A 72,089-nucleotide genomic window follows, 5' to 3' on the forward strand; every position below is an offset into this window, starting at 1 on the left:
CTCTTCCTAAGTTAACTAAAACAGTTTTCATATTTTATATATATTATTATTTGCAGACTATCATATATATATATATATATATATTTCCATTAGACAGTTTCAGCATCAGCTTTACAATAAACAATTAAAAGTTTACTATCTGCAAATGTATCTTGTCTATTCCTATGTATAACTAATTGTCTATGCTATGTTTAACTTAACTTACTCTTAATCTATTCCCTACTTATAAATATTGTCTAAGTGTGACTTAGAACTTATCACAAACCAGACTGTCTATAACTTGTGTTTATTTCCTTTCCACAATGCAGTCTCTGCTGCTGAAAAGAAGGCATATGCCTTTTAGTCCCTATTTATTTTTCTCCATATATCTATTAACTTTAGTTTTTCTAATATTTCTTTCATATCTCTAGCCTCTTTCTTATTTATTTTTGGGGGTTTGATTTATCTAGATCTGATAGAGGAAGTTTTATGTCTTCCACTAGCATAGTTTTACTATCTATTTCCTCCTTAAGGCTCCACTAGTTTCTCCTTTAAAAATCTGGATACTATACCATTTGGTGCATACATGTTGAGTACTGATACTTCCTCATTGTCTATAGTGCCTTTAATCAGGATATAATTATCTTCCCTATCTCTTTTTTTTTTTTAAACCCTTACCTTCCATCTTGGAGTCAATACTGTGTATTGGCTCCAAGGCAGAAGAGTGGTAAGGGCTAGGCAATTGGGGGTCAAGTGACTTGCCCAGGGTCACACAGCTGGGAAGTTTCTGAGGCCAGATTTGAACCTAGGACCTCCCATCTCTAGGTCTGGCTCTCAATCCACTGAGCTACCCAGCTGCCCCCTTCCCTATCTTTTTTAATCAGATCTATTTACTTTGGCTTCATCAGATATTATGATTGTGACTCTTGCCTTCTTTTTCTCAGTTGATGCCCAATAGATTTTGCACCATCCTCTTACCTTTACCCTGTTTCTGTCTACCAGCCTCATGTGTGTTTCTTGTAGACTCCATATGGTATTATTTGGGTTTCTAATTCACTCTGTTATTTGCTTTCATTTTATGGGTGAATTCATCCCATTCACATTCAGAGTTATGATTACCACCTCTGTATTCCCCAACATTTTTATTTCCTCTCATAGTCATGTCCTTTCTCCTTTTGCTATTTACTTATGCACCAGCGGTTTTATTTTAATCAGTCCCCCTAAATCCCACCTTTATTTCACTTCCCTTTCTTCCCTCTACATTTTTATTCCCCTCTTATTATTTTAAGGTCTCTTTAATGCCCTCTCCATTTCCATTCCCTCACTTAGTTTTTCCCTCTCAACTTCCCTGTAGGGTAAGATAGAATTCTATGCTCCTCCGTCTCAGAATTTATTCGACTGAGAGTAAGGTTGAAGTATTATCTACTAGCACTCTCTTCCTATTCTTCTTATAATAGTATTCTTCTGATACCCCTCCCACGTGCCTCTTTTTGTGGTATAACATATCCTATTTTTCTTCTTCCTTCAAGTTTATCTTGGTGCTATCTTCTATTCCTCCCTCTTTCTTCTATATATCATCTGAAACCACTTAGTACTCCACCCTCTACCTATGAATAATTCTTCTAACTACTATGATAGTAAAAAACAGTTTTTGAAAACTACAAATGTCATTTTTCCATATAGGAATAGAAACAATCTGACCTTTCTGAAGCCTGTAATTTTTTTCCCACTTTCTTCTATACTTTTTCATGTTTATCTGGAATTTTGTATTTTGACATCAAATTTTCCATTTAATCTAGTCTTTTCTTTACAAATACTTGGAAATCTTCTATTTTGTTAAATGCTCATACTCTCCCCTGGAAATATAGTGTCAGATTTGATGGCTAGGTGATTCTTGGTTGTAGACCCAATTCTCTTGCCTTTCTGAATATCATATCCTAAGCCTTGTGGTCCTTTAGCTTGGAAACTGCCAGATCCTATTTAATCCTGACTGGGGCTCCATGATATCTGAATTGTCTCCTTCTGGCTTCTTCCCATATTTTCTCCTTGGGTTGGAAGTTCTTGAATTTGGCAATTATATTTCTGGGGGTTGTCTTTTGAGGATTTAATATAGAGAGTGATCTATGGACTCTTTCAATGTCTATTTTGCCCTCTTGTTAAAGAATATCAGGACAATTTTCTTGGATAATTTCTTGTTATATGATGTCAAAACTTCTATTTTTTCTAGGTTTTCAGTGAGACCTATACTTCTCAAATTGTCTCTCTTGGACTTGTTTTCTAGGTCCTTTATCTTCTCAATGAAATATTTCATGTTTCCTTCTATTTTGTCCTTCTTTTGACTTTGCTTTATTAATTCTTGTTGTCTTGTGAAATCATTAGCTTCCACTTGCCCAATTCTAGTCTTTAAGGCATGGTTTTCAGCTATCATATTTTGATTTTTCCTTTTCAGTTTGGTCTAACTTGCTTTTCATGACTTCCAGCAGGTCAATTCTGGTCTCCAATTTGCTTATTATTTCATGTGGCTTCTGTGTCTCTTTTTCTAAGATGGAGATTCTGTGTTTTAAACTGCTTTTTTTTTCCTTCTGAATTACTTGCATTTTTTCTCTCACTTTTCTTCCCATTTTTCCTCCATCTTTCTTATTTGATTCTTGAACTCCAATTTGAGTTGCTTGACAGCTTGTGACAAATTTCCATTTATTTGGAAATTTTGGATGTATTTCCTTGTTTGTCACTCTTTGCTCTTGCCTCTGTACTCTGCTCCTTTTCTCCATAGAAGTTATCCAATGGGGGCATCTGGGTAGCTCAGTGGATTGAGAGCCAGGCCTAGAGATGGGAGATCCTGGGTTCAAAACTGACCTCAGACACTTCCCAGCTGTGTGACCCTGGGCAAGTCACTTGACCCCCATTGCCTAGTCCTTACCACTCTTCTGCCTTGGAGCCAATACACAGTATTGACTCCAAGACAGAAGGTAAGGGTTTAAAAAAAAAGAAGTTATCCAATGTCAGAGGCTTTCTCTGTTATATCTTAATTTTTTTTGGTATTTGTGGATTATAGTTCTTGGGTGTGGGTGGTCATTGCTGTGTTAGTTTTATCTTCCCTTCCTAGTCAGAAGTCTGAGTAAGGAGTGAAGGCAGCACTCACAGAGCAGTTTTTGTCTTGAGCCTATTTTTTGAGTCTCTGCCATATCTATGTGGGCAGCCTGTCTTTGAACTCTCTCAGCTCCCACACTCCACATGTCCCAGGTCTCCTCACTAAGGCTGTCCTCAGGAGTAAGATTGTGGTGCTCTCAATCATATCCCAAGAATTTAGAGATTGCCCAGGCCTTTGCTCTGATTCTGGAGCAGTAGATGGTGTGTGTGTGTGGGGGGGTGCGATTAGCTTTCATTTTGGTAGGTATAATTTTATCCCCTTATAGAGTGGAAATGCCCAAAACCTGTCTATCTTCAAGGCTGTGCTTTATGGTAGAGCCCCTTTCCTCATCTGATTTTGATTTTTGTCCTTTTGAAACTCTTTGTTGTGATTTGTAGTAGGAAGAGTTGTGAAATTCCTTCTACACTGCAGACATCTTAACTCAAAAGTATGCTAGTTGTTTTTTTGACTGATTTAGTCTTAAGGAACTAAACAATGATTAAATCTATTCTTTTTACTCCAGACTAACTTCTTCTCTTCCATTTCCAGAACTTCCCAAATGACCAGATAATAACATCAAAGATGCAAAAATAATTTTTATATATTAAGGAAAATGAGTTAAAAATCTTTAAAGGGGACAATGTAGAGCGAACAAAACATTCATGGGGGTAGGAGCAGATCAGCATAGTAAAAGTATGGTGGTCAGGAATTAGTTGATTCCAACAAAAAAAATAAGAACTATTTGAGATACAAGTGAGAGACAGTCCATCCCTTCCTTTTGATGTGACAGATGATGGTAGGGGAGGCAATAAATATCTGTAAATAGTTATCTAATCCAGTGGGATATAATCAACACCTACCATATAGGTACCACACCTACCATCAGTATTTCTGCTATCAATATCTCTTGCAAAACCTCTGGTTACAAGGAGGATTAGGAAGAAAATTAGTTCTTCCATGTGTTTCTTTTCCTCAAGATGGAGAAAAAGACTCTTTCTCCACCTCCCTGCTCTATCATCTTTTCCTTGGAATTACCTTTGTCCCACTTTCAGTCACATTTTTTTTAGTTTTAATAATTGATTTTAATTTAAACATTTAGATAAACAGAACATAATTCCCAATAATCTCCTTTCTGAAAAAGAAATCCCCAAGTACAAAATGATCTTAAGAAAAAAAAAACCACAAAGCAAATCATGTGCCCATTTTATGATGGGAACAGCAGATGGCCAAAGGAAAAAAAACAGGCCCAGACCTAGCTCTAATGGTTAAATAGAGACATCTGATTGATGGTAGAAGTTGGCATGATGGATAAGACACTGAATCTTGGCCCCAAACAGTAGGACTTGCAACCCTTCTCTCCTTGGTCAAGGCAGGTCAGGATCTGGGCTGAGCTGCTCATTACTCAAGAGGTTCTAGTATGAGAATGCTTAAGAATGGGAGTCTCTTTGCTTCTGTTTCTAAAATCCTCCTCTGATTTGCCTTCAAAGACAGGATTATCAGTTCCCATAGTTGGGCTCTCATCTTGTTGGCCAGAGTGCTCAAATGGGCTCCTCAACTCAAACAGCTCCTTATGCATCTGGTAACCTTGAAGTGAGAATGTGCCTCGATGCCAACAACCTCTTATAAATCTGATCCTTACACACTGGATTATCAGGATGAGACCTGTGAAGAAATACAGAAGGCACAGTATGATGACAACCACAGAAATGCTGGACATGTTCTTGGATCTAGGAGAAAACTCCAGATTTTCTTCTGCAATGCAGAAGGATCTGGGGTCCACTTGGAATTTCAAGCCAGCTAGATGGCCCTCCAAGTCTACTGATGTCAGCAGGGTTTGCCACCCATCCTGTGGATGCTTCTGTCCCCTGCCCTCATTTATCCTTTGCTTTGTATCCTAGGTTTTATGATCCCTAAAAAACAGATTGAACATTTTTGTCAGACCATTAGCATTATTAGTGTTCCTCTGTTTCTCTCTTATATGAATTACCAAGAATCTCAATTTATATTCTTGCTTCTATGCCATGCCTCTACTCTCTAGTTTTACCTTAGCTTTAAGCCCTTTTGATCAGATCCATAAGTTGTTAGATAAATGTATTTTTCTCTGGAATCATTAGATATATGCTAACATTCTTTTTTAAAAAAAGAATCCAACATTGCTTTATTTCAAGCATGGTCAAGAAATCCAAATTGCATTTTTCAACATTATCTACATTGCTAGCTATTTACTTACCACCTTCCTCTTTCTTCTAAAACAAAAACAAAACACTTCATCTTTATGCCACACTCTCCCCACCCCCATCTATTGATTTCCTTTAGGATTTTATGTTCTCTAAAAATGCTTCCTGTATTTTCTCTAGCCCTATCACTTTCTTCATAGAAATCACCACATATAGATCAAATCACTACATTTAACAAGCTTTAGCATATCTTCAGCATTTCTCATACACACACACACACACACACACACACACACACACACACACACACACACGAACATTTCCTCTTTGTCCATGCAAGTCAATATATGGCTTGATTGGTACCCTCTGCAAGGAATAATCCACCATAGGAAGTATCTCTTTTTCCCCATGTTCTTTCTCCTGAACGGTCTTATGAATTCTTATTATCATTCTATATTGTACTGAAAGTTATTTCCTCCTAAGAAATGCTAGCTCTACCATTTTGAAAAAGAGCTTCAAAATTATTATATGGTTCCAAAGTATCAGTGGTCCTTTTCTGACTGTTCTGATTCACATTCTTTATCTTTCCAAATTTCTGAGATACATTTATATTCTATACTTCTTCATATTTTTTTATGATTTCACTTTATAATATTGTTCTCATTCTTTAAAAGAATGGTCTCCAGACTCCTTTATTCTTATACTTCATTGGCATTTCCCCCTCATGGTTATGATGAAGAGATTAGGTCTGATTTTTCCATTATAACAATGAAACAGATTTTAGATTTGATTCCAGAAATAACAGGAACCCTCTGGAATTTATTAAAAGGTGAGGAGAGGAGGTAACATGGTTAGAATTATGTTTTAGGACGATTCAGTGTCAGTTGAGTGAGAGATGGCTTTGAATGGAGAAAGACTAGAATCAAAGGGATGAATCAGAAGATAGGTGATGAGGGACCGTACCAGAGTAGTGGCAGCATCACAGCAATGAAGGAACATAATCAGAGATTTTATTAAGATAAGAGAGTGTGAGGAGTCAAAGATGACACCTGGTTTACTGAGAGGCTGTTATTATTGAGAGTAATAGAGAAGTTTGGAAGGTGGTAGATTAGGGAAGAAAGATAATAGGTTCAGTTTTGGACATGTGGGGTTTAAGATATCAGTGGAATATCCAGTTTAAGATGTCCAATAGGCAGTTAAAAATTCAGAGAGGATAGAGTTGGATAAGAAGATCTGAGAATGACCAGATGATAATTGAATCCTTGGGAATTAGTGATATCAACAAATGCTGGCAGATACTCCAATTTTTTTTTAATTTGTATTTGCCTATGATTTTATTAGCCCATGTTTTTGTATGGATGTATAGATATATATACACACATATATTCATGTCCCCCAAAAATTTTATCCTAGATCTTCTTTTCTCCTTCTATACTATCTTTCTTGGTAATCTCTTCAGCTCTAATAGATCCAATTGAATGTACATGATTCTCATGTCCATACATTGAGCCCAAACATAAAAGAGGTAGCAAGAGGGAATGGATTAAAAATGAGAATATCTGAGGTCCACTAACTATAAGTAGTTTGTGCTACCTCGGGCAAGTAATTTTACCTCTTTGAGTCTTCTTATCTTTGTGAAATAAAAAGACTAGTTTTGATGTTCTCCAAGGTTCCTTCTAGCTCTTGCATTCTATTATTCTATCTGCATGGAATAGCACCAAAATACAAAGGTCTTAAGGGAAATATAGAGACAAAAGGCTTTGATTCATTGGGTCAATGAAAATTTCAAATAGAGACAATTTTACAATAGAAATCTACAGGCGATCACAGAGGAATCACAACTTTATAACTAAATAGTATTTTATCTAGATGACACCTGGTTTACTGAGAGGCTGTTATTACTGAGAGTAATAGAGAAGTTTGGAAGGTGGTAGATTAGGGAAGAAAGATAATAGGTTCAGTTTTGGACATGTGGGGTTTAAGATGTCAGTGGAATATCCAGTTTAAGATGTCCAATAGTCTGTATACAGGATACAGTAATTGATAGCATCAAAACTTGCATAAAGATCAACAGGGATGAATATGGGTCAGATCTTATTTATTTTTCAACAGCATCCCTCCTATCTACTCACATGATTTATTATCCATTATTATATATTATCTAATTGAGTTTTTATCACCTCTCTCCTAACTTATTGGAACAGCCTCCTATGTGATTTATTTGCCTCATGTATCTGCTCTAAGCCATACTCTAGGTTGCCACGATTGTGATCTAGTCCTACTTCATTTTATAGAAAAAGTAAATGAAGCACAGTTAAATAAGACTAAGGTCATAAATCAAGTTAGTGATAGAGTCAGGATTGGAATCCAGGGCCCCTGAGACCCAGTCAAGGTCATGTACAACTAAAGCATGCTCAAAACCCCAATCTCATTCCCTTTGCTCCATTCTTTACCTAAAACTTTTATTCACTAAAAGAAGGAAGCTAACCCATTTATGCCCTCACAGTTTTCACAGGATCTTGGATGTATAATTACATTATATAGCCATTTCCCCCTACCAAAAGCTCAGTGTCCTCAATAATGGGAAGAACTCCCTCTTCTGGCCTGACTTGGGACTCTATGAAAGTGTCCAAATTCCCACAAGTTCCAGACACCAAGTCATAAAAATATATCTTAATATTTCCTATCTCAAAGTCTTTGATATACGCTGGGTACCAAGGGTTAGGGAAGAGGAAAAATATGGAAAAATTAAATTAATTATTTCTGGCATAAGACCAATTTAAGCACTTTAAAACCAGGAATTGTGACAGATATATATCATGGTAGACTATACCTCAGATATCAAGGAATGGGCACTGGCTACATGTAGATAAGGATTCCATCAATTGTCGAGCAGCAGACTTTGTATATCCTAGAACCATGACCTTTACATTACACTTTTGAAGGAATAGTAGAAAACCATATTGATTATGGTCAGGAAGGCAGTCAATTTAAGGAGGATTCTGGTCAGATTCTTTCATTATCAAAAACACTTCATGGAAAGATGTTATGTCTTGTGCCTTCTCAGATGAAAAAAAGAGGAAGATGCAACCTAAAAAAGAATTAGGAAAATGAAACAACTCTGGACTTTGTCAATGTCAGTACTTCATGTCTATTCCTCTTTTTTTTTCCAAAATAAAAATGCTTTATTTCTACCATAGAAACTGAGGAGGCACCTAAGTACATATTCATCTACATAAAGACTTTCTCATAAAGATGAGTTATAAAGCCAAAAAGCCGACAAAAAGCATGATCCTCTCATGAAGTGTTTAAGTTTTAAGGTGACACTGCTGGACTACAAAATACTTAACCTTAATCACATAAATCCAGGCGTATAATCACTAGACCACAAAGCTTTAGATGGTATTACAAATGATTTCCCAGAAGAATTGCCTGATGTCTGGGATTTGAAAAATATCCAGATTCTGCATAAAATTACAATGTTATGCCAACTCAGACCACTTAGTGACCAGAAGTATTGTATCAGCATTGGTAGAAACTTCTTGGATGATTCAAAGGCTCTAAAATTCATAGACTTTGGACTTACAAATGTTTTACAGTCATTATTTCCTTAACAGGTGAGTTCATATAGAAGTGTGAGACCCTGAGAGGTTTGTAGGATAAGCAGAGATCATGTAGCAAAACAAGTATTTTTGAAATCACAGAAAGCCATCAATGTATACCACAAGAGGTTAAAGATTTAATTATATTGCACCTGTGTCTGCCTATAGAGCCAGAACCAAGTCAAATGTGATTTTAAGAGGTTTATCCTAATAGAATCTGAGAAGGCAACAAGACCAAAATTTCAATATTCCTTTGTCCGTAAGGTCATATCCTCAGGCCATAGAAAATCATATATGATGGTTATATCAACACATATTTGTTCTATGAACAACATTACAATGAAGAAGACAGAAATAATGCAGGATTTATGTCTGAGAAATTATTTATCTTTAAAGGTGTATTTCCTTTGAAACCATTTCAAGAGAGAAATAAAAATGATTTCACTTTTCAAAGGCATGCCAAAGAGCAGATACAAATTTTACAATGATATATTGGAACCAAAGTCACACTAGAGGACTTAAGTGATTAGATCTTCCCCAAATCCCAACATACAATGGATATTTGTGTGTGTATATGTATATATACAGGTAGTTGCATATCTTTATCTATATATGTACATATAATGCATGCATGTATGTGCACATATATATTCAGATATACATAAATGCGTGTAAGCACATACTACAACATATGTGGAGACATAGGCATGCGATTTAATGAGAAGTATCATTTTCTCCTCCAAGAATAACTTTACACGTACTGGAAAATAGCATTTGTTCTGTACAATGAGATATAGACAATTTGCTACAAAAATCCTTGGGTCAGGAAAGCCTCTCATCATGTTTTATCTATTATGAGTATTCAATGAATATTTGTTGACTGATTGACTGCATCAGACAAACTAGAGCTATATTCAGCTTTCACATCACTAGGACGAAGGACTCTGTTTGCTCTCTGCACCTAGTAAATCAGATGATAATGAGGAAATGATGTGGGAAGATGACATTTCAAAAACATTTGTCATGACTTCCTCTTGATTTCAGAATCATTGCACCAATCCTTCTCTCTCCAGCCCTCCATTTAGTCCTTAGAATTTTTACTCCTGTGAATGACATACTTTAGAGTAATCATCCACAAGAACAAATAATGACCTTGTAATGAAAGCATTCTTTTCATGAAAAATGCTCAAATTTCCTAAAGTTTTCTGACACAGAAATTAACACTTGTGAACCCTCTCTTGAAATTACTTTGTATCTACATATTTGAGTATCATTTTATCTCCAAGTATCCAGTAGAGTTATTTTATTTTCATATTCATATTCTCAGAGGATAATGTAGTAGTTCTTACAAAGCAGTTTTATTTTAAAATGTCTATTGAGTTGGAAATGCTTTTAATTTTTTTTAAATTTGACTTTTAAAAGTAGTAGGAAACCATATAGTACAGTGGATATATGACTAGTTTCACAGCCAGGAAGACTTGTGTATAAAATATATCTCTGACACATAAGGCCACTGTGTCATCTATACAGAAAGGAGGTACAATGGATACAGATTTGCACCTTGAGTTTGTGAGACCTAGGTTCAAATCCAGCCTCTAAAGCATGCCTATCAATTGAGGAAAGGCTAAATAAGTTGTGGCATTGATTGTGATAGAATACTACAGTGCCATAAGAAATGATGAGCAGATTAATAAAAATGGAAAGACCTATATGAAATTATGAAGTACGGAATAACTGGAACAAAGGGAATATTGTGCACAGGAGGAGAAATATTGTTTAAGCATGACTTGTGTATGTCCACTTTAAGAGAAAGAAGTGATTAATAAAAACAAGCAAAACATTGTTTTAAATATGCATTTCTTTTTTTACTGCCTTACCTTCCATCTTAGAATTAATAATAAGTATTGGTTATAAGGAGCACAAGTGGTGAGAGCTAGGTAATTGGAGTTAATTGATTTGCCCAGAAGTGTTTCAGATCAAATTTGAACACAAGACATCTTGCCTCTAAGTCTGGCTCTGTATCCACTGAGTCACTTGGCTATCCCTATATACACATATCTTTTTGTCAAATGATGCTTTCTCTAGTGTGGGCAGGGGCAGGCAGGAGGGGGTTACCAGAGAATTTTAATGTAACCAATAAATAAAAATATATTTAAATTAATATCATTTTTCACCTCACATTTATTTCTGAATATATCCTTGACTCTCCTACCCAGGTGGTCTCCTTGTAACAAAGACTTTTTTTAAAAGAAGTGGAAGGAAGGCAATTCAGCCAAACTAGTAAACAAATGTATATGATAGAAAATGCAAAGCCATACCCTTACTTCCCAACATATGCAATGAAGTATTTCTTCAACATTTTTCTTAAGCTAAGTGTTGTCTTATAATCACAATCACTTTCATTTTACTCTTCTTTTCGTTTGAATCATTGTAGTCATTGTGTACATTGTTTTCACTTTACCTCTATTCATACTAGCCCATCCATATATCTCTGAATTCCTGGTAGTTTTCATTTCCAAAGATGAAATCATATTCCATTGCATTTGTATGCCACAATTTGCTAAACCATTAGTCAAATAATGGCTATTTTGTTTTCAGCTTTTTCCTACCGTAAAAATGGTTATGAATATTTTGTTGTAGAAGTAAAATTTATAATTTTGATTTCTTGATCACTTTAGCCTTTCATACACTTGCCTAGAATACTGATTTAATATGTTCCACAAAAGTCATAAAATAATATAAGAAGCACTGCCTAGCAATGACATCTCTGGGTCAGAGGGATTCTAGTCATTTTTATAGCATTATTCAAAATTGTTTCAGAGATGGCTGAAAATTCACAGTTAAACCTAATAATGCACTGAAGTGCATTCTCAAAGCTGCTGAAATAGTGTTTCCATTTTTTGTCATTTTTGCCAGTTTATGGGGAGGAAAACTCTCAAAATTATCTTGATTTGCATTTCTTTTAGTATTGATCTGGAATAATTGTTCATATTAATTTTAATATTATAATTCTTATTTAGAAAATTATACATTTTCTCTGACTACTTGTCCATTTGTCAATTGTTCTTGGTATTATATGCTTATGTCTGTTCATTTACATTAAATTCTTATCAGAAACACATTGTAAAGATTTGTTTTCAGGACAATGGTTTCCCTTTATAGCATAGAATATGATTTTTCATATAAAACTTTTTGAATGTCATATATTAAATATTATCTATTTTTATCACCTTTATCCCTTTTATACTTACAAATCTTTCTTTGCCATTTTTGTAAAACCTATACCTATCCATTTTCCTCCTTATAATGTATTTCATATGTATAAGCAATCATATGTTATGTTATATTATTATGTTATATGTTATGTATAAAAATAAATGGTAAAAGAAAGAAGATATCACTTTTTTATATTTAAGCAGGATGTCCTTTTAGAGCTGATCATGGTATGTGTTTTGGAGGTTAGTCTAAAATTTTGTGCCAAGTGACATTTAAATTTTCCTAAAAGTTTTTGTTTAATCAGAAGTTCTTCAGCAAGTAACTTATACTTTTGTTTTTAATGATTGTTACTGGCTTATTTCTAAATCTTCCTTAAATAGTCTATCCCACCAATTATTTTTTTACTTAAAAGCAAACAATTAATTATTATTACTTTAGGATAAAATTTGAGGTCTAGAAGTGCTAATTTTCCTTAATTCCAAATTTAAAAAAAAATTACTTGAGATCCTAGATCTTCAGTTCCACAAATAAATGTAATCATTACTTTATCAAGTGTTGATATTTCATCATATCTCTAAATTAATTTATGTAATAATATATTTGTTACATATTTCTAGCTGAATAATGAGAAATTAATATTATGTAAATTAATTGATTATTTGTTTTAAAAGTTTCTCATATCATATTATATAATACTGGAATATGCCTGAGCAGAATGAATCTTGAAAATTGTTCTTTTTATTTTTAATCTATGCAAGATCCCAGCTTTAATTTTTCATCTACTACTTGTGTCTTTCATGAAGCATGCTCAGAATTCTAGGCAAATATGTAGAATATTATAGTCATTTTGTTTCCAAGCATAGCTGATGTGTGAAGAGACCCTTCCCCCATTTCAGAGTTTGTATAATATGTATGCCCTGACTTCTTTAAATCCAATGTGTAAAGGTTTGGGGAATCATCTTCTGGTCATGAAAACCATGGCATGAAGAAGATCTGATTGGCTGAGGATTTGGAAGGGCTAATAATGCTGGAAACACTAAACTGAGTGGGGATTTTAAAAGTCTAAGTGTCTAATCTTGTTCTCTCTTCCAAGTGAGGAGAAGTGCTGTGAACTGCCAGGTGGGAGAGAGTCAGCAGCAAGCTGTAACATTCCACCTGGGTGCCATGTCTTTATGAACAAGAGGTGCCTTTGATTCTTTTGTGTTCCTGGTCTTAAATGAATGCGTATCCTGAGAAGATAGTGCACAAGTGACTGTGAAACTGGGAAATCCATCAAAGCTATCAGAGGAGCTTCCCACCAGCAACGGAAGTGACTGGCCACAATAACTGAGTCTGTTAAAGAGCTATAGCAATAGGCAAGCAACGTGATTAAACCAGCTCAGCAGTAAATTGTTCTGTCAGCCAAGACAGAGCACAGTGCGGAAAGCCAGCCCAGCAGAGCAAGGGAACAACTTGCCCTGAAGTATACTTTTTGGATGTTCAGAAAAATGGGGACTGAGAAGAATTGGTCCTCTCATTCACAAAAGTTCCCTACATGTATGATCTTTGTACTTTAATTTTAATTAATTAATTAATTAATTAATTAACTAATTAATTAATTAATGAGCCCATTATCCTCAGAGACCTGGTGTATGTACAAAGGAAGAGCATGTCCCCAATTTGGAGAATTATTTTGTGACTGCTGATTTGTTGATGCATTCTCAAAAAATGCCCTTTTGTAATAGGTAATCTAGGACAACTAGTTAATCACTATCAGGGAACACATTAAATGGGTATCCTGAACAACAATACTAAAGTGTTCCTGCCCATCAACATGGTCCAATGATAGAATCCTAAAGACAAAATAGTCATCTTCCTTCTGGGACACAATCCAGCACTGCAAGTAGGAATTGGGGTGGTATTCCAAAGTGGGAGCTATATTGGTAGTATTTTGCCTTCCATTTCATTAGCATCCCCTTTAATTTTCAAGATTTTCTCATCTGTACTAATTTTGACATGCAATGATTTGTTGTTTCCAATTTTTAATTGCATAATCAGTTTTTTTCTTTCTTTACTTAACCTTTATTCTTTATTGTTCTTTAATCTTATTTTTCTATTTTGTAGGTATGTTTTGAAATGTATTATTTTTTCCTTAATGTCTGCTTTTAGTAATATTGGGGAAAAATGGTATGCTGTATAAGTAATATTTTCTTTCATGAGATATTTCTTTTTATTCCTTGATATTCAATATTTTATTATTGATTCTCTATTTGGAATACTGTTTTTCTTCTGATGCCTATATTAAATACTATTGTCATTCTGTTACAGTCTATAAAGAATATATTTGTTATATTTGTGCTTTTCATTAATTTACAATTATTTATGCTATAGTACATACTAACTTTTTGTAAAAGTACCATATGGAGCTAAGAATTTGTATATTATTTAATGTTACCATTCAAAAGCTAATATGTTTTGGTTCTACCTTACCTCATAATTGTTGTTGTTATTAAATCATGTTCAATTGTGTCTGCCTCTTTATGATCCCATTTGGGGTTTTCATGGCAGAGATACTGGAAAGGTTTGCCCTTAACTTCTCCAGTTTAATTTATAGATGAGGAAACTGAGGCAAAGTTAAGTGACTAGCCCAGGGTCACATAAAGTCAGACACTATATTGGAACTCAGAAAACTGAATCTTCCTGACTTGAGGTCAGGCACTCTATCCACTATACCACCTTGCTGCCTTTCTCTTACAATTAATTCAGTACTATATTTTATTTTTGGTTAATATTTCTGATAAATTTATCCAGCATTTTTGAAGAAAAAAAACTTCTTTCTATAATTGGTTAGCTCTGCATTTTAATCAATACAGTAAGCCATAAATTTAGAAGTTATTTTTAATATGTTAATAATATTTGCTACTGTTTCATTTTACTGAATAATTTAGTTACCTGTTTTTCTCTTATTAAACTCTTATTTTTGCTCCTTCTGATAGCATTGAAACTCTAATGCTATCTCTCTGTTTTTATATTTCCTCCATATAACAGAAGAAATGTTACATTTTTGTTTTCTTATATTTTTTGCCACTCAATTGTCATAGTGGATAATTTAAAACATTCACATTTAAAATTATAATTTTTCTAGCAATTTTTCCTACTTACTATTTTTATGTTCATTTTTCATTTATTTTCTCTTTTAAGACTCTATTTGCCCCTATGAATTTTTTACCTACAACTACTTGAATTCTATTTATTTAATGCTAGGCTATTCCCATTTTTTATTTCTGATTAGAAGATTGTGAGCACCTGAGTGTAGTGATAATCTTGCCTTTCTTTGCATATTCTGTGTTTACTTGATACAGTGCCTGGCACATAGTAGGTGCTTCACAAATGTCTATGAACTAAGTAATTGACAATCATGTTTTCCCTAGGCCTTTGGGAAATATGAGATTTAGTGAAAATAGGACTGTATTTGGAATAAGAAAACTTTTAAATGGAAAAATAACTTAATCAAATTCTGGTTCTGTCATTTGTGACCTTGAATGAGTGGCTATCTGAGTTTTAGATTTTATTAACTATAAAATGAGTAGATTGTACTAGATTACATTTGATATTCTTTCCCCATCTAAATCAATGGTCCTGTGATCTATATTAATAAAAATAGCTAACAGTATATGTTATTGCTGTTGAGTCAATCAGCCATCCAACCTTTTAGGATGCCTATAGACCACACTGTCTCTGGGGTTTTCTTGGCAAGGATACTGGGGTGATTTGACATTTCCTTTTCTAGTGGATTAAAGCGAACAGAAATTAAGTGACTTGCTCAAAGTCACACAGTAAGTGTCTAAGGCTGGATTTGCACTCAAGTCTTCCTGATTCTTGGTCCAGTACTCTATCCACTGAACCATCTAACTCCTCCTATTATATAATTATATAGTTTAATTATATAGCTCTTTATACATTTTATCTCATAGTTTCCTCTTAACCAACCTGTAAGGTAAGGTACTATTATTTTTCCTCTTTTATAAATGGTGAAAGTGAGGCTGAGAGCTTAAGTGATTTGCCTTAGGTTACAAAACAAGTAAATATCTGAAGACTGTATTTGAACTCATCTCTTCCTGATTCTAAGTCCATAGTTCTATCCACTGAACCAGGCTACCTCTCAATGGCAGTGAAGTCTACAAGGTAATTATATAATTTTATTGAGTTCTGTTATAAATTTAAGATTTGTTTGTAGTGTAATGAAATTAATATAAAGTTTTAATTATTAGAACAAAATACAAACTAAGAAATTGAATCTACATAGGTTATCTTATGAAAACTACAGCATAGAGTGACACTTTTTGGATAAAAAAAAGAAAATCATAACTACACACAAAGGTTGGAAATTAAAATAGTCAGTGGACTAAGGCTTGAGATTTAAAAATAATCAACCTATGTCAGCTTTTGATTCTTCACCCAAGTGGTAAATATGATTGCTCAATACCATGAAACCCTGGCATGAACATAGAAACAAGTTAAACTGATTCAATGCTCCTCGGTGGTTTTTTGACCAGCTCAGGGACAATCCCTGAACCTGTTCATCCCTCTAAAACTATGCAAAAACCAGCTAGAATTCACAAGAAAATCTGACTTTCCAGAAAACATGGTAGGCAAAAGGCTTCTCATTGAAGATCTGGAAACATGGCCAGAAGCAGGACACACATATAGTCATAAACATAATAAAGGAAAAGAATGATCATCAGAAATTGTGAGCAAATATCCTTAGGGAAATGATTGGGTCAAGAGTACATTTCTACTGCACATGCCTAAAGTAATTATTCTAAAGTTAACTCCCAAACTAAGCTGAGGAGCAGCCAATGTCAAGAGTAGCCAGCATGGAGCATTGAGTTTTATAACCACAAAAACACAATGGTTTCCAGATGGTGAGGTGGCTCTGCTGCAGATGTGAATTAAGCTTCAGCGCATGGACAGATGTGAAAAGCTTCAGAGCTGTGTCCCAGAACATGTGAGTCTCTCTGCTGCTGGACAGTGGCCCAGTAGTGACTCTGCCAACTTTGTGTTCATACAGAAGAGTCCATGAAAAGGAGGTTCACTCTTTACAAAGGGAAGCTAGTCAGAAAAAGTCTATACTACAATAGTTTGTGGAAGATTTCAGTGTCTGTCAGGAATCAGTAAAATTAAAATCCAATCACAGAAAATATTGCTGAGAGAGGGAAGTTGGATAGAGTGAAAAATGTTCCATATAAATTGCACAGGGGTTGGAGTTCTGGATTTGGATTCAGGAAGGCTTTAGTTACAAATCTAGTCTCAGAACCTGTGCTACATGACCCTAAATCAATCAACCTCTCTCAGCCACAGTTTACCTAAGAATGGGAAAAATAATAGCATCTGCTTCCCAGAGTTGTGGGCAAAACACAAGTTAATATGAGTAAAACATTTTGCAAAATTAAAATGCTATAATTTCCTATTATTCCCCTAGGAATATCTGAACAAATTTCAGTATTATGCAGCTAATAGGCCATACAAAGAAAAATAGGATGGCCTGCATGTAGCATTGGCATAAAAGACAAGGTCACCAGCATGGCACCAAATCCCATATTGTCAGTCCTATAAGCCTCAATCTGTATTAGTCCAAGATTCCAGCCCTTGTTTCCTCCTGTTCTCACTGCCTCACTGACTGGCCCAGTAAAGATGTCACTTTTATTTTTATTTTTGTTTCTGTCTTGTCCTGCTGTGCTTAGTTGAGTACTCCTAATCACTCATTCTGGCCCATTCCTTCCCTGGCACCTGGATGCAGCAGCATCCCAATTAAAGATCCTCTTAATTCTAGAATACAAACATGTCTAATATTAATAATAGCTAGCATTTATATAATGCTTAAATATGTTCAGCTTTTTAACATAATTAGCTTATGTTAATAGCAGAATAATATTTAGGATTTATATAGCGCCTTAAGGTTTGAAAAGTTCCTAACAAATAATAACTCATGTGATCATCACAACCTCTCTATGAAATAAATGCTATTATAACCCCCATTTTATAGATGCAGAAACTGAGTTTGGGAATTAAGTAATTTTAATAGGATCACCTTGCTGGTGTCTTTAGCAAGCTCTAAACTCAGGTTCTTTTGACACCAAGACCAACACTGTAACTAATAAACTACTTCTGACTTCAGATCAAAGAATGATTATTGGTTAATCTCCAGTAACTTGATGGATACTTTCTTTAAGACTATCAAACTAAGACTTCCAGACTAAGGTACCTGCAATGTAGGAGGAACATAACAACTCTTCCTACTACTGATTACAACAAAGTTTCTCAAAAGGATAAAAGTCAAAATCATATGTGGAAAGGGGCATCTCCATGGTATAAGGGGATAAAATTGCACTTACCAAACAAAGCAGGAGCTGATCACAATTCTCCCAAACTACATACCTTGCTAGAGTCAGACCAAAGGCCAAGGCAATCTCTAAATTCTTGGGATCTGCCTGAGTGCACCACAGTCTAACCCCTGTGGATAATACAAAGTCTTGGCAGCAAGACTTGGGACCTGAGGAGGGCAGGAGCAGAGATATTCCAGAGTCGGGCTGCCCACAGCAGACACAGCAGAGACATGAAAAATAGATTCAGGGCAAAAAATGCTCTGTAACTCCCTACACGTAGTGCAACCTGCCCTCCTCACTCAGACTTCTGGCTGAGAAGGGAATATAAAACTAACAAAACAATGACCACCAATACACAAGAACTACAATCCACAAATACCAAAAAATTAAGCTACAACAGAGAAAGCCTCTGACATTGGATCATTGCTATGGAGAAAAGGAGTAGAGTACAGAGACAACAGCAAAGAGTGACAAACAAGAAAACACATCCAAACTTTCCAAAAATAAGGGAAATTGTTTACAAGCTGTTGAGGAACTCAAATTGGAGTTCAGGAATCAAGTAAGATGGAGGAACAATGGGAAGAAAAGTGGAAGAAAGAAATGCAAATAATTCAAAAGGAAAAATAACAGTTTAAAAGACAGGATCTCCATCTTGGAAAAAGAGGCACAGAAATCAAATGAAATAATAAGCAAATTGGAGAACAGAATTGACCTGCTGGAAGCCATGAAAAGCAGGCTATACCAAACTGAAAAGGAAAATCAAATATCACAGCTGAAAACCAGTCCTTAAAGACTAGAATTGGGCAAGTAGAAGCTAATCATCTCATAAGAGAGCAAGAATTAATAAAGCAAAGTCAAAAGAAAGACAAAATAGAAGGAAATATGAAATATATCATTGAGAAGATAACTGACATGGAAAACAAGTCCAGGAGAGACAATTTGAGAATCACAGGTCTCACTGAAAACCTAGAAGGAAAAAAAGAAGCCTTGACATCATATAAAAAGAAATGATCTAAGAAAATTGCTCTGATATTCTTGAACAAGAGGGCAAAATAGACATTGAAAGAGTCCATAGACTACCCTCTATATTAAATCCTAAAAAGTCAACCCCCAGAAATGTAATTGCCAAATTCAAGAGCTTCCAAGCCTAGGAGAAAATATTGCAAGAAGCCAGAAAGAGACAATTCAGATATCAAGGAACACCAGACAGGATTACACAGGATCTGGAAGCTTCCAAGCTAAAGGACTACAAGGCATGTGATATTCAGAAATGCAAGAGAAGTGGGTCTACAACCAAGGATCACCTAGCCATCAATTCTGACTCTATATTTCCAGGACAGAGTATGGGCATTTAACAAAATAGATTTCCAAGTATTTGTAAAAAAAAAAAAAAAGACCAGAACTAAATGGAAAATTTGATGTCCAAATACTAAATTCAAGAGGAAAACAAAAAAATAAAAAAGAAAGAGGAAAAAATTAAGGGCTTCAGAAAGGTCAAATTGTTTCTATTCATAGATAGAAAAATGATATCTGTAACTCTCAAAAATTGTTTTCACTGTCATAGTAGTTAGAAGAATTATTCATAGTTAGAGATTGGAGTACTAAGTAGTTTCAGATGTTATATAGGAAAAAAGGGGAGATAGAAGATAGCACCAAGAGAAACTTGAAGGAAGAAGAAAAATATCATAAATTATACCAAAATAAGAGGCACATGAGAGGGGGAAGGGAAGAATATTATTATAAGAAGGAGAGGAAGAGATTGCCAATAGATAGTACTTAAACCCAACTCATTGGGGTATAGAATTCTATCTTACCCTATAGAGAAGTTGAGAGGGAAAAACCAAGAAGGTAAGTGGGTCAGGACATACCAAAAGGGAGGGAAAGGGAGGGGAGAGGGATTTTAATAGACCCTGTAAAAAAATAAGGGGGAAATAAGAAGAAAGGTGGTGGAAAAGGAAGTAAAATAAGGGTCGGGATCTGATTAAAAGCAAAACTCTGGGATAGAAGGAAATAGTGAAAGAAGAAAGGGCAGGACGAGGAGGGGAAACCAAAATGATATGGAATGCACAGGTGGTAACCATAACTCTGAATGGAAATGGGATGAACTCATCCATAAAATGGAAGAAATAGCAGAATAGATTAGAAACCAAAATCTTACCATATGTTGTCTACAAGAAACACACCTGAAGAAAGTAGACACACATACGGTAAAGGTAAGAGGATGGAACCAAATCTATTGGACATCAACTGAGAAAAAGAGGGCAGCAGTTGCAATCATGATATCTGACAAAGCCATAGTAAAAATAGATCTGATTAAAAGAGATAGGGAAGGAATTATATCCTGATAAAAGACAGTATAGATGATGAGGAAATATCAGTACTCAACATGCATGCAGCAAATGGCATAGCAAAAACATTTTTTTCAGAGTTGATGAGGAAATAGATAGTAAAATTATACTAGTGTGAGACCTGAACCTTCCTCTATCATATCTAGATAAATCAAACTAAAAAATAAATGATAAAGAGATTAGATATGTAAAAGAAATGTTAGAAAAATTAGAGTCAATAGATATATGGAGAAAAATAAATAGGGACAAAAAGGAATACACCTTTTTTTCAATAGCACATAGTACATTCACAAATATTGCCCATGCACTAGGGCATAAAAAAATGGCAAACAAATGCAAAAAAAGCAAAAATAATAAATAAATAATAAATAAATAATAAATGCAACTTTTTTCAGATCATAATGTAATAAAAATTATAATTATTAAGGATATGTGGAGAGACAAATCAAAAATTAATTGGAAAATAAATTTCTCCAAATAAGATTCTCCAAAACTGGTTGGTTAAAGATCAAATCATAGAAACAATTATTAATTTCATTGAAGAGAATGGCAATGAAGAGACATCATATCAAAATCTATGTGAAGCAGCCAAAGCAGTACTCAGGGGAAAATTTATATCCCTGAGTACATATATCAACAAATCAGAGAGGGTCAATGATTTGGGCATGCAAATTTAAAAAAACTAGAAAGAGAACAAATTTAAAATCCCCAGATAAAAACTAAATTGGAAATCCTAAATATTAAATGGATAAATTAATAAAATTGGGAGTAAAAGAACTATTGAATTAATGAATAAGACTAGGAGCTGGTACTTTGAAAAAAAAAACAAATAAAATAGATGAAATACTGGTTAATCTAATTTAAAAAAAAAGGAAAGAAGAAAACCAGATTAACCATATCAGTGATGAAGTGAGTGACCTCACCTACAATGAAGAAGTTAAGGTAATTATTAATTATTAAGAAGTATATTGCCCAATTATATGTCAACAAATAAAGCAATCTAGATTTATGGATGAATATTTGCAAAAATATGAACAGTCTAGATTAACAGAAGAAGAAATAGAATACATAAATAATCCCATATCCAAAATAGAAATTTAATAATTCATCATAGAACTCACTAAGAAAAAATCCCCAGGGCCAGTTTGATTCACAAGTGAATTCTATCAAACATGTAAAGAACAACTAATGCCAATACTATACAAATTAATTGAAAAAATAAGCAAAGAAGGAGTTCTGTCAAATTGCTTTTACGAAACAAATACGGTAATGATTCCAAAGCCAGGCAGACCAAAAACAGAGAAATAAAACTATAGACCAATCTCAATAATGAACATAGATGAAAAATCTTAAATAGAATACTATCAAAAAGACTCCAGCAAGTGATCATGAGGGATATTCATTATGATTAGATGGGATTTATGCCAGGAGTGCAAGGACAATTTAATATTAGGAAAACTATCCACATAAATGACCATATCAACAACCAAACTAGCAGAAATCACATGATTATGTCAATAGATGCAGAAAAAGTCTTTGACAAAATACAACACTCATTCCTATTGAAAAAAAAAAACAGAAAGTATAGGAATAGAAGGACCTTTCCTAAAAATAATAAATAGAATATATTCAAAACTATCAGCAATGGGGATAAATCCGAAGCCTTCCAAATAAGATCATAAGATCAGGAGTGAAACAAGAATGCCCATTATCACACACACACATTATATATATATAGGGTTCCAGAAACACTAGCAGTAGCAATTAGAGAAGAAAAAGAAGATGAAGGTATTAATATAGGTAATGAGGAGTCTATCTCTCACTCTTTGCAGATGATGGTTTACTTAGGGAATTCTAGAGAATCAACTATAAAGCTTGTGGAAATAAACAAAACTTTAACAAAGTTGCTGGATACAAAATAAAACCACATAAATCATCAGCTTTTCCAATATTTGCAATGCAACTCAGCATGAAGAGTTAGAAAGAGAAATTCCATTTAAAATGACCCTAGACAATATAAAATATTTAGGAATCTATTTGACAAGACAAACATAGGAATTATATGAACACAACTAAAATTGACTTTTCACATAATTACAACTAGATCTAAACAAATGAAAAAATATTAATTGCTCCCAGGTAAGACACGGTAACATAATAAAAATGACAATCCTACTCAAATTAATTTACCATACCTACCAAACTACCAGGAAACTTTTTTGATTCTGAGTTAGAAAAAATTATAGCAAAGTTCATTTGGAAGAACAAAAGATCAAGAATGTCAAGGGAAATAATGAAAAAAAATGTGAAGAATGGGAGCCGGGCAGTACCAGATCTTAAACTGCAATATAAAGCAGTGGTCATCAAAACAATATAGAACTGGGTAAAAGACAGAAGAGTGGATCAGTGGAATAGACTGGGGGTAAATGAACTCAGCAAGATAGTATAAAGTAAACCCAAAGATCACAGCTTTTGGGACAAAACTCCAGTATTTGACAAAAAATGCTGGGAAAATTGGAAAGCAGTATGGAAGAGATGAGGTTTAGATCTACATCTCACACCCTACACCAAGATAAATTCAGAATGGGTAAATGTCTTAAATATAAAGAAGGAAAGTATAAGTAAATTGGGTGAACATAGAATAGTATACCTGTCACATCTATGGGAAAAGAAAGATTTCAAAACCAAACAAGTGATAAAGAATATTACAAAATGTAAAATAAATAATGTTGATTACATTAAATTCAAAAGTTTTGTACAAACAAAACCAATGCAACCAAAGGGTGGCAACAAATTGGGAAAAATCCTTATAACAAAAACTTCTGACAAAGATCTAATTTCTCAAATTTATAAGGAGCTAAATCAATTGTACAAAAACATCAAGCCATTCCCCCATTGATAAACGGGTGAGGGACATGAATAGGCAATTTTCAGATAAAGAAACTAAAACTATCAATAAGCACATGAAAAAGTGTCCTAAATCTCTTATATTTAGAGAAATGTAAATCAACATAACTCTGAGGTACCACTTCACACCTAGCAGATTGACCAATATGACACCAAAGGAAAGTAATAAGTGTTGGAGGGGATGTTGCAAAATCTGGACACTAATGTATTGATGGTGGAGTTGTGAATTGATCCAACCAAGTTTGAAGGCAATTTGGAACTATGCCCAAAAGACTTTAAAAGCCTGCCTCCCTTTGATCCAACAATACCACTTCTCAGTTTATATCCCAAAAAGATAATATGGAAAAATACATGTACAAAAATATTTGTAGCTACACTCTTTGTGGTGGCAAAAAAAAAGGAAAATGATGGAATGCCCTTCGATTGAGAAATGGCTGAACAAATTGTGGTATATGTTGGTGATGGGACACTATTGTGTTCAAAGGAATAATGAAATGGAGGAATTCCATGGGAACTGAAATGACCTCCAGGAATTGATGCAAAGTGAAAGGAGCAGAACCCAAAGAACATTGTACACAGAGACAGAAACAATGTGGTACAATCAAATGTAATGGACTTCTCTACTAAGAGCAATGCAGTGATCCAGGACAATTCTGAGGGACTTATGAGAAAGAATGCTATTCACATCCACAGAAAGAGCTGTTGGAGTACAAACACAGAAGTAAAACAACTGCTTGATCACATGGGTCATTGGGAATATGATTGGGGGTGTAGACTCTAAATGATCACTCTAGTGAAAATATTAATAATGTGGAAATAGGTCTTAATGATGACACATGTAAAATCCAGTGAAATTGCTCATTGGCTATGGGAGGGAGGTGGGAGGAGGGGAGGGAGAGAATATGAATCTTGTAACCATCGAAAAATATTCTAAATTAATTAATTAAATAAATATACTTAAGTTAAAAAATAATGAAATAAAATTAAATACCAAAAAAAAAAGAATATCAGACTGCCATTTCATTAATTCCTAGAACTCCCTTGATATTTCCAGTTGACCATGTGAAGTGACTCACTGAAGCAGCAAATTCTCAGTGATCTCTTGGTCTTTCCTGAAGGCATGACCTCCTGTCAGAGTGAGGAAAGTGGGCTTTTTAGCAGTTAAAATTTGGGAGATACACTTTTCAGATCTCCTTGATCCTTTGGGATGTGTCACAAGTAATTCTTCCACAAATGGTTAGTAGAGTCATCCTTCCCTTCTTCCCACCCTAACCAACCGATAACACCTACCATGGATGGAACAGCTGGATCAAATGTTCTGCTAAGTGAACTAAGACTGGGTCTTGGGGTCCCTGGCTGACTTTTCCACTTTGTGTTTCTCTTCTTGGGCAAAGATGATTGAACAGCAATCCCAAGACATATTCATCCAAGCTTAGAGGCAACCTTTTGAGTTTGGAAGGTTTACAATCCTGGGTTCCCAGTTTAGGACCAACTGAAATCAGCGGGATTTGCTGTATCTGAAAGGTTACCACAAATATAGAAAAGAGTTCAACACTTAGTCTGGTTTATCAGGCAACATAGTCCTGGAAGGAATTATTTGGATGATGTAAGGAAAATGTAAAATTCCTATTTAGTTGTCCAAGAAACTGCTTCAATTTTGGACATTTAAGCCTCTTCTTCTTGGTAGTGTATGAAAGTAGTTTTAAGTTTCTGAACCTTGTTTGAAGTATTTCTATAAATGCAAGTGAGTAGGCCTTAAATATATTAAAATACCATTTCTATTTAAGAAACAGCTTCTCCATACCTGATTTCTTGTATTTTGCGTGCTTTCCTATTCACACTTTAGGGAGTAGCCAGGCTCTGACCTGTACTAGTTGTATGACCACGGACAAATCATTCCTCATTTGTAAAATGAGGATAATAAAAGCATCTACCTACTACTGTAAGGATCAAATGACATCATATTTGTATTACATTTTTCAAACCTTGAAGAGCTATATAAATGAATATCATCTTTATAAGTTACAAGTAATTTTCCCTGAAGCACCAGAATGGGCATATAGTGAGTCTAAAACAATGACAGAAGAAGAGCTTTACCTTTATTTTTGGTGGCCAATCTTTCCTGCTACCCCTCAGCCCCATTCCTCTCCAGGACAGTCTGAGCAAAAACATACATGATTTGGACAGTATGTAACACTCATGTTTTGAATATTCCTGGTCTAATTAATTAGTTCTGGATTTGAAAGAGGCCTGATTCATAGTGATCTCAGCAAAATAAATTTATGCATCCCATGAGTCCAACTGGCTTCAAGCAGTTCCTTTTCATAAATACATCTTCTCTCCTACCCAACAGATAATCATCAAACATCCAATAAGCTGATGTAACCACAGAGAGACTTCAGGTACTTAAATTTAGTTGGCAACTTTGCAAATAGATTCCTTTTTTAAAAATTCAGCCTGTCATATCTCCCTGCCTTCTTTGCAGAGGTAGCCCATTATGGCTATGGAATAATGTATGTTGTGTCAGATTATCTCACGTCTTAGTTTAGTGTTACTAGACATTTTCTCCCTTTTTAATTTGTTTTTGTTATAAGTGACTTCCTAGGAAGAGGAGAAGGAGGATGTTTTGGGACATATAGGTGATATAACAATAAAATAATTATTTTTTAAAACTTAAATGAGGCAAAATTTATCTCCTCTTTCCATATGTAACAGTATTACAGTGCTACTATACTTAATGTCTCTCTTCCACCCACATCAGCCCAATTTCTTTCTGTCCCTGAGCCCTATCTGACCATGATTGTTAGAGATATGGCAAAGTATTATATTCTAACTGGGATCTGGCAAAGTAACCAGAAAAAATTCCTCCTATTTTTAGCAAGAAAAGGCAAGAATTTTTGAAGATTTCATTAGATCAGGACATTGGGATTTCACTTTCTCCCAGAAAGCCCTTTTCAAAGCATAAACAATGAAAAAAAGTGAAAGAAAGGAAATCTCAAGGAAACATGGCAAAGGAAGAGAGAAGATGCAGGTGCTGATTGCTTTATATTAGAATACAGCATATATCAAAAGAGTAGAAATATCAGACAGCTCATTATTAAGCAAAAAAGATGAATAAATGCAGACTGCATTTTATCTAAGTTATCCAGCAGATCAATCAATTCAAATGAGACTTTCCATTACATGGATATCATCCAGACTGGTACTCTAATCGTTGATTGATAGAGCCTAGTAGGATTAATTTTTTGGTCATAAGGAAAGAACGAAACAACTACTCCCCTTGGTATTTATTAATCCCTTGAAGAGATGATAGATTTTTTGACAGTTAGATAAATAAGCAAGGATATCTGAGACATCCTTTTTTTTTCCAAGAAGGCCAGAACATTTGTTGCATTATTCAGGTGAGAAAATGTCTACAACATATTTCTCTCTGTTCACTTACTTAGGAAAAGTTAGAATGCTGATGGCCCAGCTGCCAAAGCCAGATCACAGGAGCCATTGAAGAAAAGGTTGAATAGCCCCACTCAGGATTCCCTGCCTCTACCAATCATACTTGATGCTCACAGACCATGTAATGGTTTTCTGGCTGCTCCTGCTTTGGGTTTGGCACTGTGCCTCTTCCCAGGTTCTCCTGCTTCTTTGACTCGCTTCAAGGTCCCAAATGATACTGTTCTTAAGTGGGCAGCCAGCAATGTGCTGCAAGTGACAGATTATGGTCAGGAGGCAGCTGTTCACATATTTGAGCCCCCAGCAGGAAGTCTTCCAGCAGCCCTTAAGTAAAAAATACAAGGATACTGTCGGTGTTTGGTGACACTGTTTTTCATCTTCACATTTCTTACTGACAGGAGGTAATGGTTATCCATGGGAAACCAGTCACATGACAGCCATTTCTATACCACCAAGAGAGCTGCAATATGCCACTGGCCCCCCAAACTACTGAAAAGTTTTAATGCTGCTAGGAGAAAGCATTTTCATTTCCTCCTTGAGATGGAAAAAAACAAACAAACACAACAATCGTGAGGATCCTTAGTATTTCTTTTTTACTTCAAGGGTGACTACAAAATGTCCTCACCTAGAGTAGAAATTATAGTTTTGTTAGAGAAAATTAGAAGACAAAGAAGCATTTTCTAAGACATCTTTCAAAATACAAGTAGAGTTTTTAATAGCAATAGGGTTTTTGCAAAAGGTAGTTTAATGTACTTATGAATTGCAAAAAAAAATGGCAGTATGCTACTTTTCTCCAGTTAGTCATCTATCCAAAGAGGCAAAAATCACACTATTGGAAAAAGGACTAAATAACTTGTCCTCCCTCAGTCTTGATGTTGGCCAACCAGACTGTTTAACGTGAATAGTTAAAACTTGCATTCCAAGAATGCTTGCTTTGGAGTAACAACAGAATGGGAAGAAGATCCAATAGCAAATTAGAGGAAGTCCTGAGATAGTGTCATCATGCCATGTAATACAAGAATTCATACTCTACATCTTCATGTGTCAAAAGATGGAAAAGATACAGCTAGTGTCCAGTCACACATTATAGGTGTAAATGAATATGAGAAATTTCAAGACAAAATAGCACACCAGTTTTAGCCCTTAAAAAAAAACCTGCTTTCTCTTTGAAAGACCACAGTCTAAGTTTGAATTTCACCAGCTTTGTTTGTTTTATGTTGAAATGATAAACTGTGAGAAATAGAACATTTTCTATCACTGATGTGTTGATAATTCACAATTAACATAATTGAGGTTACAGTTATTGTTGGTGGTCATTTTTATCTTTATATTTCAAAATATTCAAAAAATATTAATTTGATAGAGAGAAAAAGGAGCTAGTATAGGAACCATGATATAGAAGACCATGGTATTTGTAGTCAAATATCCTGAATTTGAATCCTGACTCTGTTATCTGCATCTGATAATGGACAAATCACTTCCCTTAACCTCAGTTCTTTTATCTGAAAAGTGAAAGGGTTAAGTTAGATTATATCAAAGAACTATATGAGATGTGAGATCCCATTCAAATTTGAGTTTCTGTGACTCAGTGAACAAGTATTCATTTTTAATGTTCAGGCAAGAAAACAGCTTATTATTGTTATCCTGATAAATAATACAGATTGTCTCATAGCTAGCTCTCTGCTTCCAATCTTCCTTCATTCCTTCTTCCCTCTCTTCCATCCTAACTTGCTAACTTCCATCCTAATATCATTTTAATGTTCAAATATTATTTCATCAACATGCTCAAAAACTTTCAATGATTCAACATTTCCTATAAAATAAATTTGTATTTTTACAATTTTGCTAGAATTTTTACAAATTTTTTTTGTAAATTTTGCTAGAATTTTTACAAAATTTTTTTTGTAAATTTTGCTAGAATTTTTACAATTTTTTACAAATTTGCTAGAATTTTTACAATTTTTTACAAATTTGCTAGAACAAATTCTAGCAAATTTGGCCCCAATCTACCTTTCCTACCTCAGCATTTCTCCCTTAAAAACCCTTTAGCCAAATTATCCACCAGACATTCCCTATGTATTGTCCACTTTTATTCTTTCCTAACACAAGCAATATTCTTCCACTTCCTCGTGGCGTATATAAATTCTTTTGTTAGCTCATCACTCTTTTGAAGTTTTTTTGTCTTCCATGAAGCTTTTTTGACTACTCTAGCCCAAAGAGGTCCTATCCTCTTCTGAGTTATTAGGGTATGCATTGCTTGCACCAGTCAGCTCAGCTTTGTGGTTGGAATGTTTGATATGAGGTCCTGAAGACCTAAATTCAAGTATGATCTCAAATACTAGACAAGTCACAGCCTCTCTAAGTCTAATTTCCCCCATCTATAAATAAGAATAAAACCCCCAATCTCACGGAGTTATGAAGATCAAATGAGTTAACATATATTAAATGTCTTGCAAAACTTAAAAAACACCAAATAAAGGCAATTAATATTTAGAACTTAATATTATTGTATATACTCTACCACTACAGAACACAGCTAATCCATGCAATCTCATACAGTGCATTTCTTTTCCAATCCTCCCAGTCCTCCTATAAATCGTTTGCAAAGGAACTGCCATATATGGTAGAAAATTCCTTTGATATTTAAATGTTTCAAGGTTATTTGGTACATCACTGCTATGTTACAGATCATTATTAAATTTTCCTACATATATGATATTGTGGTATTACCTGATTTAACAATTTGGGTACAGTCCCTAGGACTTCTTTAAGCTCCAGAAACAATCTGTCTTCCATTTGCAAAGGCTAACACCCCAGGAAATTCTTATATTTGGGGAATAGCATCATCTGATACAATACTCCTCTTTTGATAAGAGGGATTTAGAGAATTAAGAATTATCAGCCACACTCCTTTTAGACTAAGAAAATTTCTTAATTAATAAAATCTGATCTTATAACTTAAAAAAAAATAGCTCTTGGAAATGAAAATAACCAGGTGAAGCAGAGCTTTTCAGAGCTATGGACATGTTCTCAAAACTGTAGTCATTCACTTTCTAATTTAATTTTTTCTTGTGTTCCAAAACTTAAAAAAAAAAAATCTTATACTGGTTCCCTTCCTTCAGAGTCAGAAACAGTGGGACTCCAGGTGTGAAAAAGTCCCTGCAGCCACTAGAAGCTTTGGTGATGCAGCGCCCTAAGCTGTTTGTGCTTTCAGAGGTTTGGAAACCTTAGTATTTTTGTATTTAGGCACTTGCTGCAAAATCCCTCTGTTCTGACCTGCTCCCTCTAGGCCCTGAGTGTTTAATTAGGTGTTTACCCAAACACCTTCACTAACAACCTTATCTGGCAATGCCTTCTGCTAATCCCCCCAAGGCCCACTAAGAGCTACCTAACTTTCCAGTCTCCTTGCCAGCTGCTATTCTTCAGTCTTTCTATTCAGAACAGGAAATGATGGAGAAAAATGAATCAAAGCCATTCTTCCCCCCACTGGCCCAATCTAACCCTATGTTATTTTCCTCCTAATCAGTATAGAATTTCTCTCATTACCAAGGTGACTAGTTGCTTTCAAGGAAGTCTCTCTGACTCCATCCCCATTTCAAAAGAGTCTGAATTTTATATCAATCTTTTTTTTAAAATATATTTTATTTGATCATTTCCAAGCATTATTCGTTAAAGACATAGATCATTTTCTTATCCTCCCCCCCGCCCCCCATAGCTGATGCTTAAGTCCACTGGGCATTAGATATTTTCTTGATTTTTTTATATCAATCTTTACAAAACCCAGCCCATTGAACACAATCTAAGACCTGGTTACTGTCAAGAAGGAAGCTTTACCATTCTGTTTTAAAGTGGCCAAACCAGAATCATGGAATGAATGGTAGATGGCAAAGCATGGGCTCTAAGCTTAGGAGAAAGCCTGTGATGCTAGCTGAGTGACTACTGAGGAAAATGTGTCACCTTTTCAGGGGAAACTTTAAAGCCTCTGTTTACTCATCTGTAAAAATTTGAAATATTAACTCTTGAAGAATGGATGTTCCATTTCAGCCATAAGGCACAAATGAAATAATGCATTTAAAAGACAGATATGTATACTCGCATTTGCCTTAAAAGGTTCTATTGCCTATAAGAGATATGTCACATATGACATATATGAGGGTGACGTAGATGTATTTATTTGAATATGTAGGTATTTAACACCATTCTTTCCATTATATCAGAGTTTCCTACGGAAATAAATATTTTTTCTAATAAAATAAATATGAGCATTAATTTTCCCTTAGTATACCCTTTCTCAGTTTGACATGGGGAGGGCATATGATAATATGATGATGTTAATGATATGGTCATTTGATTACAATATACAATAGACTATAGAAAGTTTTAAAGCATCATAATTGGAAACTGGAACTTACTTTGGAAAGCATTTACTACTCCTCATTTTAGAGATTAGGAAACTGAGGCCAACATATATTAAGTGGTTCACCCAAAGTCACATGAATAGTATGGAGGAAAACCAAAATTTAAACCCACATTTTTTGATCTATGACTCTCTCCATTATAGAATGTTACCTGCTATTACTGAAAATCTTTTAGAGGTTCCTCAACGTTTTACTACAGTTTTCTATATTTCCTACTCAAGTTCCAAACCTTATAAATGTAATGCTAATTATATTTCTATAAACTCTTAAGGTTTCAATAAACTTTTTTTCACAAGTATTTGATGGGTTAAGACAGTATAAACATTGCTATCCCCATACCAAATCAAGAATATTAAAGAGAAGAGAAATGTTTTGTCCATGGTTGAATATCTTATATACATCAGAGTCAGAATTTGAAACCAGATCTCTTGGCTATTAACCTATCTAACACCATACTACCCATGAAATCAATGGAATCAGCATTCCTTACTCAAATAGCATGCACTAGTGAATAAGCCTTTACAAGACTCTTTTAATTTTAAAGTAAATATAATGCTCTCATGTGAAAATGGTTTCAGATTGCTCCATTTTTATGATAAAAATGTAATGTCATTCAGACTTCATTAAGAGAACTAAACATGGGTCAATTATATTCCTATTCCCAAAGAGTTTCTTCATCACAGAAAGATAAATCTCACAAAATTGATTCCATTCATGCATGGAAATATATGTCTTGTAGTTATGACATTCTTTTCCACCTCAAAAATTTCCATTTCCTCATCACTACACAGGAAGCATTGCTCACCATCTACTAAAGCAGGTAAAATGCTGGATTGTCTTCAAATCCCTGTGACTTGTGGTAAATGATAATGAATGAAGGTTGCAACAGTCAATTGCCTTAGGTAGCATGGTCTTTTTTGTATTTATATCTTTCTTCTCTAAGAGCTAAATTCTTGCCTATATGATGAAGCAAATCTAAATCTTAGAAAATATATAACCATATCCCCACAAGATATAGGGACACAACTCCAAAGCAGGGTCTTTCTCCTGTATTTGTTCAAGTGGGGTGTTAATTGGATAGATCAATCAACCCACCTAAAGGACTTAATAAGCTGTTACATTCATCAGATGAGAATTCACATAAATTATCCACTGTGAACAAAGAATGGACACCTTTTTGAGATTGTCAGAAAGTAGGTTCATCTTGACTAAGTGATGCTAGAATCATGGATTCAATAAAATGGTGAGACAGGAGAGAATGTTCTAGACACACTTCTGAGAGTGGGAAATGAAAATTAGGTAAAGAAATGAAAGCAAGAAGGAAAAGTGTGGAAAGAAAATTTACAGCTTGATAAAAGAAACACAAAATACTAATGAAAACAACATTTTAAAAATAGTATTGGAAAAGGAGGTACAAAAATTCAGTGATGAAAATTTGTTTTTAAAAAATAGAAGTGGTCCAATGGGTAAAGAGATACAAAGACTCACTGAGAAAAATGATTGTTTACAAATCAGAACAGGGCCAGAGGAAGCTAATGATTCTACAAGATATCAAGAAACAATTGATGACAAAAGAATGAAGAAAATAGAAAGAAATGTGGTATTTTTTTTGGAAAATCATTCTTCCTAGAAAAATAGATCAAGGAGAGGGAATTTAAGAATTGTTAGATTAAGACATAATTTAAAAAGAATGGCATCCTATTTCAAGAAACTGTCAAGAAGAAATACCAAATTATTCTCAAACCAGAGGATAAAATACAATTTGAAAGAATCCACCAGTCACCACCTGAAAGAAATCACAAGATCAAAACACAAAGGAATATAACAACCAAATTTCAGAAGTCCTGGGTCAAGAGAATATACTTCAATTAGTCAGAAAAAAAGTCATTTGAATTTTGTGGAACCACACTCAGGATCATATAAGATTTAATTAGGACAACTTTAAATAATCAAAGGGCTTAGAATAAGATATTCTAGAAGTCAGTAGAACTAGGATTACAACCAAGAAAAACTTACCTAGCCAAACTGAGTATAATCCTTCCAGGGAAACATTGATATTTAATGAAATAGAATGTTTTCATTCCTTATGAAAGGATCAAAGCTGAATATAAAGTTTAATTGAAATACAAAATTCAAGAGAACTATTAAAAGTTAAACATGAAGGGAAATCATGAGAATCACTAACATTGAACTGCTTACCTTTCTGTATGGGAAATTGAGATGTAGATTCAAATAACTTTAAAACTATTCAAGTAGTGAAAAAAGATTCTACACAGAGAATACAGAAATGAGTCATAATTGTTGGGATTATGTAAAAAAAATTCTAAGAATTATATGAGAAGGAAGGATGCCCCAGGAGATAAACAAAGACAGAGGGGAAAATGGGAAAAATTATCTCACATAAAAACAGCAAGCAAGGAAAACCTTTTATAGTGGAGAGGGAAATAAAGGTGAAGAGGGGTAGACAATGCAGAAACCTCTAGAACATCACTGACATATAAATTGACTCAAAACCATGACATTATATATAATGCATATATATTTATAGAGAGAGACAATATATGTTGAGTATTGAATATACAAACACTCAAATATTAATAAAAATCTATTTTATCCCATAGAAAAATAGGAGGAATAGAGGACAAAAGAAAAAAAGTGATGATAAAAAGGGAGGACAAAAGAAAGAAGGCAAAACAGACTTGAAAGCAGAGTCAAGGTAAAAAAGGAAATAGGATTAACAAAAAAAAAAACAAGATGGAGGTAAATACAGAGTCAATAATCATAATGTGAATGTGAATGGAGTGTACTAACCTATAAAATGGAAATGGATAACAGAATGTTTTAGAAACTAGAATCCAAAATACATGCTTAAAAGAAACACACTTGAAACAGAGAAACACACATGCAGTAAAAATAAGCAGACTCGGGACTTCCGGTTAAGATGGCGGCTTAGAGAAAGCTGAAGTTCAGATCTCCGGAAAACCCTTCCCGACCGATCTCAAACTAGAAGCTCCTAAGGCGCCGAAATTCAAAACGATCAACAGCACAGACCCTGGGAACCCTCCTCCTGGACCTGGACCCGGTTCAAAAGGTACGGCTCCCCTTAAAAGCCAGAACCCGAGATCCCTCGGACCTCAGGGGTAGGAGCGCAGAGTCCAAGGCTCCCGGAAGCCGCAGCCGCACCGGGCTCAGAGAGCAGGGTCTGAGGAACAACAACCCTCAGGGTCTTCTACCCAAGTCCCAGTCCGGGTGAAAGTTACTGCCTGGGGCCTCCGCTGCAAAGAGCTGGTCGGTCCGGGTGAAAGTTACTGCCTGGGGCCTCCGCTGCAGAGAGCTGGTCAAAACAACAGCAACCCTCAGGGCGGGCAAGACAGCCTCACGGGCTGGATCCTGCTATCCAAGTCTCAGTGAAAGTCTGTGCTCTCGGAGCTTGGGGAAGCGGCAGCCCATCCCCCCACAGGCCGACGAAACAGCCTCACGGCCAGGGATTCTGAAGGCAACTTCCGGAAATCGAGCCAGGGGGAGAGTGTGGCCTCGTGGTCCGACCCTTCCATTCCAGTTCCAGTGAGGCATATTCAGTTTAACCCAGGGAACGCTCATAGAACCAACATCTGCCCAGGACTAAAGCCTCTGATCACCAGACAAAGACAAGAAAAGCCAATCCTCCACGTTCAGAGATGACAAACTCCACAGAAGCACAGAAGCCCCAAAATACCAAGAAAAATAAGAAGAAAGGGGCGACTCTGGACACATTCTATGGAGCCAAAATACAAAATACAGAGCAGATAGAAGAAGATATACAAGAAAATTCTCCAAAATCTTCCAAAGGAAATAGAAACTCTCCACAAACCCATGAAGAATTTGAATCAGAAAGGACCAAAAAGATGGAAGCCCTCTGGGAGGAAAAGTGGGAAATGATGCAAAAGAAATTCACGCATCTACAAAACCAGTTTGACCAAACTGTAAAAGAAAACCAGGCTTTAAAGCAAGAACTAATAAAGCAAAGCCAAAACACCAAGAAATTAGAAGAGAACATAAAATATCTCACCGACAAGGTGATAGATCTGGAAAACAGGGGGAGAAGAGAAAATTTAAGAATAATTGGACTCCCAGAAAAGCCAGAAATAAACACCAAACTGGACATGGTGATACAAGATATAATCAAAGAAAATTGCCCTGAGATTCTAGAACAAGGGGGCAATACATCCACTGACAGAGCTCACAGAACACCTTCTACACTAAACCCCCAAAAGACAACTCCCAGGAATGTAATTGCCAAATTCCAAAGCTATCAAACAAAAGAAAAAATCCAACAGGAAGCCAGAAAAAGACAATTTAGATATAAAGGAATGCCAATCAGGGTCACACAAGACCTTGCAAGTTCTACGCTGAATGATCGTAAGGCATGGAACATGATCTTCAGAAAGGCAAGAGAGCTGGGTCTCCAACCAAGAATCAGCTACACAGCAAAACTGACTATATACTTCCAAGGGAAAGTATGGGCATTCAACAAAATAGAAGACTTCCAACTTTTTGCAAAGAAAAGACCAGAGCTCTGTGGAAAGTTTGATACCGAAAATCAAAGAGCAAGGAATACCTGAAAAGGTAAATATTAAGGAAAGGGGAAAAATGTTATCTTCTTTTACTCAAACTCTCTTCTATAAGGACTACATTTATATCAACCTATGTATACTAATATGTGGGGAAAATGTAATGTATAAATAGGGGGTAAAGAAAGACCAAATAGAATAATGGTTCTCACACAAAGATTCACAGGGGAAGGGGAGGGGAAGAAAACTCCTATAAGAAGGAGAGGAAGAGGGGGGGGGGGTTTACTTAAACCTCAATCTCAGGGAAATCAACTCTGAGAGGGAAAAACATCCAGATCCATTGGGATCTTGAATTCTATCTTACCCAACAAGGGTAAGGAGAAGGGAAAACCAAGGGGGGGAGGGGGAGAGGGAGAACAAAAAGGGAGGGAAAGAGAGGGGGGAGGGGGAGGGAACAAAAAGGGAGGGACTAAAAAGGGAAACATCAAGGGAGGGGACAAGGGGGACTGATTCAAAGTAAATCACTGGACTAAAAGGTAGAGCCGAAGAAGAAAAGGTTAGAATTAGGGAAGGCAATCAAAATGCCAGGGAGTCCACAAATGACAATCATAACTTTGAACGTGAATGGGATGAACTCACCCATAAAACGTAGACGAATAGCTGAATGGATTAGAATCCAAAACCCTACCATATGTTGTCTTCAAGAAACACACATGAGGCGGGTTGACACCCACAAGGTCAGAATTAAAGGATGGAGTAAGACCTTCTGGGCCTCAACTGATAGAAAGAAGGCAGGAGTGGTAATCATGATATCTGATAAAGCCAATGCAAAAATAGACCTGATCAAAAGGGATAGGGAAGGTAATTATATTTTGTTAAAAGGGACTCTAGACAATGAGGAAATATCATTAATCAACATGTATGCACCAAATAATATAGCACCCAAATTTCTAATGGAGAAACTAGGAGAATTGAAGGAAGAAATAGACAATAAAACCATACTAGTGGGAGACTTAAACCAACCATTATCAAATTTAGATAAATCAAATCAAAAAATAAATAAGAAAGAGGTAAAAGAAGTGAATGAAATCTTAGAAAAATTAGAATTAATAGACATATGGAGAAAAATAAATAGGGATAAAAAGGAATACACCTTCTTCTCAGCACCACATGGCACATTCACAAAAATTGACCATACATTAGGTCACAGAAACATAGCACACAAATGCAAAAAAGCAGAAATAATGAATGCAGCCTTCTCAGATCACAAGGCAATAAAAATAATGATTAGTAATGGTACATGGAAAACCAAATCTAAAACCAATTGGAAATTAAACAATATGATACTCCAAAACCGTTTAGCTAAAGAAGAAATCATAGAAACAATGAATAATTTCATCAAGGAAAATGACAATGGCGAAACATCCTTTCAAACCTTTTGGGATGCAGCCAAAGCGGTAATCAGAGGCAAATTCATATCCCTGAAAGCTCATATTAACAAACAAGGGAGAGCAGAGATCAATCAATTGGAAATGCAATTGAAAAAACTCGAAAGCGATCAAATTAAAAACCCCCAGCAGAAAACCAAATTAGAAATCCTAAAAATTAAGGGAGAAATTAATAAAATCGAAAGTGATAGAACTATTGATTTAATAAATAAGACAAGAAGCTGGTACTTTGAAAAAACAAACAAAATAGACAAAGTACTGGTCAATCTAATTAAAAAAAGGAAGGAAGAAAAGCAAATTCACAGCATTAAAGATGAAAAGGGGGACAGCACCTCCAATGAGGAGGAAATTAAGGCAATCATTAGAAATTACTTTGCCCAATTATATGGCAATAAATACACCAATTTAGGAGAAATGGATGAATATATACAAAAATACAAACTGCCTAGACTAACAGAAGAGGAAATAGAATTCTTAAATAATCCCATATCAGAAATTGAAATCCATCAAGCCATCAAAGAACTTCCTAAGAAAAAATCCCCAGGGCCTGATGGATTCACCTGTGAATTCTATCAAACATTCAGAGAACAATTAACCCCAATACTATACAAACTATTTGACATAATAAGTAAAGAGGGAGTTCTACCAAACTCCTTTTACGACACAAACATGGTACTGATTCCAAAACCAGGCAGGTCAAAAACAGAGAAAGAAAACTATAGACCAATCTCCCTAATGAATATAGATGCAAAAATTTTAAATAGGATACTAGCAAAAAGACTCCAGCAAGTGATCAGAAGGATCATTCACCATGATCAAGTAGGATTCATACCAGGGATGCAGGGCTGGTTCAACATTAGGAAAACCATCCACATAATTGACCACATCAACAAGCAAACTAGCAAGAACCACATGATTATCTCAATAGATGCAGAAAAAGCCTTTGATAAAATACAACACCCATTCCTATTAAAAACACTAGAAAGCATAGGAATAGAAGGGTCATTCCTAAAAATAATAAACAGTATATATCTAAAACCAACAGCTAATATCATCTGCAAAGGGGATAAACTAGATGTATTCCCAATAAGATCAGGAGTGAAACAAGGATGCCCATTATCACCTCTACTATTTGACATTGTACTAGAAACACTAGCAGTAGCAATTAGAGAAGATAAAGAAATTGAAGGCATCAGAATAGGCAAGGAGGAGACCAAGTTATCACTCTTTGCGGATGACATGATGGTCTACTTAAAGAATCCTAGAGATTCAACCAAAAAGCTAATTGAAATAATCAACAACTTTAGCAAAGTTGCAGGATACAAAATAAACCCACATAAATCATCAGCTTTTCTATATATCTCCAACACAGCTCAGCAGCAAGAACTAGAAAGAGAAATCCCATTCAAAATCACCTTAGACAAAATAAAATACCTAGGAATCTATCTCCCAAGACAAACACAGGAACTATATGAACACAACTACAAAACACTCGCCACACAACTAAAACTAGACTTGAACAATTGGAAAAACATTAACTGCTCATGGATAGGACGAGCCAATATAATAAAAATGACCATCCTACCCAAACTTATTTATCTATTTAGTGCCATACCCATTGAACTCCCAAAATACTTCTTCACTGATTTAGAAAAAACCATAACAAAGTTCATTTGGAAGAACAAAAGATCAAGGATATCCAGGGAAATAATGAAAAAAAACACATATGATGGGGGCCTTGCAGTCCCAGACCTCAAACTATATTACAAAGCAGCAGTCATCAAAACAATTTGGTACTGGCTAAGAAACAGAAAGGAAGATCAGTGGAATAGACTGGGGGAAAACGACCTCAGCAAGACAGTATACGATAAACCCAAAGATCCCAGCTTTTGGGACAAAAATCCACTATTCGATAAAAACTGCTGGGAAAATTGGAAGACAGTGTGGGAGAGACTAGGAATAGATCAACACCTCACACCCTACACCAAGATAAATTCAAAATGGGTGAGTGACTTAAACATAAAGAAGGAAACCATAAGTAAATTGGGTAAACACAGAATAGTATACATGTCAGACCTTTGGGAGGGGAAAGGCTTTAAAACCAAGCAAGATATAGAAAGAATCACAAAATGTAAAATAAATAATTTTGACTACATCAAACTAAAAAGCTTTTGTACAAACAAAACCAATATAACTAAAATCAGAAGGGAAACAACAAATTGGGAAAAAATCTTCATAGAAACCTCTGACAAAGGTTTAATTACTCATATTTATAATGAGCTAAATCAATTGTACAAAAAATCAAGCCATTCTCCAATTGATAAATGGGCAAGGGAAATGGATAGGCAGTTCTCAGATAAAGAAATCAAAACTATTAACAAGCACATGAAGAAGTGTTCTACATCTCTTATAATCAGAGAGATGCAAATCAAAACAACTCTGAGGTACCACCTCACACCTAGCAGATTGGCTAACATAACAGCAAAGGAAAGTAATGAATGCTGGAGGGGATGTGGCAAAGTAGGGACATTAATTCATTGCTGGTGGAGTTGTGAACTGATCCAACCATTCTGGAGGGCAATTTGGAACTATGCCCAAAGGGCGACAAAAGAATATCTACCCTTTGACCCAGCCATAGCACTGCTGGGTCTGTACCCCAAAGAGATAATGGACACAAAGACTTGTACAAAAATATTCATAGCTGCGCTCTTTGTGGTGGCCCAAAACTGGAAAACGAGGGGATGCCCATCAATTGGGGAATGGCTGAACAAACTGTGGTATATGTTGGTGATGGAATACTATTGTGCTCAAAGGAATAATAAAGTGGAGAAGTTCCATGGAGACTGGAACAACCTCCAGGAAGTGATGCAGAGCGAGAGGAGCAGAACCAGGAGAACATTGTACACAGAGACTAATACACTGTGGTATAATCGAACGTAATGGACTTCTCCATTAGGGGCGGTGTAATGTCCCTGAACAACTTTCAGGGATCCAGGAGAAAAAAACCACCATTCATAAGCAAAGGATAAACTATGGGAGTGGAAACACCGAGAAAAAGCAACTGCCTGAATACAGAGGTTGAGGGGACATGACAGAGGATAGACTTTAAATGAACACTCTAATGCAAATACTATCAACAAAGCAATGGGTTCAAATCAAGAAAACATCTAATGCCCAGTGGACTTACGCGTCGGCTATGGGGGGTGGGGGGGAGGAAAAGAAAATGATCTATGTCTTTAACGAATAATGCTTGGAAATGATCAAATAAAATATATTAAAAAAAAATAAGCAGACTCCATTATGATTCATCTCAAATAAAAAATTCAGGGTATCAGATAAAGCAAAAACAAAAATAGACCTGATTAAAAGGGATAAAGAGAGACATCACTTCTTACTAAATGGAACTATAGACAATGAAGTGTTGATATTAAATACATAAGCACCAAATGGCATCTCACCCAAATTTTTACAAGAGAAGTTAAATGATTTATACAAAGAAACAAACAGTAAAACTATGTCTGTGGAGAACCTTAACCTTCCTCTTTCAAGAATAGATGAATCTAACCAATAAATAAATAAGAAAGATGTCAAGGATCTGAATAGAACTTTAGAAAAGTTAGATTTGATAGATTTCTGAAGAAAACTGAATGGGAATAGAGAGAAGAATATCTTTTTTTAGATGTGTATGGCACCTTCACAAAAATTCATAGGTAAAAAATTAATGCATAAAAATCTCACAACCAATTGCAGAAAAGTAGAAATACTAATGCATTAATTCCATACCATAAGGCAATAAAATAATATTTAATAAAGTTCTATGGAAAGAAAGATTAAAAGTTAAATAAAACCAAACAATCTAATCCTAAATGATGAATCAACAATTTCATTAAGGAGCATAACAATTAAGATATAAAGCTATCACTCTTTGCAGATGATATGATGGTTTACTTAAAGAATTTGACAGAATCAACTTAAAAAACGTGTTTAAATAATCAACAGCTTTCAAAGTTTCAGAATATTAAATAAATCCATGTAAATCATCAGCATTTCTATACATTACCAAGAAGACCTTACAGGAAGAGATAATTAGAGAAATTCCATTTAACATAATGACAGCTAATACAAAATACTTTGGAATCCACCTGCCACAACAAACACAGGGACCTGATTACAAAACACATGTCTCACAAAGAAAGCCAAGTCTAAACAATTGGAGAAATATAAATTGCTTATGGTTAGACCAAGCCAATAAAAGAAAATTAACAGTTCTAACTAATTCTATTTATTTATTCCATGTCAAACCAAAGTGCCCAAAATTATTTTATAGAACTAGAAAAAATAATAACAATTTATCTGGAAGAACATCAAGAACATGAATGGAATAAATATGAAAAAATATGAAGAAAGACAGTCCAGTAGTGCCATATTTCAAATTATATGACAAAGAGGTAATTATCAAAACAATCTGGTACTGGCTAAGAAATAGGGTGGTGGATCAGTAGAATAGGGTACACAATGCAAAGTAGCAAATGACTATAGTAATCCAGTGTTTGGTTAACACAAAATTCTAAGCTTCTGGAAGAAAATCACAATTTGAAAAAAATGCTGAGAAAACCGAAAAACAGTTTGGCAGAAACTAAATAGAGACCAACATTTCATTCCATAGACCTAGAGGAGATCAGAGTGAGAACACAAATTAGGCATAAAGGGTGATATCTTATGTAATATAATGGGGAAAAGGGGAGAATGGAAATGGAGCTTCTTCCTTTTAAGGCAGGGACAGAGTGAAGAAATGATGTTGATAAGCCAAGAGAGAGAGGAGGAGTTTGTCTTTACCCCCTAAATTCTCCCTGACAAGCCCCCACTGCCCCGCCCGTGGCAGCCTTGACTCCTAACTACTGGGTTTTCTGAGGATCTTGTTTGAAGAGGCTTGTGGTGATAAACCTCTTTCTTTCTGGGGAGAGAAATGTCAATTCTCTCCCTCTCAATCTCAGGCTTCCCTCTAGTAAAGGCTGGAGTCAGTCTCTGGGTTCTATTAACTGAATTTATTTGAGGGAAAAAGAAAAAAGGGACAGAGCAGATGAAAGCATAGGAAATTGAGGTTAAGGAGCGGAGGAGCGGGAAGGGGTCCCTAGCTGTCTAATACCCTCCCCCCTAAAGTAAGGCAAATCAGGTCTTGGTCAACCTGAACCCCTAGAGGCCAGGGAAAGAAACCCTGGTTTCTTGGCTATTCAATGAGTATCCTCAAGTTCAAGGTTCAAGGAGATTGATGGACCGCTTATATATCAAGTCCTGTCCATTATTGGCTTGTCTTCTTGGGGGGATTTTGGGATTAGGAATCACAAGGAGAGAGATCACTGAGTTGGAGATTTAGCTGGAGCCTACTTCTCTGGTGTGAGTGTTTCCAAAGGAAGATTCTCTCCAACTGCTTGGGTCAGCTCTCTCTCCAAAGTTCTTTGTTCCTTTTGGCCAGTCCCCCATTGCTGTAGAAATCTTGCAGCTCTTTCAAGTTTATTTTCCTTCCAAGATCCCAAACCTTTTCTTATACTTAATGTTAAATCAATCAATCAATTAATTAAGTAATTTAATAATTAAATTAAGGGATCATTGACAATTTTAACTATAACATCTACAGATAAGTGAAAACTTTGTGACAATAAAAGACAACAAAAGACAATCACAGGAAGAAAGATCATTTTGATTATATGAAACTGAAAAGATTTTGCACAAAGCTAATGCCACCAAAAATCAGAATGAAAATAGGAAACTCAGAGGAAAATTTTTACCTAAAGTTTCCTCTCATAAAGACCTCATTTCTTGAATACATAGGAAACAGACTCAATTTTGGAAAAAAAATACAGAACAAAAAGATGGGTCATTTCCCAGTTAATAAATGGTGTCAGGAAATGAATAGGCAGTTTTCAGAAGGAGAAATCAAAGCTATTAATATTTACATAAAGATTCTCTAAATCACTACTAATAAGAGAAATTAAAACTAAAACAACACTGAAGTACTACCTCACACATATCTGATTGGCTAATATAACTGGAAAGGAAAATGACAAATTTTAGAAGGGATATGACAAAATTGATACCCTGATGCTTGGTAGAAGCATCAATTAGTACAACCATTCTGGAGGACAGTTTTGAATTACATCCAAAGGACTATAAAACTGTGCATATCCTTTGTCTCAGTAGTATGACTACTGGGTCTATATAACAAAGAGTTCAAAGAAAGGAGGAAAGAATATATTTGTGCAAAAGAAATTATATCAGCGTTTTTTTGTCTTGGAAAAGTATTGGAAATCAAAGGTAGGCATATCAATTAGGAATAGCTAAATAAGTTGTGATGAAATACTACAGTGCTACAAGAAATTATATAATCCACCACCACAGAAGGCAGAGTCTGAATGTGGATTTAAGTATGCTCTTCTTCACTTAATTTCCTTCATGATTTTTTTTCTCTAGTATAAATAATGTGTCTTTCCCAACATGTAGAGCTTGGAATTAGGTATTGACTGATAGTACTTGTACAACATATATCATATTACCTGTTATGTCAGGGAGGATGGGGGGAGAGAAAGGAGGAAGAAAATGGGGATCACAATATGTCAGAAAATGATTTTGAAAACATATGTTTATGTAATCTGGAAAAATATATGAATTTTTTAAATTAAAAATACAGTGTCAGTGAGTATCAACTTCATCTCTAGTATTGAATGATACATTGTCTATGATTCAAGGAAGAGTGTAATCTGAGAAGAATCAAACTTATGTTCCTATGATGATGTGCCCAAGATATCACCAAGGATGGGGAGGAAGAAGATATGTACTGAACAGACATTCAGAAATATTAAAAGGAAAAGAAGATAACCTCCATAGTGTTGTATTGATTCTCCCTGTTGGGAGGTAAATGTGAGAAATATACAGGAGGCAAATAGAAACCATAGATGTATTGTTAGACCATTCTTCTTGAAAACATGAGGAAAGCAGAGGAATTGGAGTGGGAAGAGGGTTGACCTTGTTCTTTTCTTCTCAATTAGATTGTGAAGCACTGCTCTTGTAGTGAAGAAGAAATGGATTTGAATCTTGCCTCAGACAATTATGAGATATGCAAATCTAGGCAATTTACTTAATTTCTCTTTGTCACAGGACCCTTATCATTAAAGTGAGAGGGTTGACCTCAAGGGCCTCCAAAATCCTTTCCAGCACTAAAACTATGATCTCATTTCCTTTCACTTCTTTTGTTCTCTTCTTTCTTCCTCTAGCCCCAATTCCATTTGCCATACTGAGGGGCCTCTGGAAGACTTTCAGTGCCAACTAGTTAAATTAATAACTGATTGTATGAAAATTAGGAATCTAATCCAATCCCTAAAATCCAACTCAATTCAATTCTACTCCAAATACATGGAATAGAATAAAATGGAATACCATCTCATCCTATCCCATCACTCCTCATACTTTCCAATCCAATCTAAGCCAATCTACTACTGTACTATACTATACTATTCTATATGTTATACTATACTATACTATACTATACTATACTATACTATACTATACTATACTATACTGTAATCCACAATATAATTCAAACAAAATCCAACCCTATTGAAAATCAATGAAACAAAACCCAACCCAACTCAAAAGAATGCAACATTAATACTAACTAATTCTGTTTTTTACCATTAAACTACAATATACCACACTATAACCTGACAAGCATTTATCAAGTACAGACATTATTCCAGGACTCTTCTAATTGCTAAAAGTGTAAAATAGTGTCTATCTTCAAGGATTTTACATACCAAGTTTCACTAACGGGTCCTCTTCCCATTTCAGCACCCATGCTCCCTTCCCATAGTATACTCTACCTGAGCAGTGTCCCCTAATTAGAACCTTCTGGGTTTCCATTGTTTCTCCCCTCAAAACTCACCTTTCTAATGATAAAGTATACTTTCAGAGTCTGGGAGTAGGGCTAAAATTACTACAGTTAAAGAATAAATAATATACTGTCAAACCTGAGTATTGTCTAGTTTTAGTGAAATGCCTTTTTTATCTCTTCTATCCATTTGATTCTCTCTTAAGACAGCTGACTCACTGGGTAGAAATCCTAGTTCTGGAGTTAAAATGGACCTTAGAAACTCTAATCCAACTTTTGATAGTTTATAAAGGGAAATACGTTGGGTAGGAGAGGTAGAATGGTTTATAGTCACAAAAGTAGTAAGTGGTTAGGGTGGGAGATGATCTGAGGTATATTTATAATAAATTAATTTCTTTTCCCATGACACCAACAGTATATATTCAGAAATAAAAGTGATACAAAAACAAACAAAAAAGGAAGATGGTTTCAGAAAAACTTGAGAAGACTTAAATGAACTCCTGCAATGTGAAGTGAACAAAACCAGGAGAACATTGTGCACAGTGATAGCAATATTGCAAGGATGATCAACAGTGACAGACATAGATAGCTATGTTAATCAAAACAATGAACCAAGATGATTCCAAAGAACCCATAATGAAAAATGTTACCCCCCCCCCGCCCATGGAACTGTGAATGTAGATTGAAACCTTATTTTTATTCTTAATTTTTGCATATTTTGTTTGTGTTTTCTTTTCCAACATGGTTCATATGGAAATGCATTTTGCATAACTTCATATGTATAAAAAAGAAAAAAGAAAGCTTTTGAGCTATAGAAAACCCCACTTAAACCTCAAGGTTGCTTATACCATTGAACAGGAATAATAATGGCACCTAACTTGACTGTGCAAGTAGAAATTTAAAGAATAAATTCAAGTTTATATATGTTACATATAATTTTCTCAACAATAGTTTCCACCTATGCATTCTTTGTCTGATTACCTTGAATTGTTTGAAATTCCATTGTAACATCCTGTTGGCCTATTTATTCCCATTTGGAGTACATCAATCAACAAGTCAATCAACAAGTATTTGGCATTTATTGGCATTCCAGTCAAGCATCTGAAGATTAAGGTGGACCTGTTTTTGGATGTGTTTATCAAAGGGATTAGTTCTTTCCCATATACCACTTCAACTGAACCACAAATTTCTCTGATGGCTTCCTGCGGGTCATTATGACATGTTTAAGTGGCTCCTGAGCAAACTCTACTCCTCACATCTGTTATTACTATTGGCTTCAAAATATAAGGATGATTTTTTTTTTATCTCTAGAAGATGACAGGAATATCCTTTGTCTCACTAGACTCTAAGCCTTAAATTCTAATCCATCTAGGAAAACTTGTATCTGAAATGGGGCACCCTCCTCATGTTGTCTTCTTTCCTTTGTTATATGGCCTGGTGAGATGTCAAAAGGCAGCTGGCATCTTCCCTTCCTGAGATACTGAAGCAGCAGGATAGCAGCTACCACAGTTCCTTTTTGAGGAGACAGGCAGCCACAGAGCAATAAACCCAGAGCTAACTTCAAAGACAAGTAAAGTCAAGGTTTGGTGAAGCCCCTGTGGCCTTAGTCTGGTGGTGCCTGGGCAGTTGCTGTGCTAGACCTGAATAGCTAATGCCCTTTGTAACATCATCAAACTAAGAGCACAGATATTTCTTTCCATATCCTTACTCATTTTCTCCTCATTTATCTTTTATTTTTCTGTTAAGTGCTTCTTTCTATGAATTTTTCCCCATTCTATCACATTTCTTTGCAATGAAGTTAGAACAAAATCCATCTCCTAGGAGCACCAAAGATACAATATTTTTTTCTTCTAGATTATGTTCATAAATGAAGCGAAAAGTACTCGGGTTTTGCAATGTAATGAAAACTCCCATGTAACAGAATATGATATTAGAATTGTTGAGAAAATCTCAGGATAAAAATCAAGTACCAATGAATAATCGTACTGGCTTCCCATGAGCAAAAACACACCTTATTCTGCAGCATTCTGATTAAGCTTACAAATGCTTAGAGCAGGAACTCATAAATTTGCATTCGCTTCTGTTATACCTTTGCTCTGACCTTCTTAAAAATATTGCCTCAGAGACAACAAGACAATTTAGCCATTTTGGACTCAGAGAAAAGGAAAAAAAGAATTATGCTTGCAAATCACTGAAGATCTAACTTTGGATTGTTTTAAAGGCTGTTGAAGATACAATATATTGTGAGGAATAATATTGAGCCATAAGATGTGACAAACAAGATGATCTAAAAAAAAACAAACAACAAAACCTGGAAAGACCTATGTGAGATGATGCAAATAAAGTTAGCAAAACCAGAACATTGTAGACAATAACAGCAATAATGTACAATAATCAACTGTGAATGATTTAACTATTTTGAGCAATGCAAGAATCCAGGACAACTCTAAGAGACTCATGGCAGAAATGACAATCAACTGCCATAGAAGGAACTGATTGAGTCTGAATGAAGATTGAAGCATACTTGTTCTTCATTATATGTCCTCCATGAATTTTTCTGTAATATAAGAAATATGAATTCTTTCACAACAGGACAAACATGGATATACGTAGTGTATGGCAACATTTGTATAACCTATATCATTGTCTTGGGGCAAGAGAAGTGAAGGGGGAGAGGAAGAGAGTGGATTATAAAATTTCAGAAAGCAATTATTATAAATTATATTGACTTCTGAAAAAATTAAAAATAATTTTAAGGCATCCAAAAAATTAATAGCTCCATTAAAAAATCACCTATAAAAGTAGTCTCCAAAAGGGAGTACTATTGTTTTTTAGAGTGGAAATGACATGTTGTAACCCTTACAAATGTGGTATCACCACAAAAAATGTGTAGGTAGGTACTGGCGAAGATGAGCTATATCTAATCTTCCCCAGAACAGTCAATCGTTGACCTTGTGTCCAACTCAAAACCAACTACCTCTATAAGTCTAAACTCACCAACTCTATCCCTGAGAATGATGCCTAGAATTTGACTCATTGATGTCTTCTGCTATGTCCCCTTCCTTTTCCTCATTAACCCTTCCCTTTCTGAGTCAGGCATTGATCCTTCAGAGAAATTCTAACCTACAACTAAGACAAACAATTGAACATCAGCAGCCATACAAGTGTCATGGGGAAAGTCTCACTGTTCCTTCCCCTGTTTCCCATATTATTTTATACCTGGAGGGCAAGCTCTGTGCTCTGGGACCATGATGGTAAGAGTCCCATTCTCTGTATATTTCACATATAATTTACATCAGTCTTTTTGATTGTATTGTTGTTATTGATACCAGAAATTAGTTTGACCAAGAGAGTCATAAAATCCATAAAACCCACTGGTTCAATTAAAAGTTGGAATGGCTGACCTCTGAAGTCCTTTCCAAACTTGATATTCTGTAATTCCAAAATTGTCTTATAATGACCATGTAGACATAGCCAGCATCAAATAAAAGATCTCTGAATTTACTCATACTCTTTATATGCTTTCCAGGAAATCAGTAAAATGATGGCTCATGGAATAGGCCTTTAGTACTTGATGTGTATTATTATATCTGGTTGGGCCAAATATGTATGTCAGAGGCTGAGCTGTTTTGTCCAGTGAAACACTAACTCAATTTTACTCAACTACATTCATAAGCTATAAACAGCTGGGCAGCAGCTTGGCTTGCTGGACCAAGCACAGGACAGGGAACCAATAATTTTAAATTCTAATCCCAATTCAACCACCCATTTGATCTGATAACATGAAGTATCTTATAAATGCCATTTTGACTATATTCATACAACCTTAGAATCTAGTGTGTTAATAGGGGAACACAAATTCTTCCTCTAGCAATGTCAATGGAATTTATGAATTGTTTCTGGACAGAAGCTAATCTTCACAGATATTTTATTCTAATGAGAAAAACAACCCAAGAAATTATGCAAATTGTTTTGGAGTCATAATGACATATTCCTATTAGAATCAAGCTGGGGAGAAGGTGGGAATGAAATTATTTTAACCAATTTTCTGCTTTTCATCTTATTTTGGTTACATTAGGTTTATTTGTATATTTTTTGATTTATGAAAAAAATTAGAGATAGTTTCTCAGATAGACCCCATATCTAAAATTTATAGAGAATTCTGCCAATTTATAAGACTATGAGTCATGCTTCTATAGATAAATGGGCAAAAGATATGAACCATCAATTTTTGGATAAAGAAATTAAAGCTATGTAGAGCTATATGAAAAAATACTCTAGATTACTATTGATTAGAAAAGTGCAAATTAAAATATCTCTGACATATTTTCTCATATCTATCAGACTGCCTCAAATGAAAATTGGCAAAATGGCATATGCTAGAGGGGATGCGGAAAAATGGGGACACTAAAACACTGCTGATGGAACTGCCATTTTGGAGAGCAATCTGGAATTATGCTCAAAGAGTTATAAAACTGTATGTACCTTTTTAGGAAACAATTCAATTACTAGGTTTATTTCCTAAGGTGATGAATAGGAAAAGAAAAGAACTTGTATTTTCTAAAATATGTATAGCAGCTCTATTTTTGGTGGCAAAGAACTGGAAATTGAGGTTGGAAATAGCCATCAATTGGTGAGTGGCTAAACAAATTGTGGCTTATGATTGTGATGAAATAGTACTATGCCATAAGAAATGATAAGCAGGTTAACTTTAAAAAAACATGGAAAGACCAATATGAAATTATGGAGAAGGAAAGGAGCAGAACCAAGAGAACATGATATACAGCAAGAGAAATATTGTTTGAAGAATGGCTTGTGTATATGCATCTCCTGAGAAAGAACTGATAAATAGAAATAGGTAAAACAGTTTAATATATGTATATCTTTTTGTCAAATGATGCCTTCTATAAGGTGAAAAGAGGAGGAAAGGTAGGAGATACCTGGAAATTTTAATGTAAAAAGCAAATAAAGGAATAAATAATTTTTAAAGTCATCTTTACCTTTCAAAAACATACCTTTATCTGCCTTCCTATATTAGTATTTGAATGAGAAAGGCTAATATCTTTAATAGGGCAAAGGGAAAAAGGCCAGTAAGCATTTATATAAAACCCTTTGTTCCAGGAACTGTGAACTTCATAAACATAATACCTTTCAATGTTCACAATGAACTTATGATGTAGCTATTGTTATTATTCCCATTTTACAGTTGAATAAACTGAAGTGGACAAAAATTAAGTGAGTTGACCAGGCTCACCAAGGTAATAAGTGTCTGAGGTCAGATCTGAACTCAATTCTTCCTTATTCCAAATCAAGCATTCTATCCATTGTGTCACATAGCTGCAAAAGTCATAATAAAAGGTTACATTGGGGAAATGTTGTGAGCATAAGAATGTTATTGTAGACAGAAAATATGAACCAGGTACCAAGCATGTTAAAAATAACTTTCTATAGACAGAGATTCTAATGGAGTCAAAAAGATAATATTTGTAAAATATTTGGCATATCAATAGCATATAATAAATGCAATAATTAATTCTTTATTGTTATTTGTACACAAATATTTGGAAAAGGAGATTAGACCCATCTCATAATGACAATGAGGTTAATCAATTAACTGTTTATGTATTCAATTGTTTTTCATAAAACATCAAGATAACCAGAATAAGTCCCCTGCCAGATGGGTCCTCTTTGGATGACTGTTGGAAGATCAAGGACAAGATTTTCATAGAATGAGGGACCATGGAGGGACCAAAATCTGTATCGATAGCGAGTGTACATAGAAGTATTGAAGTATGTGGGGGCAGCTCGCTGGCCCAATAGTCAGACACAGATATGGGAGGTCCTGGGTTCAAATGTGACCTCAGATATTTCTTCGCTGTGTCACCCTGGAGGAGTAATTTAACTCCCATTGTCTAGCCCTTACCATTCCTCTGCCTTGGAACCAATACACAATTATTGATTCCAAGACAGAAGGTAAGGGTTTAAAAAAATAGTACTGACGTATAGATGAAATACCATGCAAATATCTCTTAAATTGTCTAACATTATAGGCACAACCTAAGTCTTTGCAATGTCTTTTCATTTAAATGCCAAAATGATTTAAATGATGAAAACATAGCTTTTTAAAACTACAAGGGACTTTATGGATTATTGAATCCAACTCTCTCATTTATCTTCTGAATAAAATGATGCTGAAAGGGATTATAATTTGTCAGTTGTCATTTAAGTGGTCAGTAGTTGACTTGTAATTGGAACTCTGGTCCATTGTCTTCCCATTGAGTTCTCTTTCCATCTCGCTAAAGATCCTTACTTCATAGTTGTACAATAGATAATCCTGGGCAAGTACTCAGTCTGCCTGGCACACAGTTTCTTCAATTGTAAGGTAAAAATTGGTCTACTTCATATCTAATATCCTTTTCTAAACATAAAATTCTAATTTTATTAAGTGAACTGTTTATTTTCTGCACCTTACACAGTCATCTTGATGTGTAAAGAAGTAATGTTTTTCTGAATGCCTTTTGAAAAGTTCAATTTTTTTCATATTGAATTTCCATGTTTCATGTTTCAGCACTTTTATAGATAGCTAGGTGGCAAAGTGGATGGTGCTGTGGGTCTGGAGTCAGGAAGAGATGACTTTAGGCACAATCTGTCTAGGAAAGTCACTTCATTTTCTTCCAGTTTCTTCCTTTGTAAAGAGGAGATAATAATTATACTTTCCTCCCAGCATCATTGTATGTATGTAACATTGTATGTAACATCTTTAATGCACTTAGCATAGTGACTGGACCATCATAGGTGCTTAACACATTTTTATTCCCTTCCTTTTACCCAAAGTTAAAATGGCTTTAATTTTCTTGAATAAAATTCCACTGAACTCATTCAAAAAAAGGGAAAGGCATGTGCAGATAACACAAAACAGAGAAATGCTTCATTCTCTTTGTAGAGGAAACTCCCTTTCACTGACAAACTAATTATCATACCATGATTTCCTGCAACAAGAAAACACTATAGCAAAAGTCCTCAACTTATATAACTTTGTAATGAAAACAGTTTTCAGTTAGTAATACGTATACATTTTTATATTTTTAATATTTCCATGTATAGATATTAACTATGATTGCAAATGTTTTCTTTGAATCCTTCATAAAAGATTATTATCCTTTAAATGTATTTTTAAATAAAACTTATTTGTAACTAACATAGCTGTATTTCATATACAAATGGATTCTCACAATAGTCATAACAGAAGAGTTATTTATCAAATATTGCTTTAGTAAAACAAATAGTTTTGGGTACTGTTTAGTGGAAAAGTCATTGAATTTGGATTGCTAAATTCAGAATCATAGGACCTGAGTTTGAATCCCAGATCTCATGCTTGCTATCTATGTGCCTTCAGAAAGGCACTTAAACCTCTTTGGGTCTCCTTATCAATAAAGTGAATGGAGAAATTCATTGAACCTTTCTAGGCTTCACTTGCTTCTTTCAAATGAAAGTGTTGAAATAAATGAACTCTAAGTTTTCTTCCAACTATAAAATTCTTTTCTAAGGAATTTAAACATTTCTCTAGTGTTTAAAGGAGCTTGAAAATAGTACATAATTTAAACATTTTTCTGTGCAATTTTATTTATAAATATTTGCTGACTTAATGAGTGAATGAATGATTTACTGACTAACTTAGAGCCAGAAGGACCAGAATCCAACCCCCTCATTTTTTCTGATAATGAAGGATCACAGGTATCACTGCCCATTCAGGCATTCAAGTGGAACAATAGATGGAATGCTGGACCTGGAAACAGAAAAACTCAAGATGAAACCTGCCTCAGATAGTTACTATCTACAGGACACTGGGAAAACAGTGTTGTTTGCCTTAATTTCTTCAACTGTAAAATGGAGATAATAATAGTTTCTAAATCCTAAGATTGTTGTGAAGATAAAATAAGATTAGGACAGTTCTTAGCACAGTGCCTGGCACATAGTAGGTGCAATTTAAAGGTGTATTCCTTTCTCTCCACCAAGATGTGCTTCCTAATGAAGTATCAAAAGACATGCTTGAAACAGAAACCAAGATGTATGAAGAGATAAGAATCAGGAAGCCACAAGCACTGTCAATAACTATTCTGAAAATACTAATTATCAGAATTCCAGGGAATGGAGGATATAAGAACTGTCAACTGTTCTAGGATACTGAAGGAGAGGAATCATGGTTCAATGGAAAGAACATTGGGTTTGAATTCAGAAAACAGGTTTAAATCATAGCTCTGCTAAATGACTATTTGTGACTTTAGACACCTCACTTAAACACTTTGGTTCTTAATTTCCTCATGTAGAAAATGAGATTTTAACTATATTGTACCTAAGATCCTCTTTAGCTCTGGATTCTGTGAAATTGCTTAGTAATCAAATCTAGGAACCTATGGGCTGAACTCTTGGTCTGAAAATTACTGTTATCAGTAAAGCAAGGTATCTTTCATTTGTGGCTTCCAAAGCAGGAAGTATTGCTAAGAAGATGACCATGGTCACTGCATCCTGGTACAGGAGGGGGAAAATCACCTATAAGTGGTAGCAGAACTTAAATGTAGTGACAAGGTAGTTTCCTGCATCTGTATTACATTGTTTCTCCTTTCTTTTCCAGTACTGAACCCAAATCTTCCCTTATCCATCTCTGTCCCCAGAGTTCATTTTCAGCCTCCCACTAGGAAGGAATACTGCAAATAGTCTCTTCTAACCCAGACTCATGCTGTGGTAAGTATTATATCCTGCTTTTATGCTCCATAGATCTATGGAGAATTTAGATCACAAGGAAAATATTTCCCTCTTGCATTTGCAAAATTACATTGTATGTAATGCATAAAGACAAAAGATAGGTTTACTAATGGCATGCTAAGCTCATATGTCACCACCAAGATGTTAAAAGTGGCTGCCTAGGTGGCAGACTAGATACAGTATCAAGAAGTTAGGCCGATTCATCTTTTTTGAGTTCAAATTTAGCCTCAGATACTTACTAGCTACATAATCCCACACAAGTGATTTAATGGTTTGCCTCAGTCTCTTGTAAATGAGCTAGAGAAGGAAATAGCAAACCACTGTAGAATCTTTGCCAAGGAAATATAAATGGAGTCACGAAGAATTGTACTCAAATGAAAAATATCATATGTTGTTTTTCATTTAAACAACCATGTGAAAGATTTCTCTTAATCACTAATAATAAGAAAAATTCAAATAAAAATAACATTGAGTTTTTAACTTACATAGGAGACTGCTAGTACATGTTTTAAAACACAATACTCTTTTAAGTTTAATATGCATTTTTAATATTTTATCCATCACTTTTTATTCTAGACAATCAATGGAACAAAAAAATTGTCCCTAATTTTTAGCATTTGTCCATTACTGAGGTGTTAATCCTCCCACTGAAAATTTGACAATTTAGGAGAGTCAAAGGAGCAAGCTATAGAATATCGCTTATCTCACATCCAGAAAATTGGCAAAGGCAACCAAATGATAATAGTAAATATTTAAGTGGTTGGAGGAAAATGGTGTACATTAATGCAATATTACTGACACTGTAAAATGGTACAACCATTTTGGAAACCAATTTGAAATTATGCAAATAAAGAGGCTAAAATATTCATATCTTTTAACCAATAGATTTGACTGCCAAGTATATGCTCCAAAAGAGTTTAGTGATGAAAAATAAAGCTGCAAATACACTAAAATATCTATGACAACATTTTTTGTAATAGGCAAAGAATTGGAAACTATAAATGGTCATCAATTGGGAAATGGCTAAAGAAATTGTGTAATTCAATGAAAATTTTCTGATTGAATGTAAATGTGTAACAAACATGATAAATACAAGAAGCACAGGAAGACATGAATGAATGCAAAGCAACATGAGCAGAAACAGAAAACAATATGTGCAATGACTATGATAATAGAAAAAGAAAGATACTTGAAATGAATTATAACAAACAACTTGTCCTCAAAAAAGAGATCTGAGAAGATGCTTGCCTCCATTCTTAAGCAGAATTGGAGTGATCAAAAGTGCAGAATATTACATACACCATAAGCCTTCTCCTCCTTTTTCATTATATACAATAGGAACTTATTTTATGAAAACCCAACACATGTGAATTCAGGTATACAGAAATGGCAATCAAAAAAAATAAAGGCAGAAAAATATGTAAAGTAAAAATATCTTAATTTTACACTGAATTTGCACCATTTTCCCAAGTGGTATAAAGTCTAGCAGCAGTTCATCTAATCATGCTTATTTTCATTCTCAAAAGAATTAGCATGAGGCATTACATTGTTTTACATCAAACATTAGCTCCTGCATCAGCCCTTGTCCAAAATTCTTTCTTGTAACATTTCCACATCAGAACAATAATTCTCTTTGTTCTAATAATAGTTTTTAGTTAATAATGGCCCTCAAATACAATGCTAATGATGCTGATAGAAAAGTTATAAAGTACCTATGTATCTTTATATAAGAATATTTATTTGGGGATTCAGGAAATTGAAATCCAGGCCCAGGGATAGGACTGCCTGGGTTCAATAAGACCTAGACAGTTCCTAGCCTTGTGACCCTGGTACAGTAACTTAACATCCATTGCCTCACCTTTACCACTTTTCTACCTTGAAACCAAAGCTCCATATTGATTCTAAGGCAGAAGATAAAGGTTAAAAAATTATTAAACATGAGGTTTTCTCTTACATGTGATTTCAACTTATATGAAGGATTTTGATTATAGTAAATAAGATCCTACCATATTGATCAAATACCCTGAACATTTTTCTTTTAATTTTTTTTTTTTAAGAAATGGCTTTCTTGGCGAGGGGGGATGCAAAAAGGGAAAATTCAAAGGGAAATATTGGTTATATAAAAACAAAATATATCAATAAAAATCTTAAAGACAAAAAGTCATCCATCTTATTTAGCCTCTATAGCACATATTTCTGTACTAGTCATATGGCATTTGTCACACCCTCGCTCATACTGCAGTGAAGTATATATGGCATATCTGCCTTTCTATTTTGTAAACTTGGAGAGGGTACAGACTAGGTCTTATCTCTCTCTGCACCTATGACAGTGTTTTACACATAGTAGGTGCTCAATAAATGGATCTTTTAAAAAACTACTCCCGTATTATATTTATTTTAATTATTTTAATATGCAATGAATTATAAAAAATGTTTATCCAAAAGAAACAAATTCTCACATTATTAATGTCCAAAAATCTATGTCTCATTCCTTCTAACCTTTCCACCTTCCCAGAAGGCAGGCAATATGACAAAGGATGGACATATATTATCATATAATATTTCTTTTCCTATTATACAACAAGATAGCACTTACACTAGAGAAAATTCAGGGAGGAAATAGAGTAAAGAATGGTATGTTTCAATGTATTTTCAGACTTTGTTCCTTTGGTGGTGATGAATGTCTTTATCTATCATGAATTCCTTGGAGTTGTCCTAGATCCTTGCCCTGTTGATTAAAAAAGTCACACCCAGTTGATAATAAGACATTATTGCTGTTATTGTGTGCAATGTTCTCTTGGTTCTGTTCACTTAAAATAGTATCCTAAATATATTTTATCATAATGTTAAGACCTTTATCCTAATTCCCTTAAGCCAAATAGCACATCAGAGGTCACTACTTAGGTTCACAGAAAAGCTGGGGGAAAGGAGCCGGTAATATTATATGTCTGCATATAACAGTCTTTTTATTGCAATTGTGTTAGAATTTTAAAACAGCAACACTAGATTTTGATTTAGAAAATCTATTTGAGACCTAGCTCTGAGCAAACCAAAGTCTGAGACTAAGTTTCTTTCATCTGTAAAATCAAGATAATAATTCTTTCATGATACACCTCATGGAATTGTGAAGATCAAATGAGATAATACACATGATCTTTGTTACACTATAATTACATGTAAATATTAATGTCTGTTAACATTAATACATTGCTTTATATTTTGGTAAATGTGTAATACACATAATTTCCTTTGGTCTTCACAGAAATTCCATGAAATTGATGCTATTATTATCACCATTTTACTAAAGAATCTGAAGCTTAAAGAATTCATGTAGCTTGAGGCAGGATTCAAATTTGGGTGTTCCTAAGGCTAAATCAAGTGCTCTACTCATGTTAATTATAATGACTTGCCAAGGATCATATAGCTATTAAATGTTAGAAGCAGGAATGATTCCAACCAAGTTCAATGCTTGTTACTTTTAAACAAAACCTACTGTTATAAAGAAACCACTTAATATAGTATAGATCATAGGATTTCAATTTGAAAGGACTTTAGAGATTACCTAATTGAATTTCCTCATCTTTCAGATGATGAAACAAATTAAGTCAGTAGAAGTGACATTCCCTATCCAACAGGTCTACTGATTCCAAATCCATTCTTCTTTTTATTATGGTAGGTTGCCTTTCATATGAGATGTTATTGTTAATACTGAATGCTATAAACTATTATGGTTAAAACAACAGGAATTTAATCTCCTGTTTCAAATATTTAAAATCATACTTTTTCTACCAGAAAAACATTTATGGTTGAATTTTGTCTACTCAAATAGACATACACAGCAATGAATGTGCAATTTATTCTTGTGGACAAAAAGATTTTATACTGTTTCTTTCTTGTTGACAGAATGATCTGAGCAAAATTATATTCTGTTGACAAAAATGTGATGAAATGTATTTGGTTGAAAGAATAAAGTGAGGGGGCTTGACAAAAAAGGCATTTTGACCACTGAAATCTATGTGGAGTCCTTAATTATATGTCTCTGTATGTAATCTGCAAAAATTGGAACCAAAGCTCTTAAAAGTAAGTGGCATCATATTGCACTTTAGAAGTCCTGCTTGCTCTTTGCAAATATTGGCTTAGATACTCTTACCAGAAGGGAAAACATGTTTTTCTTATCCTTTACAGAACATATAAAGGCAGAGACATGGCCATTGACTGATACAGATAATCTGGGTTGGATCATTCATGTGCACCCTTCATTGCAGACTCAGAGATAGTAATAGGACAATAGATTCTTCAATCTCCATTATAAATCCTTGAAGAAAAAAAAAGTTGCTTCTTAAAAATGTGAAGTATAGGAGAAATACCTACATCCCCTTTAATCACATTAAAATGAAAAATGCTGAAAGCCTGTGGTATATATGACTTCAGGTTATTCATTAGATAACAAATACTCTAGACAGAGTAGAGTTAGGGAGAGTGGTATGTAACAGAACTACAACTGGACTTGAGTTGCAAAATATTGGTTAGAATCCTAATTCTTTTATTTAATTGCTGTGTGACTTTAAGCAAGTCACCACTTCTTTAGATATCAGTTTTCTCATCTGTAACATGAAGGGTTTGGAATAGCTGATCACCAAGCCCATCTCCATTTCTAATTTTATGATCTTATCATCTCTGTGACATTAGAAAAGTCATTGAAACTCTGTAGACTTCAATTAACATGATCTGTAAAATGAGGCAATGAAACTATGTGGTCTCTGCCCTCTTCTAGCTCTAAACACAGTGATCTTATAAACATAATACATAGTAGAAAAATGGATAGTGCCCAAAATACCCTGTGTTAATATGAAGTGTACTATGTTTAGAATAAAAGTACAAAGAATACTTTATTTAGATAACACAAAATCAAGACAATCCTTTGGGGAAATTCCCCTTTATAAAACCACTCAGATCTCACTCAACTTTTTTCTCAGAGAGATCTCATACCATCCTTCTCTTTATCATCTTTGGCAAGCTTTTGGAAAACTCTCCCTGCTGTATTCATTCTTTCCTCTTTCCCTTAAATTTAGATTTTGATGATTCTACTGAAATTGTTTACTCATATTTCACCAATTAAGCAATTTATATTGTGGTAGGCAGCTATTTGATACCTTGCTTTCCTATTTTTATTTATTTCATTTCATTAGTCCACATAATACTTTCCATGTTTTTTTTAATGTATATGTTACCTTATAATATATATAATTTCTTATCAGTTGATATTTGCATATACTCAGTTCTTTGCTCTCACAAAATCAACTTCTATGATTGTTTTAGTTTGTAGAGGAACTTTTACCTTCTTGATACCATGCCTAACAGTAAGAATTATAAGTCAAAGAGTATAGAAAATTTGACTATAATTTCCATGCAAAAATTCTTAAAATTCCAAATATCTCTCTAAAATAGCTACGCTTAATTCACAGCTCTAAAAGCAATAGTGAGCCTATGCCTTACAATCCCTCCAACACTGGAATTCTAACCTTTTGTCAATTGATTATATATGGAGTGAGTGATAGGATTAATCTCAACTAAGGTCCCTTCTCCATTAACATGGATTCGGAAAGGAGAGAAAAATTAGCCTCAGATGTGGGGAAATAGTTGAGATTTGCCCCCCTTGATGTAGCTTCCTTATGGCCTCTATCTTTATTGATTTAGTTTCTTGCTCAAGTAGAAACACAAAAGAACCATTGACTGAACAAATTAATAGGATACATTTTTTCTTTTGGAAACTGTTCATACCCTGACAACTTATTTACTTGGGAAAGGCTTTTGACTATATAAACATAAATACACACATATATATGTAAACATACATAAAACAGATAGATGTATATAGATATATATACATATATATGTATATATATATAGGTGTGTGTATATATAAATGTATTTTAAGTTTTTTCATTCCTTGGATTTACAGATCACTTGTGTGAATGAGTGAAGGAAGAAACAAATATTTATTAAATGGTAGCATTGTTAAACACTATTCTTAGCACTTGAGGTATAAATACAAAAGGAAATGCAATTAGCCCTTAAGGAACTCACATTATCATTCTAGTGAACATACTTATAAGAGAAGGTTGACTCTGAAAACGATCTGGTTTGGAAAGTCACAACTTTGGTGACTGAGGTGACAAAGAACATAATGACACACCCCATCCCTGAACAATGAAAGATACTCTCCTATCATGATTCCAGAACTAGAAAGAGTGGGGCATATTTGGCATGGTATCTGGAAAAACTGGCAAGGAGATACCAAGGGAGTGAAGATTAAAATGTAGGATGGGTGGGATTTGTCTAAAATACTGGGAAAAGTTAAATAAGTTACTAATTAGGGCAATAGAATGGCAGAACAAAAGTTAGAGAGAAGATAGGGTTAAGTTATTTTTTCCACTAAAAAGTTATTTCCTTTCTTATCCTGACCTCATTAATTTTATTTCTGAAAAGCATTTTATTTTCATTTTGTTAAAATTGGCTATCTTATATTTGCAGTCACATTTATCCATTCTTTGATTAAGCATCCCCCACCCCCGGCCATAATTGCAATAGATATCTGAACATGTCTTCTAATTTTATTTTATATTAAGGTAGTATATCCATTTTGATTTTATTGTGTAAGATGGTGGTCTAAATCAATTTTGTTTTTGCCAAAGAACTTTCTATTTTTCTTAGCAAGTCTTGACAGATACCTAGTCTTTCCACAAATATTTATGTTTTGAAGTATAAGGAACACTGGCTAGTTGAGTTTAATTGTATCTGACTTGCTTAACTATTCCATTGCACTAGTCAATTTTCCATTTTAAAAGAGTACTCCTTGGCAGCTAGGTAGCACAGTGGATAGAGTACAAGGCCTAGAGACAGGACTAGAGTTCAAATCTCACCCCAGACACTTACTAGCTGTATGACACTAGGCAAGTCACTTAACCCTCTTTATATAAATTCCATATATACAAAATGAGCTGGAGAAGGAAATGACAAGTTACCCCAGTATCTTTGGGAAGAAAACATAAACTGGAATTATGACACAACTAAATCAACAAAAGAGAGCATTACAGTTTTCACATCAAGCAGTTTATAATTTAATCTCTAATCTCAAAGAACTATTTTCCCTTTATTTTAACTTTATTTTGCATTATTTCTCTTTTGATTCTATACTTTTTTTACCTACAAATTAATTATTTATAAAAATCATCTGGCTCTATAAAGTATACCCTTGGTACTCTGATTGATATATCACTAAAGCAGTAAATTAATTTAGGCAGTATCATTTTAATTACTTTGATGTGAATCAGCCCTAAACAATTAATATCACTTTAATTACTTGTCTTTCTTTGCTGCTTTAAAGATTATTTGATCATTGAATTTATATAAGTTTTGAACGGATCTTGGTAGGTTTACCCCATGATAATTTCTACATTTTATGGTTATTTTGAATGTAATTTTCCTTCTATTTCTTTTTGATCTTGTTATTGATATATACCAGTGCTAATGATTTTGGTGAATCAATTTTGTTTTCTGCTACCTTACTGGAGCTACTGTTTCAATTAGTTTCTGTGCTGTTCCTCTGTGGTTTCCTAATGAATTCTCATGTTATATGCAAATTAAGATAACTTGTCCCTTCTTTTCTAATGATTTTCATTTTATTTCTTTTGCTTTTGTAATTTCTATTGCTAACATTCATATAAATATCCTTGATTTATCTTAGAACTTATTAGGACATATTATAGAACTTCTCCATTGAAAATAATGTTACATTTTGGTTTTAGATGTATATATTTTATCAAGTGAAAAATAAAAAAAATTTATATTTTATAAAGTAAAAGAAATGGATCAAATTTAAAGATTTGTATATATGTGTTTGTATATATGCATATGAATATATGTATATATATAACAATTGTTAAGGATTTAGATTAAATACATTTTATAGTTTAAGTAGCATATATATAATATAGATAAGTTTTGTACTTTGCAATAGACTTTTTCTTCATTTAATTATATAATCATATGACTGCTATTAATATGACTTATTGGTATATGAAATATTGGGAATCCAATTTCTAGCTAGAATCAGTTTGTACTATGCAGTGGAAAAAAATGTTCAAATTGACTTAAGAGGAGGAAAGAACAATAACTCAGGAGATTTTTATTGAGCTAGAAACAAATGTGAAAATAAAACTTTCAATTAGACAATCTCTTGCTCTCTTCCATAATGGTTTTCAAATAAGGACTACTGTACACTCCTGAAATGTGATAAGCTTGATACTTTTTACCATCTAGCCAATGATGACTCTTTTTCATTTATTTCTATTTTTTCTTATTATTAAATGAACAAATATTAGAAGAGTACAGTGCAGTTGACTAGTGAGGTCAAGAAATCTATGGAATCCCATCTACAATAGGATTTGGTAGATAGTCTAGTAGAACAATAGTGATTGACAAGAGAAGAAGCATCTACCAGTGGAGGTAGAAAGACAAAAGCAACAGTTTCAGAAATAATGACAAAAACATAATTATTCACTATGAAATATAGAAAACAACTCATTGTTGGTCCCCAGGATATGACTACACCAAAGGGGATATCATACAAGTGCTACACATGAGGAGAGTAAAGAACTTCAAGGGCCAAGAATCAAGATAATACATCTTCCCGCACACATGCCTTTCTACCATTCCACATTAAATTTGAGCTCACTCTCCAGAGAGACATTCTTCAAGGAGAGAATCTATCCTCAGATTGGGAGTGGATGAGGTAATGTAGTGAAACTACTATACTTGATATAACCTAAGTAAATTTGTTCATTTTCCTAGAAGCTATTTGATTTCATCTAGTTGACATGGAGATATAGATCATATTCATGAGTTACAATATCAGAAGACATAACTCATCAGAGGTTCACCCAGAATACTAAAGGAAAAGTATAATTATCAGATGGCAGAGTAAACAAGAGTAGCTCCAAGCCACCACAAGTATACTCTGACCAAGATTAAAATATTGCCACTAAATGAATACAGAAGTGGAAGAGCCAACAAGGAGAGAGTGAAACAACTTTCAAGAAAAGAAAAACCCAAAAGGAAGGTAGTGAACATCTTGGGCACTGGAGTGAGAGGAGAGCAGAGCCAGTAAAAGATTGAAGCAAGGAGGGAAGAACAAGATAAGAGCAAGCCATGCCCATTTATCAATTGGAGAATGGCTTGATTTTTTTGTACAATTGGTTTAGCTCCTTATAAATTTGAGTAATTAGACCTTTGTCAGAGTTTTTTGTTATGAAGATTGTTTCCCAATTTGTTGCTTCCCTTCTAATTTTGGTTGCATATGTTTTGTTTGAACAAAACCTTTTTTAATTTGATGTAACCAAAATTATTGATTTTATATTTTGTGATATTTTTCCAGATTTTGCTTGGTTTTAAAGACTTTCCCAAAGATCTGACATGTATACTATTCTGTGTTCAACTAATTTACTTATAGTTTCCTTCTTTATATTCAAGTCACTCACCCATTCTGATTTTATCTTCATGTAGGGTGTGAGATGTTGATCCAAACCTAATCTCTCCCATACTGTCTTCCAATGTTCCCAGAAGTTTTTTTTTTTTTTTTTATCAAATACAGGGTTTTGTTCCCAAAAGCTGGGATATTTGGGATATCATAGCTGGTGAGGTCACTTACCCCAAACCTATTCCACTGATCCTCTTTTCTGTCTTTTAGTAAGTACAAAATTGTTTTGATGACCACTGCTTTAATAGTATAGTTTGAGATCTGAGACTGCAAGGCCTCCTTCCTTTGCATTTTTTCATGATTTCCCTGGATATCCTTGATATTTTATTCTTCCAAATGAACTTTGTTATGGTTTTTTCTAATCCAGTAAAAAAAGGTTTTGGTAATTCAATGGGTATGGCACTAAATAAGTAATTTAATTTGGGTAGGATTGTCATTTTTATTATGTTAGCTCATCTTACCAATGAGCAGTCAATCAATGTTTTTCCAATTGTTTAGATCTAGTTTTAATTGTGTGGAGAATGTTTTGTAGTTGTATTCATATAGTTCCTGTGTTTGTCTCGGCAGATAGATTCCTAGGAATTTTATATTGTCTAGGGTGATATTAAATAGAATTTATCTTTCTAATTCTTGCTGCTGAGATGTGCTGGAGATGTATAGAAATGCTGATGACTTATGTGGATTTATTTTGTATTGTGACAAGGAAATCACTTTAAAAGACTGATATATATTAACTCAAGGTCGCCAAGGAATTCAGCTATGTAATTCCTAAATGAAAACTTAAGTCAGCAGTTAATCTTTTATGGAGTTTAATTACAATAGGAGGAAGAAAGGAATTAGAGATAGAGAGAGAGAAAAAGGGAGAGAAGGGAATAGGGCTTAAATACCCCTTCTGTTTAGGCTGGGCCAAAAGGCCCAAGCCCTTAGATAGCTGGGGCAAAGAAAAGAGATCAGTCCCTATTACTCACGTGACCAAAATGGAGAAACAGTCTCAGAGGCCCCCACCTTCAGCTTCCTTCAGAGCAAGCTTCTCAGAGCCACACCAACCACACCGACCAACTTCTCCAACACCACCCCGAGTCTTCAGACTCCTCTATCTTTAAGGAAACCATCCAAGTTGCCTCCCCTCAGTCCTCACATCTACCAATCACCTGTCCATCAATTTCCCTGTGCCAATGGAGGCTCTAGCTTAAACCCAGGACCGCCCAGAGGTCTCTGGCTTTTGCACATGTCTGTTGAAGGTCATATTTTCAAATAATTAAATCTTTGATCCTTTGCTACAGCCCTTTCTAAATCCTGTTACCTGAGTAGGGTAGAGATTGGAATAATTAAATTTTGATCTAGGCTGCAGCCCTTACTCAATCCTGTTAGGACTGAATAGGGTGGAGATTGATTGCAAGTATCTCCATTGTATCAATTCTAAAATCAATCATGACTCAAAGAAATTCCTGTTCTATGCTTAAGCAAAGGTCAAAGTCCTTTCCATTGTTCAGCAAAAGGTTTCTGTCCTAAAGTAATCTTAAGAAGGAAAGAGAAGGAACCTCCCATGCCAATGGGGTTCACATTCCAATAGTCAAGACCCACTATCAATAGGAAATTTTTCAACTATGAAATTTCCCAATGGTGAAATTTCCAACATTTATAAGTCTAAGAAATTTTGAGGTTTACAGTATCCTGCAACTTTTCTAAAGTTTTTATTTCCACTAGCTTTTTGGTTGATTCTCTGGGGTTCTTTAAGTATGAATATCATCTGCAAAGAGTGATAGCTTGTTCTCCTCATTACATATTTTAATACTTTCAATTTCTTTTTCTTCTCTAATTGCTACAGCTAGTATTTCTAGTACCAGGATAAATAATAGCAGAGAAAATGTGCACCCATTATTCACTCCTGATCTTATTGGGAAGGCTTCCAGTTTGACCCCATTGCAGATGATGTCTGCTGATGGTTTTAGATAAATATTGTTTATTATTTTTAGGAAAGACCCTTCTATTCCTATGCTTTCTAGTGTTTTCAAAGAAATGAGTGTCATATTTTGTCAAAGGCTTTTTCTGCATCTATTCAGATAATTATGTAATTTTTGTCAGTTTCCTTGTTATGATGGTCAATTAGGTGGATGGTTTTCCTAATATTGGACCATCCTTGCATTCCTGGTATGAATTCTACCTGTTCATAGTGAATAACCCTCATGATCACTGGCTGGAGTCTTTTTGCTAGTATCCTATTTAAGATTTTCGCATCTATATTCATTAGGGAGATTGGTCTATACTTTTCTTTCTCTGTTTTTGACCTGGCTTTGTAATCAGTACAATATTTGTGTGATAGAATAAATTTGATAGAACTCCTTCTTTGCTTATTCTGTCAAATAGTTTGTATAATATTGGGATTAATTGTTCTTTGAATGTTTGATAGAATTCACTTGTGAATCCATCTAGACTTATGGATTTTTTCTTAGGGTGTTCTTTGATGGCTTGTTCAATTTCTTTTTCTGATATGGGGTTGTTTAGGTAGTCTATTTCTTCCTCTGTTCGTGTAGACAATTTATATTTTTGGAAATATTAATTCATATCACCTAGGTTGCCATATTTATTGCCATATAATGAGGCATAATACTTTTTAATAATTGCTTTAATTTCGTCTTCATTAGAGGTGAGGTCTCCCTTTTCATCTCGGATACTCCCAATTTGGTTTTCTTCTTTCGTTTTTTAACAAAAATTAGATTTTCCAGTACTTTGTCTATTTTATTTGTTTTTTTTCAAATTACCAGCTTCTAGTATTATTTAATAAATCAATAATTCTTTGACTTTCAATTTTATTAATTTCTCTTTTGATTTTTAGGATCTCTAATTTAGTCTTCATCTGAGGATTTTTAATTTGTTCACTTTCTAGTTTTTTTTTAATTTGCATGCCCAATTCATTGACCTCTGCCCTCTCTAATTTGTTAATATATGAACTCAAGGATTTAAATTTCTCATAGATTTTGAAAGGATATCTCATCATTGTCATTTTCTTCAATGAAGTTATTGTTTCTACAATTTGTTCTTTAATCAATTTTGGAGAAATGTTTTGTTTAATATCCAATTAATTTTTGATTTACCTCTCCATGAACCCTTACTAATTATTATTTTGATTGCATTGTGATCTGAGAAGGTTGAATTTATTATTTCTGCTCTTTTGCACTTGTTTGCAATGTTTTTATGCCCGAGTACATGGTCAATCTTTGTTAATGTTCCATGTGCTGCTGAAAAGAAGTTGTATTCTTTTTTTGTCCCTACTTTTCTCCACCTATCTACTAACTCTAATTTTTCTAAGATTTCATTCACTTTTCTTACCTCTTTCTTATTTATTTTTTGGTTTGATATATCTTGTTCTGATAGAGGAAGTTTTAGGTCTCCCATGAGTATAATTTTACTATCTATTTTTTCCTTCAACTCCACTAATTTTTCCTTTAGAAATTTTGATGCTATGTCATTTGGTGCATACATGTTGAGTGCTGATATTTCCTCATTATGTATACTGCCTTTTATCAGGATGTAATTACCTTCCCTATCTCTTTTAACTAGATCTATTTTTACTTAGCATTTGTCAGATATCATGATGGAGACTCTTGCCTTTCTTTTATCAGTTGATGCCCAATAGATTTGGCTCCATCCCCTTACTTTTACCCTATGCATGTCTACCTTCCTCATGTGTGTTTCTTGTAGACAGAATGTGGTAGAGTTTTGGTTTCTAATCCACTCTGCTATTCACTTGTGTTTTATGGGTGAGTTCATTCCATTCACATTCAGAGTTATGATTACTAGCTATGTATTTCCCAGTATTTTGATTACTACTCCTACTCCTGCCCTTTCTTCTTTCACTATTTCCTTGTACACAAATGTTTTGTCTTTAGTCAGTCCCCCTAATTCCCATCCTTATTTTACATCCCTTTCTACACCCCTCCTTTCTTATTCCCCCCTCATGTTCTTTACAGTTTTTTTAAACTACCCCCACCCTCTCTCTCCCTTGTACTACTTCCCTCCCCATCAGTCCATATGTTATCCTTCTACTTCCCTATAGGGTGCAAATCAATTCTCTGCCCCAATGGATTGTATTGTTCTTCCCTCTTTGAGTCAATTTCAATGCACATAAGAGTTGAGTATTTCCTATCACCAAACTAACTCTTTACCCTTCCAGCATATTGATGTTCTCCTCCCTCCTGCCATGAACTTCTTAATGACATATAAACTTACCCCCTTTTGTTTCTTTTCCCTCTTTTCCCATTTCTTTTAGTATTAATGTCTTTTTTAGCTCTTATTGTATATATATATATATATATATATATATATATATATATATATATATACGTATATATATATCATGTAATTCTTCTAGCTGACCAGGTGATAATAACAATTTTTAAGAGTTACCAATATCATCTTTTCTTATATGGATACATATCATTTTAACTTATTGGATCCCTTAAAAAAGTTTGTGGGGGCAGCTGGGTAGCTCAGTGGATTTAGAGCCAGGGCTAGAGATGGGAGGTCCTGTGTTCAAATCTGGCCTCAGCCACTTCCTAGCTGTGTGACCCTGGGCAAGTCACTTGACCCCAATTGCCTAGCCCTTTACCACTCTTCTGCCTTGGAGCCAATACACTGTATTGACTCCAAGAAGGAAGGTAAGGTTTTTAAAAAAAAGTTTGTTTTTTGTTTTGTTTTGTTTCTCTTTTTTCCCTATTTTTTAATGTTTTTAGTTACCTTTTGATGATTTTCTTGAGTTCTGTGCTTGGGCATCAAATTTTCTGTTCAGGTCTTGTATTTTCTTTACAAATGCTTGAAATTCTTCTATTCTTTTAATTGACCATACTTTCCCCTGTAAGAATATATTCAGTATTTCTGGGTAGTTGATTCTTGGTTGTAGACCCAGTTCCATTGCTTTCCAGAATATCATATTCCATGCCTTTTGGACCTTCAGTGTAGATGCAGCCAGATCATTTTTTATCCTCACTGTGGTTCCATTGTATCTGAATGACTTCTTCTTAGCAGCTTATAATATTTTTTCCTTTGTCTGATAGTTCTTGAATTTGGCTATAACATTCCTGGGTATTGTCAGTTGGGGATTAAGTACAGGAGGTGATCTGTAGATTCTTTCAGTCTCCACTTTTCCATCTTGATCTAGAATATCAGGGCAGTTTTCTTAGATAATTTCCTGTAGGATGATGTCCTGGCTTTTTCTTTTGCCATGGTCTTTCAGTAGATCAGTGATTCTTAAGTTGTCTCTCCTGGAACAATTTTCTAAATCTTCTGTTTTGTTGATGAGATGCTTCATATTTTCCTCAATTTATTTCATTCTTTTGGTTTTATTTTATAGTGTCCTGCTGCCTTGTGAAGTCACTTGATTCTAGTTGCTATATTCTGGTTCTTAAAGACTGGATTTCATCCCTGGCTTTTTGGTCATCCTCCTTCTGGTCTGATTTTCTTTGGAGGTCATCTTTCATCCTCTTTGCCTCATTTTTCATTTCCTTTGCCTATTAATTGACATGATTATTATCCCCCATAGTCTCAAAAGAAATAATGGAAGAGTAAAAAACCTGTACCCTAATTCCCCAAAATATCACCTAAAATCAGACCCTTAAACTGAATCCTGAAAAGACTATCATGGGCTAACTTTTATTTAGGTACATAATTCCCAGCAAAACCACAGCTACAGGCCAAGCCTAAAACTTTCTCATGAAGCCAACACACAAATCAATCATAGAGGCCCATGAGATAAGAACAGGTACATCAAACTTCAGTATGCCTCAGTGACTCAATGACACAAATAAGTAACTCAGGAACTCCCTAGAAGTCACCAGCCTAAATTTGAATTATCTTCCTGGTACCCCTCAAACTCAATGGTACAATTGTTGAATTTTCTTTTAAGAACTGTGATTAATTATTCCATTTTATTAAAAGTCTAAGTAATTTTCTTTGATTGTTTGTAAATTCAAACTTCTCACAGTGTAATGAGAAAATTAAGCCACCTGTGACAAAACCATTTATCTTGTATGCTATCTGTAATCACACTATAAGAATATAGAATGTTAATCAAGTGATTTGTTAAAAGTTAATGTATTACTTTTTCCAATTATCTCTCTTTGAAAATGTGTGTTAGGTCATGCAATCTGCATGCCAAGAAAATGGGCATAAAAATAAAAATCAAGCCTGGGAATGGTGCAGCAGTTGTCAGATGCAAAGTAGTCCCATGACTGTAATGATTAAGCTGTCTTCCTTTTGTTATTTATTTTGACTGATCGTTTGCCACCAGTCGGGAACCCTAGAGTCAGGAGAGAAGCTGGACCCTGACCGCCACAATAAAATCCATGAGATCTTTGTCTTTTAACTTTATATGCCCCAATCTAAAGTATTATTATTATTATTATTCTATTATGCAATGTGCCCCCATTCCCACTGAGAGTTTATAAACGACTAATTTTACTTATTTATGGACCAGGATGGGGTACTTCAGCTTCTGTCTATCTCTTAACTTCCCTATTTCAGTTTATGCAATTCATCACTTTGTTATTTTCCCTGTAACAAAAAGGTATTGAATCATTTATATAGAAAAGGGATTAATTCAGATCTTTCTCTTTTCTGTCTCTTTAAGCTCCCCATATATCTTTTGTCCCTTATGTCACTTTTGTTCTTCTTTGTTCTTTCTTTTACCCCTCAGTAAATGGCCTTGATTCCCATAGAGAGTAAGAACTTATCTCACCTATGTTTTTAGTCTCCATTCATAAGGCTCCTGAAGCTCTTTCATCCTAGCTTTCTTTTGCTCTTCACTTCTCTTTACTCATTTGTTCTTCTTTCCCTTTTATTGGTTGGGCAGAACTGATACCCCCCCCCTTCTTTTGTATCTATGTGGTGGTAGAGAGGTGAATGAGAAGGGATTGGGTTTTGAAAGGAGAATTCTCATCTACTACAGTAGTAGTAGTAGTAGTAGTCTCTCGGTAGCCGAGGATGACAATTGTCTTTGTGCATTTTCATCTATGATAGATGAGTGTGCACAAAGATACTTGTGCGTGAAGGAGATTTAAGTGGAAAAGTCAATGCACAGAGACAGTCCCACTCTCTCGGCGTTGGAAGCCTGGGTCCATTGGCATGAAAAATCATTACACCTGGAGACTTCCTCAGCTGCATTGGGTGGTCGTGTTGTCTTTTGTGCTCCAACACGCCCTAAGCACTCCACAGTGCTTTGCTGCATCGCCATCTCAGCCATTGAACCTTCTTATTGGTTTCTTCCATCTGTTCAGCCGAAGCAGTCTTCACATGCTGGGTGAGCAAAGCCCTGGTTCACCAGGGGTCAATGACCCGATGGCTACCATCACAAGGTTTAGCCAGCCTGTCAAAGCCATTGCCCAGGGTGTGGCCGCTGCCGCATGCTGGCAGCTACTGGGAGCCACAAGTGAGAGCTGGGTGTCAGGTGAGGGTCAGAGGCTGGAGAGCTGCCCTAGAAGGGCACAACAAGCCCTCCATACCAGAGATACTACCCCTCCCTAATCACCCCAAAAACCCCTCTACTACAGTAGGGTAAGCGAGTAGGGACATTCAAAACCAAGCCCAATAGCACAACCTTGTGAGATTATATTAACTACAGATAGCTAGTGGACTTCTTTATTGGGTTACAGATCAAAGATGCTTAGTAGGAGCTTTAAGAATTTACTTTCCTCAATTTATTTCATAGAGCATTTTACCCTGGACAGCCCCTTTGGCTATATGCCTTTTCTTATTTCCCTCTAACTAAAATCTATCTAGCATTTTTTCTGATTTTGAGGTGTTTAAAAGTTTTGAGATTTAAAAAAAAAATCCTTTTCTGCATCAATTGCCAACCTCTTCTGAGACATCTAAATCTTTTATTCAAAAAGATATAACATAGCTATAGATAGGCAATTATCAGAAAGGAACTTAGAAATTCTGTAGTTGAAAACTTCATTTTACAGGTGAGGAAACTGAGGTCCAGAGAGATTTAGTGTCCTTTCAACCAAATGTCACACAGGTAGTGTGAAATTTTTCATATATTTTATCAATTCCCATATATTAGGAATAATTACTATTTACTTCCTCTCTCTGGAATCTGGGTAAGAGATCCATTTAGTATGCTACTTTTTGTATTTTTTTAACCTTCAGAATCCCAAAGAATATCCTCCTTTTTATAGAATTTAATTAATAAATGAAGGAGACAAGGGTACTTTTCCTGTGGATGTGAAGGGTCTGATGGACTACCTCTTAATCAACTATTACTAATTAAAGATATCTTTGGATGTTCAAGGGAGGGGCTGAATAATAAGATTCTTAAAATCT

At 34.7% G+C, this 72,089-nt stretch overlaps 1 long non-coding RNA gene across 1 annotated transcript; it reads right to left on the reverse strand.

The window, feature by feature from the left end:
* Window positions 1–3,692: 3,692 nt before the first annotated feature.
* LOC130455637 (uncharacterized) lies at window positions 3,693–33,881 on the reverse strand. Its single transcript, XR_008913739.1, has 4 exons — window positions 33,789–33,881; window positions 25,015–25,241; window positions 8,120–8,377; window positions 3,693–4,771 (listed from the first exon to the last, which is right to left on the reverse strand). It is a non-coding gene; the product is annotated as an uncharacterized LOC130455637 (long non-coding RNA).
* Window positions 33,882–72,089: the final 38,208 nt, after the last annotated feature.

Source organism: Monodelphis domestica, chromosome 7, assembly GCF_027887165.1.
Source record: "Monodelphis domestica isolate mMonDom1 chromosome 7, mMonDom1.pri, whole genome shotgun sequence".
In the NCBI taxonomy this organism is placed as follows: domain Eukaryota; kingdom Metazoa; phylum Chordata; class Mammalia; order Didelphimorphia; family Didelphidae; genus Monodelphis; species Monodelphis domestica.